This window comes from Paramacrobiotus metropolitanus, unplaced genomic scaffold, assembly GCF_019649055.1.
Source record: "Paramacrobiotus metropolitanus isolate TYO unplaced genomic scaffold, Prichtersi_v1.0 Parri_scaffold0000076, whole genome shotgun sequence".
In the NCBI taxonomy this organism is placed as follows: Eukaryota; Metazoa; Tardigrada; class Eutardigrada; order Parachela; family Macrobiotidae; genus Paramacrobiotus; species Paramacrobiotus metropolitanus.
Window position 1 is genome coordinate 5,333 of NW_026570296.1, and position 72,089 is coordinate 77,421.

Here is a 72,089-nt window from a genome sequence, read left to right on the forward strand (position 1 = left end):
TATTTCCGATTGTCCAGCTTCAGTTGCCGGGGTCCAATCAATGCGGCCCGATGGTGTGTTCTTACATTGCTGAACTGATCTCTGGAGTATCGCCGGCGAGCACTGTATTCGCGAAAGCCTCTGCTCAAAGGGAATGGTTGGCCGAAGTGTTACTGGCTGAGAAAATAAAACGATGTCCTAAACGTCTTGGAAGGAAGGCAGTTAATGAACTGACTACCGCGAAAGATGACCTTGTGGTCACAGTAGAACACGCGATACTAATTCGTTCTAGACTGGCTGATTTGCCTAACCGTCCTATTGTAGGCTGGAAAGCCTGATGTACTTAACTCGGCGTCGCAAAAAATTGTTGTGCTGTTATCCGAATAAAACTGCATTACTATTTCAGAATACAATTAAAATGTGTTATACAAAATGTGTTATACAATGTATATACATATTTTATATTAAATTAAAAAGGGTGCCTATAATAAACGGGGTGTGAAAAGGGGTGCCTATAGTAAACGGGGGTTTTAGGGGGTGCCTATAACGGTTTCCTTATTTTTAACTTATTTGAATTTATTTTAATTTTCCAGATTACAAAAGTATTTACGTAATAAAGTAGGTCACTTCTATGCGGCCGGAAATTTTCCGGGCGCATAGTCAGTTTACTGTGCGCTCGGAAATTCCGCCACAATTTGAATGTGCTTGTTGAATGTGCATATCGCAGAAGGTTGGTAACATGTATTGTACATCATCGCAGTTCTGAACTTCCGGTACGGTTGCACTGAGCGCATTTAAAAACAGCATAATGCTGACCGGACGTTTTCCAGTCGCACAGCTCAGTAACTGTTATTAACAGATTTTTAAAACAAATTATTCTGAATTAATATAGTGTTCGCAGCCGCCCAAAAAATCCTACAAAGGTCATTTCTGTCAGTTCTGCGCGCCAATAGTACGTGCAGTACTACTGTAGTACTCTGTACTTCTAATTTTGTATAACAAATAATTTACGCTAAGTGCTCGTAAACAGCTAGTTAAGAACTCCAAAATGAAAAGATGTATACGTTCTCATCCCTAATAATCCATTTCTATATGGAATCTTCAGTTCTGTTTTTATTTTTGTTGTAGGAAGGTTAATGTGCGTGTAATTAATACTTAAAGACCCCGTTTCACAACGCGCCCGGAATTTTCCGGGCGCATAGCAAATTAGCTATGCGACCGGAAAATTTCCGTGCGCATAGAACTTTCCAGTAAATTAATTACAGGTTAATTAATTAATTAGTACATAAATCATTACCTAATTAATAACAATGATTTTTTAAAATTGTTTCAGTAAAAGTATTTAATGTATTCTTGCTCTTTCACTACGTCATTTTACCAGCTGCTCGGAGATGCCAACAGCGTCGTGGCCCATGACGAACCTCATTTAATAATTCTTTTAGTTAAATAATAAAATTCAGTGAGCACATTACTGAATTTAAATTAAATTCTCACAGTTTGTTAACCTAAGGTAAGTAAAAAATGGTCAAGTTCATTCGCTGCCATAGTGTCGAATCCTGCGTCTGCTACCAGCTCACATCCGATGGCACCGGCGTCGGTGTGAACTGTGAACTCAGCTTTAGCCCGTCTCCTCCAGCACCAGTTATTGATCTTCGTCTTTTCATGGGCAATAGTGTTAAGCGTTCACTGATAAAAAAAGCACAGCGTTCAACACAGTAAAATAACAAAATGAATTATACGAGGATTTAGTACTTACCTACTTGTGGAAACATCGACTTTATTGGCGGTGTTGTCGCACACCAAAACCAATCTACAGTATTAAAAAAGCGGGTTCTGCAGCCAGTGTGAATGTGCTGCAGATCAGTCAAACAGCATGATTTGACTAGGATGGTAATCCACAGAAACAGCAAAAAAGCAACAGCAAGTCAAAAGGGTGGAGTCATGGCGTCCGCCCTGACAGCAGATTCAATACTTTCTCCTCTTGTCTCTCAAGCGTACCCCTTGGAAAGCAAAAATAATTGACCTTTCGTTCCGAAGAAGAGTCAAGATACCTTTGATTCCGCAGCTCCTCTTCGGAAGGATCGACGCACCGATAGGCGGTACGCTAATCGTACCACTGGGCATGGACAACGGTGGTACTTAAATTTTAATTGTTGTGTAGGATCTCAGGTGGCAAGTCTAACGACGTAACCAATTCCTCTGCCGTCAGGGAAATGAATTCTTCACTACTCTTTTCGCCTCCAGCATCACAGAGTGCGGAGGCTGTTTCCCGCATGTGGCCACTAGATGAAAATTCCGGCCTGACCGCCACCCGGTCTTCGCCGCCCGCGGGCGACATTTCCATGAACGGACCGTTGCCGGATCTGGACGTGGCGCTGGCGGTCTACCAGGATCACCAGACGCCGGGTGGTGCGGCGGAACTGCCTCCCGGCGGTGGCGACCTGTGGAACGGCGAGGTGTACGCGTTCACCTAGGGGATGCAGCAGCTCGACTTGCAAGATACGGAGGATAATGATGCCGGCAGCGAGCCCGGGAAGGCCGGAAGAAACGCGCCATGAAGAACGGCGGTATGGTGAGTCCGCCGCCGGAAGTCTCCCGCCCCGGGATGTCGATGGCGTCGACGTCCAGCACCATTATCGGCGTCATGTCGCTCCCCTCCGCCAACTCCCCGCTGGTCAATCATCCGCAGTTCGTTCCGCATGAGGTCGCTGGCAAATATTGGCATCAGCAGGTGGTGGGCCCCGACGGGCGGGCCAGTACCGACTTGCTGCGCAACCATCTTATCCAGAAATTGTGCGTGCTAATTGCAACGCGGTTGCTCTCAAAGACGGAATCAAAGTGGATGAAAGAAAATCTTGACATTAGAGTTAACTGGATCAGAGATCGAGCACTTATTTGGCTATCTCATGCGTCTTCGTGCCTGCTAAGTGTGCATCTTTTGTACTTTTGTATACGCATTGTAGGGGACGTCGCCTAGCGGCGGCGGTCTGAGCCTGAAAAGCCTGAATAAGCCTGAAATCTGAGCATTATTCCGAAAAATGTTGCCAACGCAGGGAATCGAACCCCCGTCCACCAGGCTTTAACGCGAAGCACTTACAGCTAGACCACGTTGGACATTAGCGGTATAATGCTCAAGATTTTGTACGCCTAAACGCTGAATGACCGCGCGCCGCTCCTCACAGCATTTAGACTGGATGCAAGTACGCAGCATCCGAAGACTGGAAAAGTATCAACGTTTTTGGTTTTTTTTAGAATTTTATTGATTTTTCTCCAAAAAAAGGTGTATTGAAAGAGGAAATGCAACATGTTTTTATGATTTTCGTAGCGTACAAGCCATTATCCCGTACAACGACCAGTCGGCATTCCAGGAACAGTTCATGACCAGCCTCATCGCCTACGCCCGCAGAGTGGAGGCGGAAATGTACGAGCAGGCCAATACCCGCGAAGAATACTACCAGCTGCTGGCCGAGACGATCTACACCATCCAGAAAGAATCAGAGGAGAATCGCCGCAGGCGCCGCGTCCTCGCCGGCCAGACGGGTCTCTACAAAGGCGTCGATCCCCATTTTCATCTGGAACGGCGGCGGCGCGAGGCCAGTGCGATCCTCAAAGGGGCGAACGGGATGGGCGACGGCGTCATGAATTCCCCGCCCAGTAGGCATCAGTGCATCCGCGCCAAGGCGCCGGAAGATCCTGAACTTATTTCGGGCTCTGAGAAGAAGTCCGGGCTGGAGGAGGAAGAGGCGGTACATGATGCCGTGCAGCACCGCGCGAAAAGTTGGGCTCCAAGTCAGACATAAGATAGCCGGGCTTTCTGGCGGTCATGTGTAACGGAGACGCACCTTTCCAATATTGTCGCGCGTCGATCTTTTTGTAGCTGGGTACTGCTTAAGCGTACTTGCTTATTTATCCTGTAGCGGGAACGACCGGTGTCTGTGCTGTCATCATTATTCAACTACGTATATCTAAGCATATATCCCGCATTTCCCTATCGAAGACTATCCCTGTCCCTGTGGCACACTGTTGATCTGTCCAACTAGAGCACTTCAAGCACTTAAATTAACCTAATCATGATCAAAGCCTCTAAGCTTTAAGCTTTGAGCTGCTTCTGTAATAATTACAGCAGTGTACGGAACTATCGCAGCAACGTAATGCACGGAATTATGTTGTCCCTCAACAGTACCTTAGACGCGGTCATTTCCTAACAATTATTTTATTTACTGACAATTTTTTGAGATCTGAATTTTTAGTTTAGCCGATGCGAAAACGAGCAAACGTGCGAAAATATAGAATCTGTGGTTACTTAAATTATCTGTATGTTTTGTACAGTGAAGACTGTTATATTGCACTACTTTAATTTTGGATTTGGCATGGGATTGTTTTGCTGGCTGTTTCCATAACGTCAGTAATAACGCTGCACTATTGTAGAAGATAAACTGCTTAGGCATATGGATTGTGCCAATAGTCGCAGGACATTTTCCTTGTAATTCGGATTTCTGACATATGTACGAGTAGTTTTGCACGGAAGAAAACGGCGTGGCTGCCGTACCATGTATAATGGCGTTTCCTGTGCTGGAATAGGGGACATTCGCGCCCGTAACGGTCACTTGCTATATTATTTCAGCAGATAGAAGGCAACGATATAATGTCCATATTATCAACGTATTCAATGCCCACTGCTGTAACGTAACGTAACGAGCGCATGGTGTGGAGACTTGTGTCACAAAAATATATATTAGACAACAGACATAATTATCATGGTCGGCATGGGTCCGATGCGGCCCGCGGGTACAGTCCAACTGGTATAACGCACTCTTTTCGTGGAGCATGACCATCTTGTTTACAAATTCGTAACGATGTTAGATCGCAGCGTCACCTGGAGGACACCAACCCTAGTGGGGTTGACTGCCAACCAGCGTCGCGACGACAGAACGCGAGGTTTCGTGGCAAACTTGTACACAGCCCACCGGATAACGAAGGTTAAGAGTATCCGTGTACAACTCTTAATCATAATCTGGACCTGACTAGACTTCCGGACTGTCCGTTGGTGCATCTGCGTCGGAATGCCGCTCCCTGTCCACCCTGATGACGGTGTGGGAGCAGATGGTGTGGATTAGCAGCAGCGCGTAAAGCACGTCAGCAATTTCGCGCTACTAGAAATGCTGTGCACCGATGCCGGCTGGCCGCAGCCGCGCCACGAGATAGAATGCAGACGGTGTCTAACCGTTCGTCCGATGAAAGTACTGATTTCTTATCTGCGTTTCCCTGGGACAGACACGGTCGCCGAGCAGAGACAGCGCTTTTTAGCCGCGGTTAATGACAACTGTCGGCCGGTTACTCATCGCATGCGTGATAAGATCACCGCGGTGCATTCGCGCGCTGGCTGCGAACCTGGGACCATCCCATAAATGGGCCGGCATTCGTGTTTTTCTTCAAAGTAAACAAGACTTGGCTGTCTGGTATTCAACAGGAAATAAATTGCCGAACTGGCCCTCTACCTGTTGTAGAATCCACCAACGCCCATTAAGATAAGGTTGACCTTAAAGAATTGCTTAACAGTAAATACCATACAGTGTCTATAAGGGCGCATCCTGCAGTTCTTAGGGCAACCGCTAAAATCTATTTCCACCGGATATATAGGTATTATATACCGCACTCCAGAATTACAGTTCCGCGAATGCAGAAAAGTGTATCAGTGCTGGACTGAGCTATAGAAGTACGGCTTCTAAACGTTCACTCGCGCTCAAGCGTATGTAAACTCAGAAGCGATCGATATAATATCTGGCGTATTGAGAGGAGGATAGATAGGGCAGAGCGCTCTGTTTGACCGGCAACGTATTCGTGATCAACGACGGGTGAGTCACTCCGCTCCACGCTGTTGTCGATGCATGCTATGCCCAGCTGCGATACAAGACTCGATCGATCCTTCGCATTACGCGTTGCTGCAACACGCGCAAACGGTTCGAGAAAAACCTTCCTTAATTAATCGAGGAAGATTGGCGTATCGTTCCCATCAACAAGCCTACCGTTTGTTTTGCCGTTTCTTGATCTGCATCATCGGGATTCGAGATTGCGGTGTCTCTACCAAATTATATCTTCGCTTATGACGCTGAGGTTATATTATTTCAGGCCCTGCGGTAATATCACAAAGTTAGCAACACGACGCTTTATCGGCAGCTTTAAAAATGTTTTATGTTGCACGATTTTTCCGTCCCGTTAGTAACACAAGTTAGTTGCACGTTAATTACGTCACAAGGTAAAAGATGGCATACAGCGATATCTGTGAAAAGGATCATGTATGGCCTTATGGCGCCGTGGACGTACGGGATGACGATGGATCCTTCCGCCACGGTCGGATAGCGGATGTGGACGCCGCGGAAGGCTTTATCATTGATTTCGGATATCCCAACCACCATGCTGAACTAATCCCGTTTCACCGATGTTTCTGGAGAGTTTCCCACCGTCCATTCGTCGCTGGGGACACGGTGCAGGTTGTGTGGCGGGGTTCAGACACCGAGCCATTTCGTTGGTATCCGGCCAGAGTGATCGCAGGGTCGTCTCATACATTCGCTTTCGTCGAGACCCAGCGGCCCGGAGGAAATGCGCGGGAAGTGGTGCGACAGTCTTGGATCATGCCTTTAGGGAGCGGCCTCGTTTAAAGTTAGAGAGCTTTAAACGGCACCGTTCTTCGGCAAGTTTGATAGTTGCAGTTCTTGCACGGGCGCGGAGTCGAGAAGACTTTTGTGGTGGAATCGTGAACATGGGCGCGGAAGCATACTCGTGAAGGTGGAGAGAGGAAGGCTGGTCTTTATTAACAGCTACGACCGATACGGATGGTATTCCTCACAAACGGTAATTGTAATACAGTATATTAGTATACGTAAGCGGACAATTTTGTAGAACACTTTTGTGTAAACCAAAGATATTAAGGACCGCTTAAACGGCGTAGCGTTTTTTTTATAAAAATGGCTGAACTCACTAGTTTCCGTTACCATTCCACAAATTCTGCGGTATGAAAACTAGGATTGTTTTCATTTATGTTGGTTTGAAAATGTCCATCGACCGTGTAGGTTGGGATTGTTTATGGAAAAAATTGAAATGTTGAAGAAATATTTTTAAGAAATTGGAAATTCATCGAGTTAGCAATTCTTCTTGGTGGTTTAGCAACACAAGTTTGCAGTCTGGCGGCAACCGAAACCTGGCGACCGTTTTGCCAATGGCTTTTTTCTCATGATTTGTAAATTACTGCATCTGTGCAGGCTGGTGTGCCAATACGTAAATTTTACTCATCAATGTTATTTTTAGAGCAACTTGGTCACACTATTGTGTCGAGGTACTAAAACCGCTTGTATTGTGTTTTATTTCACCTGTGGTACAACGTAATTTTAGAAAATTGAAAACATCGACATTTCCTTATAACATCAAAATTTCATTATGATGTTATAAGGCGCTATTTAAAACCGCTTGTATTTGTTTTTAAAGATCGAAATATTTCGGGTAATGGCTAAACGGATAACGGTCAACGAGAAGAATAGGAAGTTTTGTGAGAAGGAAGCGAAAAAGACAGGACGCTGGAATCGTTTCCTAACCAAATCCTGCTTGGTAAGGTCATAACGAATTTAACCAAGTCCAGTTTCGTTAACCTGGTACTTTGGCCTTTGTTACCTTTGGTACGAGTGTGACAATTTTCCCTTTCACGCCCTTTCTTTCGTTCGGGATGTGAAATGAGCATTTCGGCAACAGCATCTATCTGTACAGGCTTCTTATTTGTTCATTTTAAGAATGGTTATTGGTCGAGACGGTTATTTCGCTTTGCATACGCAGACGATGCATGTAGAATCTTCCTTGTATCTTCCATAACCGGGTGTTGCGCGCGTGCGATTTATTTGCACAAAAAGGTATGCAAACCATCAGTTGGCGCCGCGGTGGAATGGAAAAACGCAAAAAAAACTCAGTTTACATACAGTATTACAGCTATTTACAAGGAGAGGAATTTTTTCTCGCAAATATAATAAATCCGATAAACTGACTTTTTCAGGCTTCTAAATCTACAAGGCTGCACCAGTATGAGTACGAACCGTGTATAAACGTTTCCTACTAGGGGAACTCTTTCGCCAGATATTTTCCTTTCTGGAATTCCGGGACCAACGGAATTGTCGCAAAGTGTGCAAATCTTGGCATTTGGTATTAACAACCCCTCCTACGTGCTTAGAGATGCAATTTAACCTGCAGGGATATGAGAACGACGATTTAGCCTTGGCTTTCCATAAAAATGTAAACCGATATACTAAAGCAATTATATTATCTGGTAATACCAACTGCAACCGTTCCCGCCGTACTAATCCTGTCGCGATTCTTATTGGCTTGCTGAGAGCAGAGAATATCAAGCTGCAGATAATCGCTATTGGCAATTGGTATGTCTGGGCACCGGATGTCTTCAGCTGGTCCAGCTCGTTGACTCTACAGTTTCGATCGGAGTGGACAGACATTTGCGACAAATTAATCCTGGCGAATGTACGTATTAATGGACTGATGTTTGTGGATGTCGAATCGTGCGGTTGTTATCAGGAAGCTGTCAGAAGGGAGCGTGAAAGCTATCAGTACAGGTGTTGGGATTCACGATGCCCGGACTTGGAGGCCACGGTTCACGTGGGCAGGTACATCATCGCCACAAATCACGAGGAAGAAATGCAGGCTGCAAGGCAGTTGCTGGAGGATAATTGTCCCCCGATGAGCGAGGAAGGACTCCGTTTGCTTCAAAGCCGAACAGTAGACCCAGTTTCTCTACCGAAAAAAATGATCTTACAGGTATCTTGCGAAACATTAGCAAGTTCTTTTCGTGCAACTACATAACACAACGCCGCTTGAGTGTCCACGGCATACAAATGAAGTAAACATGTATGAGTTAATAAAAGGGTTAAAAATTTTTACATCACAACAGAAAGAGCTCATTAAACTTTTCTACTCCTTCCATTGCACCAATGACTGGAGCCGCGTTTCCCCGCTGTATTTTGAGTGTACAGGCCTTGGTGCCGATGGTGGTATCAGGTGGCCGGACAGACTGGGCGGATTCGAGCGGCATAACCCGGCAGCATCGACAGTTACCTGGAGATGCTGCTGGTCGTCTTGAAACCGAACCGGCGGGGCAAACCAGTGGCAGGTTCACTTGAAAACGCCACGAACCACTATGGAAGTGGATTCGCCTCCATAATGGTTCTGTGCAGAAAGGCAAATGTTTTCATGCTTTCCCGGAGGAAGGGGCGGAATGATGATGGTTTTCTGTCTAGTAAAGTTGCTTGACTGTTTCTAAGCGGTCCCTATGTTCACTTCTAGCTTACCACGATCGCAGCATGTACAGAATTAATTGCAAGCCAGCAGTTAGGTTTCTAACCAGAATTGGATTGTAGTTTAATTAAATTTCGGGCTATCTAATCATTTAGTCGCCTTTGATTTCGCCTATGCTATTGCATTTCGCCTATGCTGTTCCAAGTTATCACAGGTCCGCTAACTTTTGCAGTTTTTGAGGCAGTGGCAATCCGGAGATGCACGTCTCACTGACTACATGAGTTACAGAAGTGATCCGTTGGCCTGTTTACCAGTCCATACCTTGCGAAAATTAACCTTGTTCGCACTGCGCTGGTATCTGTGCACCGGAAGCTACTCAAAACACCTCCTCCACCAGCAGTGAAGAAAGAAGCGGCGTATGGTAAGAAGAGACGTGTGTGATATATTTCTTACGGATAGATCTTGTCAAAAGTTAAAGTATTTTCGTTTTCCGGATACAATCAGTCTCAGGCTTACAGCCTAGAGTACTGTATAATATAAATAATATAATAAGGAATTTAATGTCTTCTTGCGACATGGCGATGCCCCTTTACTGCAGTGGACAATGCAACAACCAACAGTCTATCAGAAGCATGATGGAAAAGCGTGAAAAAGCAATAACCAATTTTGAAAGTTATCATCGATGGTGACACTGTTAAATGGACAAGATTCGTAAATCAAGATTCATAAGCTGGAGTGTGGAGACAAGAGAGACAGATGGCCTGGCTACCGCAACAGGGTGGCGATGTATCGTGATGGCGCTAATTTCAAATTAGCGCCATTAGTGGCTGGGTTTGGGAACACATGAATTTCAAAAGCTGATCTGTTTGAATCGCCTATGACGTCAAGGCCGGCAAATAAAACCATGCTTGTCTATGCCACGGGTTGCATTTGTACCATCGTTATTTCCAACCGGCAGCGTTTCACATTTATCGATGACACATTTTGGTTTGAAGGAATTCAGCTTAAATTAGTACAGTCAGCTATCATTTTCTAGAGCACAAGCTTATTCCCATAGTCTGGCCAGGCTTCTGGACAGCGCTGAAGGAAGGGAGGCTGATCGGTAGGCGACGGTTGGACACTGGACAGTGGTCAGTTTAAGGGTAGTGTACAACTGTTTATTATGGGTGTAACTCTGTAAGCATGTTAGGCTTGGGATTGCTCGTTTTACATTACAACTTGGGTTTTTGTGCCAGAATGTTTTCTGGAAATTAGTGTTTTTTATCTGTTCTTCAATAAAAATAAAAATGTCTTCTGAGAAAATATGTACGATAGGATTGGCGTATAGATTTTTTCTTAACGTCATTTTTGACGCCCCAAATGGTGTACGAAACGAATCCTTCAACCGACGTTGATAAGGACAACGGTAATAAGAATACTCCGTACTGTCGAATCCTTTCATCATTTAGGGTGAGAAACACTGTACTTGCAGATGCACTAAAACTTTAGCTGTCAGAAAGGTGACCTAGGGCATTTCTTGTGCTTCGGTACCGGTTCCAGATGGACAACGAAGACCCAGCGGGAGACGGCGCGGGGAGTGTCTTCTCAAGGCACTCGACAACCAAGTATGATCAAGCCGCAGGAAAAAAGGCAGGGAAAACAATACAAAGGTTCAGGCAGTTGTTAGTTATTGCAGTGAGGAAAAATGATTGCTCATAGCAAGTACGGTCAGACCACAAGGTTGAAAAATGAAGCACACAGGAAAGAAAGGTTAAGAACAAAACAACAGTAATTTTGATTGTTACGAGCGTTAGTATAGTACAAGAAACAGCCTCGGATTCGCCTCCGCGTTTCTTGGGTTCTAAACTCCTTGGCCGGTTTACGGATTGTTAACTTAGAACGGATAAATCTGAAGAGCCCGATAACAAAAATTTTATAAAAAAATGGATGTTTTGGTTTCGTGCAGTCGAACGCAATTACTTTGACTTTACAGATCATTTTTTGTTAAATTTTCTTAGCGAAAAACCATCCGAATCAAATCACCCACGAGAGTATCACATTACAAACTAAAAGGACGCTAAGACTGGACAGTGGTGCTAGATAGGTCACCCATTAAGAACTTAGCAGGCCCTGCTCTATTTTGCTCAGTAATATTGCAGTTTGGTCATACGCTCACCTAGCGGGCTCTGTGCACTGGATAGCTTTGGCAGCTCGGTCACCCACCTACCTAACGGGATCTTTACAAAGGACAGTACTCGTAACTCGGTCTCGAGTTTATGCGCTGGACAGTAGTGCTAGCTCGCTCATTAGATCACTTAACGGAGTTCGTGCACTGGACAGTAGTGGTAGCTCGGTCACGCGTTCACCTAACGGGCTCTGTGCACTGGACAGTACTGGTAGCTTGGTTACGAGCCCCGCCGCTTTTCTGCGGTATAAAAACTAACAACTTAAGGAAAATTTTAAATTTTGTAGTACGCTACCAATACTGATCTATAATACTGAACTGCTTGGGACCTATGCACTGGACAGTATTGGTAGCTCGGTCCCCCATCTACCTAACGGGATCTATGCACTGGACAGTATTGGTAGCTCGGTCACTAGATCACTTAACGGAGTTCGTTCACTGGACAGTAGTGTTAGCTCGGTCACGCGTTCACCTTACGGGCTCTGTGCACTGGACAGTATTGGTAGCTCGGTCACCCATCTTCCTAACGGGATCTATGCACTGGACAGTATTGGTAGCTCGGCCACCCATCTACGTAACGGGATCTATGCACTGGACAGTATCGGCAGCTCCGTCATCCATCTACCCAACGAGATCTATGCATTGGACAGTATTGGTTGCTCGGTCACTAGATCACTTAACGGAGTTTGTGCACTGGAAAGTAGTGGTATCTCGGTACTCTTTCACCTAACGGGTTCTGGGCACTGGACAGTGGTGGTAGCTCGGTCACGTACTCACCTAGGGATTTTTTGACGCACTCAATCACTAGGTGAGTGACTGACCGAGCTCAACCTGTCCAGTAAGAAATATCGCTAGGTAAGGAGAAAAATCGCTAGGTGAGGATGTGACCCTGCTACAACTACTGTCCAGTGCACAGAGCCCGTTGGGTGAGCAAAAGCAAAGTCCGCTCGATGACTCACTCACCTAGAAATTCTGCTCAGTGGGCAGTAATGGTGTTTCGGTCACTCACTTGCCTAGTGATTTTTCTTACTGGTCAGTGGTGGTAGCTCGGTCACCCACTCATCATCTAGAGATTCCGCTCAGTGGTCGGTGATAGTGTTTCAGTCACTCACTCGTCCAGTGATTTTTCGTATTGATTTTATATTTGATATTTTTACATTTTATATCGGTTGATTTTAAACGTGTTTCGAGCTCGGCAACACCGGCAGCAATGTTTGAATAACGCGAGTGTCTGAATAGGTACAATAATTTATTTATTTTTCGGTTTAATTAGTGTGATAATTATGTCAATTGGTATTTTGTATTGTATCTAGGCAAATATTTCTAAGTTTCAAGGTGACCTTTAAGATAGGTTGGATCAATCTGGTCTTGATGCCGGCTTAATACCGGCTCGATATTTTCATAAAAAAAACACATGCCGGCCACTTCTGAACTATCCCGGATCTAATAGCGTTGTCCGTTTTTCCAGAAGTTTTATGGTTATAGAGATCTCAAAACTATCTATCGATCTTGTACTTAATATCCTTAATACAATAATAATTCCTAATTCCGGCTTCAGTTGCGACCAGAGAACCCAAGGCGGTGATCTCACTGACGCTGTTGTTCTCTTCCGGCTTGCGGTTGTTCGCCACCGGTACGATACATCCGTTGATCACAGTGTTGGCTCACCGACATAAAATCGAAAAAAGCTTCGTCGACCGTCACAAAGTCCACCGGCACGAGGTAGACGGCTTAGAAATGTCCGAAAAACTAAGAAAAATAGGAACCCTGATAGCCTAAAAAGTAAGAATCTAAGAATAAAGCCTAAGTAAAACTAAGAAAGCTACGAAACTTCAGATGTACCAACAGAACGGTAGCTCGACTTCATGAAGAGTCAACATCGTGTCTGTTCGACTAGACGAAATAGCGGGTCACCCATGCTACTGCATAATTGACATTCATGCGTTATGAGAAGTTTAACGATAGTCTTTCGAGGAATGCCCGCGGAAGTTGCGCTGAACCGTATGCAGGGGGCTATAGACTGTCTCGTTTTACCGCATTGTGCTTCTGCAAATGATTAGTAAACCATTCTACTTTACCTGGTGTGCAAGAATGCAGCTTTACGGATTATCCTTGAGTACGATACATCATTCTGTATACTTCTGTTGTTAATTTTTTGTGTGTTATCCGCATTTACGCGGCTACGTCTCGTAACGTTTACCGTGTACTGCAGGAACGCTGCTTAATAGTCAAGAATTACACTTCCGCGGATGCAGAGAAGTGTATCACTGCTGGACTGCGCTGCATCGCTTCTAAACGCTTACGTTAGTGGCACGCGTAAGCGTGAGTAACCACAGAAGCGATCGATAAATCAATATTATTTTGAGACGAGGATAGCATGCAGAGTGCACAGGACTGTGATCAGCTCAGTACACAATGTGCTGGTAGCTCATTCCCGCTCAACGGCGGGTGAGTCACGCCGCTGCCGATATAATAATATTATATCGGCATATCAAGTCTTGGATCGTAGCTCCATGTAGCATATTATGCTACATGGAGCTACGATCTGTGAAGGCCGATAGCTCCGCCTTCACGATTGGCCATTCGCCGTTGTGTTTCGCTGTTTCTGGGGATTTCCATCCCACACATTTCTGTGGTGTTTGACGGACCTACAGCACAGCTGCGCTGGCTGTAGGATCCGATCTCATTAGTCTGGTGTTGCTGCTCCACGGTGCGCGAGTTAGATTTCGGCATTAAAGCCTCAATCCGGGTTCGCCGCTGTTTCGCCGTCGAAGGTACGTGGGCGCCCATAAGGCCCCACGTAACATGGTAGCAGATCACGGTGACGATCGTGTTCCCACAGCGCGCTTGCCCCGCTCACGGGCCACCTCTGAGCTGTGGACCAGATCGCTGCCGATGCAACCCCCGGTATGGAGCTCCATCCGTAGCCCCCCGGGATAAGCCACCTGCCGTGCAGAATGCACCCCGATGCGGAACGCATTGGATGCCTCCACCAGAAAGCGATGGAGATGATGCCGCGGAGCGAGAATCGTCTCCTGCGATGCCGACGGCGGACGCGGCCCGGATTCAGCGGAAACCAGAACGGATACACCGCGACCAGCAGCACCAACTCCGATCCCTACGGCCGGATCGACCACCAGCATCACGCCGAAGAATTCCCCCCACCAGAGCCCTGCCCGTATTTCCTGGGATGGCGACCTTCACCCGGACGGAGCAGTGGAATATCCCCACCGGAGCAGCGTATTTGTTTGTTTGCAGGGTCACGAGCGTACCGATGCCCCAAACCCCTGCCCAAATTTCTCCAGAACGTGACCTTTCCCTGCTGAAGAAACCGGAACTTGCCTGTTTTCAGGGTTGGACCCTGGATCTTTCGCGACAGTGCGTTGACCCAATAGGTCGACCTCTGACCGAACCGGAGCCGACCTGACCCGGAACCCGACCTGAGCCGAACCGGATTCGAGCCGACAAGACTGAGCCGACCGGACCACCTTACCCGACCTGGACTGACCGGACCGTAAGCCGCCCGAAGTGGAACCGTGTATCCGGTAGTAAAGTCAATTGGACATAGTACAGGGACGGGCCTGTACTACGCAGTGTTTTTTTTCTCATTTGATCTTATGTTACTTTTACTGCATGCATACTGACATTTTCTTATTTACGGCGCATACCGCCATTTTTCATGCACTTCGCAGGGGCTCAGTGTTGGACAGTACAGGGATGTGAAGGCCGATAGCTCCGCCTTCACGATTGGCCATTCGCCGTTGTGTTTCGCTGTTTCTGGGGATTTCCATCCCACACATTTCTGTGGTGTTTGACGGACCTACAGCACAGCTGCGCTGGCTGTAGGATCCGATCTCATTAGTCTGGTGTTGCTGCGCCACGGTGCGCGAGTTAGATTTCGGCATTAAAGCCTCAATCCGGGTTCGCCGCTGTTTCGCCGTCGAAGGTACGTGGGCGCCCATAAGGCCCCACGTAACAGATCCAAGACTTGATCCTTCGCGTTACGCGTTGCTGCAACCCGCGTACGTGGCACGGGAAAAACCCTCTTTAATCGACGAAGACTGGCCCATCATTCTCATTAACAGGTCTACCGGATGTTTTGCTGTCTCACTGATCTCGAACTGTATCACTGGGATTTGGGAATGGTGGTGTCTCTACCAAATTACATGTTCTGCACATTTTCTCCTTCTCTGCCAACTCACTTATTTCTGTTCCACGGAGTGCTTTGATATCACAAAGTTAGGCTGCTAGCGACGTGCCCACCATCTGCAGTTTTAAAAGCATACGTTTGCCGCAAAATTTTTGTTAAATACCGGTTAATTACGTCACATTCAAGGCGAAAGACGGCATATACTGCTATGTTCGAGCACGATCTTATATGGTGTTATGGCGCCGTGGACGTAGAAGTTCTGAAGTTGACGATGGGTCCTTCCGCCATGGTCTGATAACAGATATGGATGCCTCAGAAGGCTTTATCGTTAATTTCGGATATCCCGACCACCGTGCTGAACCAATCCCTTTTCACCGGTGCTTCGAGCACACTGCCTATTTCCGCTTCGCCGCTGGGGACACAGTACACATTTTGTGGCGGGGCTCAGACAACGAGGCATTCCGCTGGTACCTGGCCAGAGTGATCGCGGGATCGTCTTATACATTCGCTTATGTCGAGACCCAGCGGCAGGGCGAAATTGTGAGGGAAGTGGTGAAACGTTCTTGGATCATGGCATCAGGGGAACGACGACCTTTAATGTTAAGTTGGTATAAACAGCACAGTTCATCGGCGTGTTGGATAGTTTCACTTTTTGCACTGGCGCGAAGCCGCAAAGATTTTGAGTGGTGGAATCATGAGCATGGGCGCGATAAGATACTCGTGAAGGTCATGACAGGAAAACTGATCTATATAAACTGCTATGACCACTGCGGATGGTCCTTCTGGGAAACGGTACGTACAGCTATCGTACTATTTTGAAAGCGGGCAGTTTCTTAGTATTCATTGTCGGTAATTTATAAGAATTATCGTTTGCATGGAAACAATTTTGTCTTTTAGGATATTTTATTTGCAATTTATCTACAGTGTATATGCCTAGCATATACAGTACTACAAAGGCTCGCGCGTGCAAATACACATTTGGGTGCAATTACGTATGACTTTAAGCGTGGCTTTGTCATATTGTACGACGATGCACTACAGACTCTTGAAATTTTATTCAAAGATCGGGATATTTCGGATGATGGCTAGACGGAAAAAGCTCGACGAGAATGATCGGAACGCTGGAAAAAAAGGACACGGAAAGCGCTTCTTTTTCAAATCCTGCCTGGTAAGTGGTAGCATTGTACCGTAACTGAAAGGGTAAAGACTTAGTAGTGAACTGGAGTAGTCTGCGGGGTACAACAAATGCAATCTACTACTTCGAGAATCGTTTAAGCTATAATTGTACCCTAAATATTTCATGTCCTATCACAAATACTTTCACAAAAAAGTAAGCTGACTGGTTTTACTAGGCCTCCAGATCCCGTACACGGTACCACTACCAATCGTGTATAAACACCTGTCTACCTATCGAAGTCTTCCGTCAGGTATTTTTCTTTTTGGACTTTTGGGAACAACTCAACTGCCGAATCGTGTGTAGATCCTGGCACACCCTGTTAACCACCGTTCCCACGTGTTTACGGACGGAATTCAACCTGCAGGAGTATGAGAACGACGAGCTTGCCTGTGTTTTCGATAAAGATATTAGCCAATCAACTAGACACATCATATTAACGGGCAATGGCCAACAAGCTTCCCGCTCCACCGATCCCATCGCTGTTCTGATTGATCTACTGAAAGCAAAAAGCATCAAGTTGCAGTCCATCGCTATTTGTAATTGGTACGTTTGGGCACCGGATATCTTCAGCTGGTCCAGCTCGTTGTCTGTGCATGTTCGATCGGGTGGAAAGACATCTGTGACAAATTAATCCTGAAAAATGTATATACAAAAGGACTGCTGTTTATGGATGGCGACTCGTGCAGGTGTAACTGGGAAAGGTTTGAAAACGGTGCACCTTAGCAGGACAGGTTTTGATTTCAACGATGCCCAGACTTGGATGCCACAGTTAAAGCAGGCCAGCTCGTTACCATCACAAATCAAAGCGGAGAACCGCAGGCTTTACGGCAATGGCTGGAGGAAAATTGCCTACCGATGAGCGAGGAAGGCGTGCAAATGCTGCAAACCCGAATGGATACACATTCGGTACCGAGAAAACTCATGTTGCAGGTAACCTGCAAAGCCTAGCTTCTCGTACAACTACGTACAACATACAGCACCGCGTTAATGTATGTAACCGGCAGGAAGGTGGATTGGCCGATGATGGATGATCAATGAAACTGAATCTAGTCATCTACCTTTCTGTCGAAGTTCGGCCGATTGGTGGAGACTTATCTGTTGTCAATCTGCCGGACTCGGCAGAAAGGTAGATGACTAGATTCAGTTTCATTGATCATCCATCATCGATTATCCGCCTTCCTGCCTGTTAGACATAAATCACATAATCATTACTTACTCCTTAGTGACGTAGACGACATCAGTAAATTACACCAGCACTTCGAGTTGAGATGCTGCTAGACCTTCTTAATTCGAATTTGGTATACAGTGGTTCGAGGGAATTTGCGCTGAACAGATTAGAAAGGGCTTTGAAATCATGAAATTAATTATGGTTACGCTTACCGTAACTGAGAAACGCCGGATCAGCCAGTACCCCGGCCCAGTTCATTAGATTCTCCGGTACGAAATGGATTAGATTCTCCGGTACGATTCATTAGATTCTCCGGTACGATTCTCCGGTACAGAAATGAATTGAACCTAATGCAGCTATGAAATTTAGGTATAGAAACGGAAGTCCAGACTGCTAGTTTTGTATGTTGTACAAGTACTCTTGGTACGCTGGTCAGCACGGGTAGGAAACACAGTCAGCTGCTTAGACAGCTTATCATCGAATTTCGTACGCAGAAACCCCTCATTTTTTCTTCCTTTGATCCCCTGTATTTGTTCTTAACGGTTGTTCGATACGTTCAACCTAATTCTCCACAATGTTAATACAAGGGGCATGACCACTATCCACGGATGTCTTTACAATGCACCTGTATCACATCTTTACGAATTTTTGCAGTTTTTGAGGCAGTGGCAATCAGGAGATGCGCGTTTGACTCTCAACCTGGACAATCCGTTGGCTAATATACCAGTCCACGCCTTGCGAAAGTTAACCTTGTTCGCACTGCGCTGGTGTCTGGACCATGGAACCTATCTCCTCCATCAGCAGTGAAGAAGGATACAGAAAGATGGACATCACATAAAGCGAAGCATGCAGAATTGATATTGCAATTTTAGATATTTCGGTTTTGTAACATGTTCAAGCACATCTCTGAGCATCGCAGTTAGGTACTGAAATTCAGCAGGAAATGCTGAGCGTGTACTTTAAAAATATTGAGAGACAAGCACCGTTTTTCGTGCGTTTCATACAGCTATACCGTAGAGTGTTGACGATTATCGCTCTGCGAACAGGTGCAGCCACAGATTTCTGTCTGCCTTTGTTGGAAAATAGTTCGAGTTGTTGTTGCCGGTTTTCTGTCTTTGTTGGAAAATACTTTGGAGTAAGCCTACCACTACATAATGATGTTACGCACAGCCTAACTAACGGGGTTCCGAAAACCACGAGGCAGATAAGCGGGTTAGAATGGAAATGCTCACTCATAATACTGATGTTGATAATAGAACGGCATGTGTAAATTTGATTTACCGATAGTGCGCACGCTGATATAAGACGTTTGTTTGGTTTATCAGCTGATAACGTTTTGCATGCATGCCGGCACCGAACAAGCCTGTACCTTCTCTGCTTCTCATATCGCACCGTCAAGGTTGTGAGTATTACGATCTGGCTAACTGCGGCACTCTTAGCGTACCGTCAGTAAGCTAACTGCATGGCAGTGCACGCAGCTTAATTTCCTCCAACTCATGGCTCATTCAGATCCTTACAAACTGTATGGAAGTGAACGACAACGTTCCTCATTTTCTGCACCTCGTTGCAGAACTAAGAATTTATTTTTAGTGACAGTGGAGCAACTCGTTCGGACTCCTTCACTCATTGCTGAGCTTATCGACATTTCCCACGACAAAAATGGTCTTAACACGCTATCGCCAAGTCACAAAATCTGGATTGCGGATACAGTACTGCAGCAAATGGTGGCACTGCATGAGAGTGCAATTTGCGGAATGGATTTTCGACCAAATAAGGTGCTTATTGGCCGCATCGGAGCGGTACTGAGGAAACGCTGTCAAACGCGATTGCACGACGAGCACATCGGAAAGGACCAGGCGGTGCGAAGTTTGCTGTATTCGGCACCAGAAGACCTCCGGGGGGACAATAAAAATGAAAGTTCATCAGATATATGGAATTTCGCTTGTCTGTGTTTATACATTTTCAACGCACGGGATCCGGAATACTACCGACAAATGTCCAACGGAAATTCAGGTTTGCTAAATCAAGCTAAAAATGCCTTCACCGCCATAACGCTGCTGGTTGGGGATGGACTCTGCATTCCGGATCATATCCAGTGCTGTCAAAATAATCCTGACATGGCGCCGGTTTTTCTTGGATGCTTCCAGTTTGATGCACAGCTAAGACCTAGTGCGGTCCAGTTACGACGGGGTATGTTTTTGGCACGTAAAGCGGCTCTTTTACGACGCGGAAAAGTCGAGAGCAGGTATGTTTTGTAAATGTGCACAAACGCTAGCAAAATCTACAATTGTTTCCATTACGGCACTTGATGCCAGATCGTATTCTCTTCTTTTAGCAATATCCATGAAACACCAAAAAAAATACAGTCGGCTTATGCACTTGTCTGATATTGCTTAAAAAGATCCATAATGAGACGTTAAAAAACCAACCAATATCGTTAAAGTTATCTGAAATTTTGATATATATATGAACTATATGAAACCAATTCACCGCATTTCAAACAGTCGCAGCGTTTCCTTAGATAACAGCGTTTCCTTCATTACCACGAAAAAGCCGGTACAATGAGGAACCGTGGTAGAAACGAGAATCTTTCTGCTAGTGAATCGGAATAAAGTTTTCAATCGCAGATCCTTGTTACAGAAAACAACCAATCAATACGGAAGCGTAAAAAAACACCGCGTTATGTTAAAGAACGGGTATCATGAAGAATGGGAGATGGTACCATTCGTGAATTTTGTGCACGGTTGAGCGTATTGGTTATTATAAACAACAAAAACTTAAATGTCTTGATATTCATAGAACAATGACGGTTAAAACCCGGCTGGTTGGCAATCTTGACTCTGCCGTTGAGTGGACTGAAAAGCCCGGAAACCGTTTTTCAAAAGAGCTGAATGCGTGGAAGAATGGAACAACACGGATGTGCCCCTTCCATCAGCTGCAAATTTGATACAACTTTTTGAAAAATCAGTGGAAAGAGCTCCTCGTAAATGGGCAATCATCAATAAAGATACACTAGTCACTTACAGGGAGCTCAGTGAAAGGGTCCACAACCTGGCATCCTACGTTCACACAACGCTGATAATCAACGGGGATCAGCTGATTGCTCTTTTTATGGACAAAAGTGAGCTTATGATCGTCAGCATTCTGGCTATCTGGAAAGCTGGAGCCGCGTTCGTCCCGATAGCTCCGGCTTATCCAGACGATCGCGTACGTTTCATTCTGAATGACACCCGGGCTGTGGCTGTACTTACTAACACGTCATATAAATCGCGCCTGTCCATGTTGTATCCCTCGCGCAATATCTTCGCTATCGATAACCTAAAACCACTATCTTCAACATCACTGCCACAAGATAACGTTTCCGCGTTGGCATATGTGACATACACATCCGGTACTACGGGTCAACCGAAAGGTGTCTTAAAGGAACACAAAAATGTCATTAACAGCATTGTCGACTTATCAGCGAGATATAAAATGCAGGAAGGCTCCGAACGCATTGCTCTGTTCTCGGAGTACGTCTTCGAGCCGTTTCTGCGACAAATGTTAATGGCACTTGTTAATTCCCAAACGCTCGTCATTGTGCCGCATCAGGATAAATATGATCCCATAAAATTCAGCAGTTTTCTGCAGAAGTCAGGTATCACCTACTTGAACGGCACGGCATCCCTGCTGCAGCAGTACAACTACTCGGAATGTCCCGCACTTTCCAAAATATTATGCGCCGGAGAGGAACTAACGCAACACTGCTATAACAAAATCCGGAAAACCTTCACCGGCACCATTATCGACGAATACGGTCCTACGGAATCAGCTTTTGTCACCACAGGAAAGTTTTTCCCAGCAGGATCGGAAAGATTAGACCGCAGTATCGGAAAACCGTTGAACAATGTGAAATGCTACGTTTTAGACGAACAACTCCAGTCAGTCAAGGTTGGGGAAATCGGTGAACTGTACATCGGAGGCGCGGGGGTTTCTCCAGGATACCTGCAGCTGCCCGATCTGACGGCCCAGAGATTTCTCAAAAATCCTTTTCAGACAGAACAAGAGAAGATATACGGTCATAATGCCAGAATGTACAAGACAGGAGACCTGGCTAGATGGTTAAGCAATGGTGAGCTGGAATTCCTTGGTCGAAACGATAATCAGGTCAAAATACACGGCATCCGCATTGAACCCGGTGAGATCGAAGCACATCTCTCCGAGTTTCCGGGTGTTACACAAAGTGTTGTTGTGGCCAAAGATATCGGTGCAGTAAAGTCTTTGGTGGGATATTTCGTTGGCGATGCTGAAGAAAATGCTATCTTGGGCTATCTGACAACCAAACTTCCACGGTACATGATACCACACAGAGTAGTACGAATTGCACAGATACCGATAACAACTAATGGCAAACTGGATGTTAGATCACTGCCGGATGTCAGCAATGACTACAGCACAGAAAAATTCCCCCCTTGCAACCACTGGGAAAAAGAAATCCTGGACATTTTTGCAACGGTTCTGAATATCCCTTTCGATCATCTTAGCGCGACTGATGACTTTCTATGCGTTGGTGGCGACAGCGTCCAAGCGATCCATGTAATCGGACAGGTGCGCAAGCGACTAAGTAGAGTTCTAACAGTCGAGGATATTTTTGCACTGCGAACAGCGCAAAATTTGGCCTCACACCTGCAACGGAATGCTATTGTTAACGATGATAACTTACTGCCGTTAAATAACGAGAAAGCCGACGAGAAAACTGGGATTATGCCGGCCAACGGTCTTCAACAAGGACTATTTTACCGATACCTTAAGCAATATGAAAGCGATGACGCTTATACCATGCAGAATGTCTGTCAATACCGGTCATCCATCCAGCCTGACTATATGCATAATGCCTGGATACACACTCAGCGGAAGTACCCGGCTTTGCGTTTGAGGTTCGAGGTTGTTGACCAGAGGGTGCTGCAAATCGTGGATGACAGCCAAGCTCTTGACTACCGCTTTGTGGATGTATCAAACGAGGGCAAATTCGATGCACACGAGAAGCAGATTAAAGATCTACTTCACAGAGATCGAGCCGAGAAATACTATCTGGAGAAAGGCAATCTGTTTCGCATTTACCTCATAAAGCGGAATGATGAACTGTTTACGCTGGTGTTTAGTTGCCATCATATTATCGTGGATGGTTGGAGTATTGCTGTTATTTTCCGTTGTCTCCATGAGTTCTATACCCGCATGATCCAATCAAACAGTGTAAGTTTTTTTGAATAAGTATTCCCCTTCCGCATTTCCTGCTTTTAAGTGATCATATATTATAGCTTAATGCTGTCTTACTTTAATACAAAATTCAAAGTTGAGGATCCGACAACTGTTAAGATTCTAAATTTCTATTTTGAATATGTGTTCTCTCGAGAGCTGGAGCCTGCTTCGCCTTCTGTAAATAGCCGTAATATACGTACTTTCTACAGTCGCCTCGTGACGTACAATAATGTGGGCTCGTATGTTCCGATATATATTATCCACATAAGTTGTTGATGTTTCCGAATATTTGCGTGAAACTATTACAAGTTGGTTCAGGTCAAGATATTGGCTGTCCTTGAGGACGTCATTAAAGATTCGTTTTCAATTCAGGATCAGGTGACCTTTGAGCCGGACTGCACTTACGCGGTCGCCCAACGATATCTACATGCATACCGCAAGGAACACGAAGGCTACTGGCAGCAACAAACGGCACAAATTTCCGAAAGATGTGACCTGAATGGTATTTTGAAGGAAAAGCATAAATACAAAGTTGTCATGGCAAGTTACGACCATATCGAAGAACAGCTGGAGCAGAGTGTGATAATTAGTGGAGACGATTGCGCGCGATTGAAAAGGTTTTGCTCCCAGAACGGCGTTACTCTCCATTCCGTTCTGCAGTTTACCTGGCACAAAGTATTGTCCGTTTACGGTGGCAGCAGACAGACAGTGGTGGGCACAACGGTATCTGGACGTAATATTCCGATCGACGGTATTGAATCAGCAGTGGGTCTGTTTATTAATACGTTACCGCTAGTGGTCAATCACGAAAACCACAGCCATCAAAGTGTTATCGAATGCATCAGATCCATACAAATGCAGGTAAATCACTGAAAAAATCGGATAGTTAATTACTGGATGTTTGAATAAATCGGCGTAGAGATAAATATCCATTACTGTTTTTATTTGTTCTTGGAAAGACCATTTTAGCAATGTGCTGAACTCTCGGCAGGAGGTCGAGCAGTTCGTATCAGGCTATCAGCTTCGTTTAGTAGAAGCTAGAGAGTCTACAGTACGTACGAGGGCCCTTTCATAAGTTTTAGTCTTTGCTGCACGGTTTTGAACTAAATCAAATTTACTTTTTCGAATCCATAAAATCTACTTCTCTACTCTGTCTGCACTGCAGGCATCTGCTCCCCAATTCTTGAAACGAATTCAGAGAAAAATGACGCGGTAAAGAGGAGATCGACCCATAAAAATTCTGTTTCTCTTCTTTTTATGCTTTTTGCTCTTAGACATCTAATATTGCATTTAAAGTGAAAATTATTTTGAACTAGTAGAAGACTAGGCTATGTTGATAAAATGGCTGCGTCAAGATATTCTTGCGTGATGTTGCAAAACAAATGAGCGAAAGGACGAAAAGTGTAGGTGCGTGCTATCTTGGGGTTGCCCCGTACGGAGGCTATACCGTGTCAAAGTCAATCTTCTCCAAGCTTATCTGTGAGGAGCTGCAGCGATTCCTCGAAACCATTGCTTCCTAAATGTTTAGTCCCTCTACTATTGCTTCCATGGTTCAACGAGATTATTGTTGTTCGTGGCTGTTTTAGAAGAGACGTTGTCTAGATGTAAACATTAAAGTATGGTTCCTCAATTCCCTGGCCTACGTCACAGAAGATTGCCCAGCTCGAAATAGCTTAACTAGTCCACAAACGTTAGAACGTGATGGCAATGAATCAAGGAAAAGAATAAATAATTCGCCAAGAAATAAAACTCCAGTGTTCTTTTCTAGCAATTTCTTGAAATATGTAAAGAAAATCCGCGGTCGGTAAAACATTAACTCATTATTGACGCGAGGCATTTTGAGCCTGGGTACCTTTGCACGAACGGATGCCAGTCGCCAGCCGTGGGCGGTATCACCTCGGCCATTGCCCTATGATCTAGTTATGAATGCTACAGTTTTTGAAAAATCAGATCATAATTTTATTAATTTTGGTTCGTATCAAAGGCTAAAACTTATGAAAGGGCCCTCGTATATACATACAAGTATACTGTAACTGGTTAAGTCTGATGGTACATTTTAGTATACAGTTGTATGGATGAAGAAGACGGATTAAAAATTATGTCAATAACTAATTAACTAAAAGAATTCTCATGTTATGTAACATACTTATCGTTATAGAAAATGATATGACGGAAAGGGCTCCACATTTTTTTTCGATCTTGCAGATATCAGCAATGAACGACCGAAGCAACGTGGAGCTGCTACACGTTAACACTGGGGCGTTGAAGCACGGTCTTTTTGATAGTCTTTTTGTATTGGAGAACTATGCTAGCGGTCCCAGTAGCGGAAGTGATCCACACCGGGACAGGATGGGATTTCAAGAGCAGCTTACAGTGGAAAAGCTGGATCATCCGTTAGCCATTCTTGCTAAGGAAATGGGACAGTCGATCAAGATAACTCTTCTGTTTGCTGGGGACCTGTTTTCAAAGACCGCTGTCCTCCAACTACTGGACGTCTTCGCTAAACTGCTAAACCAAATTAATGAAAATCCCGAACAAAACAGTAGTACTCTGGATTACGTACCGTCATCACAGCAACTTCTTTTTGACGCATGGAATGATACCGAAAGTCAGTTTCCACGAGAGAAGACTCTGCACAATGTCTTCGAAGACATGGCAGCACGAAATCCCGACAAAACCGCCATCGTCTACGAGGACCGTCGCTTGACCTACAAGGAAACCAACGAACGTGCCAACCAGGTGGCGCATCACTTGTGCAGCCTGATTAACATCCCACCGGACATGCTAATCGCTCTTGTCTTGGATAAGAGCGAATTAATGATCCTTAGCGTCCTGGGCGTGTGGAAATCGGGTGCGGCCTATGTACCTATTGATCCCAACTACCCTGACCATCGAATTCAGTTCATCCTGCAAGACACCTCAGCCAAACTCCTCATTACGAATCAGCGTCACGTTGCACGATTTCAGCTACTTGCCGGCAAGGACATTTTGATTCTGCCAATTGAATCCGTATTAAAGGGCGCTGCATGCCTGTGGCATAACGTCGGACCGACGTCATCGAGTACGGATCTGGCCTACGTCATCTACACATCAGGAACAACAGGGAAACCGAAGGGCGTCATGGTGGAGCACATGGGTGTGGTTAATTTGCAATTATCGCTGAGTAAAGTTTTCAAGCTTCAGCAACAAGAGGAAGTGTTCCTATCATTTTCCAACTATGTCTTTGATCACTTCGTGGAACAAATGACCGATGCGCTGTTGAATGGACAAACACTTGTTGTTCTCAACGATGAGATGCGCACCGACAAAGCCCGGCTGTACGAATACATCCAGCGCAATAAGGTCACTTATTTGTCCGGTACGCCGTCTGTCCTGCAGATGTACGAGTACGATCGATTTGAACATTCCCTGACCCGCATCGATGCGGTTGGGGAGGATTTTAGCGAGCCGGTATTTAACAAGATACGGAAAGGTTTCAAAGGGTTGATTATCAATGGATATGGGCCCACCGAGATTTCCATCACGAGCCACAAACGGTTATACCCGGTTCACGAAAAGCGAACCAATAAAAGTATCGGATTTCCGGTGGCCAACACCAAGTGCTATGTTCTCAATTACGATATGCAGTGTGCGCCTGTAGGTGGAGTTGGTGAATTATACATTGGTGGGGTCGGTGTGGCACGGGGATACTTGAACCGTCCGAAACTGACCGCGGATCGGTTTCGGCCAAATCCTTTTCAAACGGAGAAAGAAAGACTAGAGGGTACAAACGGACGGATATACAAAACAGGTGATTTGGTGCGATGGTTACCAAATGGGGAACTGGAGTACTTGGGCCGCAATGATATGCAGGTAATCCATTTGTGCACTGTTTAAAACTGAGATACTCTACTACCCTACTCTACTCGTAGTAACCAAAGACCTATTCTTACATTTCTAGGTAAAAATGCGAGGACTGCGCATTGAAATTAGCGAGATCGAGACGGCTATGATCTCTTATCCCGGCGTCAAACGGGCAGTGGTAACGACAAAAGAATATACATCTGCTGCGAATACCGAAACTAGAAAATATTTAATCGGATACTACATGTCCAACGCTTACATTGCTGAACACGAAATGAAGAAGTTTCTGCAGATAAGCCTCCCTGAATACATGGTACCCCATCGGTTAATGCGTATTGACGAAATTCCGATAACGGTTAACGGCAAACTAGACGCAAAGAACCTACCAGACATTGACTGTTCTTCACACCAAGCGATTGCTGTGCCAACCACTCCCGTGCAAACAAAATTACGTGACATTTGGTCGGAGGTACTCGGGCTTGCCGTTGATGCAATCGGTATACACGATGATTTCTTTGGTCTGGGCGGTGATAGTCTCAGTGTGCAGCGGCTGTTTTTTGAAATCGCAAAAGCCTTTTCGGAGTCGCGCATCGACATTGCGTCCATTTTCCGACATAGGACCATCGAAGCGCTGTCAAGCTGCATCTTAGCATCTGGTAGCGCGGCGCAACCCCTTGTTTCCTCCCACAAGGAAAACGTTCCGGTATCTTTGGCACAAGAACAACTTTTGTTCATCCAAGATTACGAAAATGGCACAAGTGCCTACAACGTCTCTTTAAGCATTCGAATTCCTTCGTCGGTGAACAGGAGCAACCTTAAACGAGCCTTAATATCGCTAATTGTCAGACAGCAAGCGTTGCGAACGATTTTTCAGCGATCGAAACTTGATGGTAGCTACGAACAGCATATTATGGCCGATAACACCATCGACGAAATCTTTATGATTGATGAACGTTTTGTCGACAAGCTCGAGACACTGGATGACGAACTCCACAATGCATCGCTGCATGTGTTCAAACTGAATGAGGAGTTGCCAATAAAGGTCACCGTTTTTGATGTTGCAGATGATAAGCAGTTTTTGGTTCTTAACATTCTCGTCCATCATGCCTGCTTCGATGAATGGTCCTGGAAGATCTTTCAGCAGGATCTGCATTCATACTATACTTTCTATCAGAACAATCAAACCTCAGTGATACCAGTGCCAAATCTTCCAGATCTCACTATCCAGTACAACGACTATGCTGTCGGGCAGCGGCAGTTCCTTTCGCAGCAGAAACTGGGTGATCTAAGAGCATTTTGGATGAAGCATCTGGATGGGTTCGAAAGTCTCCGCCTTCCAACCGACTTCTTGCGGCCTTCTCACATCGAATATGCTGGAGAAAATGTCGGCTTCGAGCTTGACCAGCAAACTACAGAACTGCTGAAAAATCTGGCAAAGCAGCTTCGCGTCAGCTTATTTGCCATTCTGTTCAGTACCTACGCATTTCTTCTAAGCAATTACGCAAATCAAGATGACGTCGTTATTGGCACACCCGTTGCAAACCGCGACCGGGTCGAACTGGAAAACCTGATCGGGTTCTTCGTCAATATGATCCCTTTGAGGACACATGTCAATCTGCAAACAAGAATAGTCGAATACATTGAAACTGTCAGCGCTCAAATGATCAAATGCCATTCCCATAAGGATTTGCCTTTTAGAAGCCTGGTAAAAGGGTTAAATTTGGATAGAGATCCTAGTCGCCACCCAGTATTCCAGGTTAGCTTTTACACATGGATACAGATAGGGGGTGCTTCTATGGTTGTTGTAATAATTTATAAACGCTGTCGAAATTATTTTTTCCAGGTTGTGTTCTCGTTGAATCATTTTGCCAGTACCGACGAACCGGAAACAGACCATTACACTGGTGATTTTAAGATGTATCCGTACGAACCGCAAACCCAGTTCAACGTTGTGGCGAAGTATGATATAACTACGACGATGAGCGAAAGGGGTGCCGTGCTGACAGGACAAATGAACTTTGCTACAAGCCTGTTCAGCCCCACCACTATTACCAGCATGGTAGACTGCTATGTTTGCATCTTGAAGCAGATTGCGAAACTGAATGTCGCGGATGACAGAAAACTCGCCAGCCTGCATTTGGTCAACGAAGACGACCATGCGTTAGACGACAGCAGTACTTCGTTAAGGAACAGTCAACCTGTGCATATGCCCCTCGTACACCAGCTATTCGAACAGGAAACGGAAAGGTCACCAGCCTCTGTGGCGGTGGTGTGCGGGGATACTCGTCTAACGTATCAAACCCTTAATGAGAGATCAAACCAGCTAGCGCATTACTTGCAGTCCACATTCTCCATCCGTCCCGATACTTTGGTGGCTCTCCTTCTCGACCGATCCGAGACAACAATTATTACCATTCTCGCAGTTTGGAAATCCGGTGCCGCATATGTCCCTATTGATCCCAGCTATCCTGACGAGCGTGTTCGACTTATCCTGAAAGATGCCGGTACCCATATTATCATCGCTAATCATCACTATATTAACCGAATACAGGACTTTGTCGGTTCTACGGTGACAACCATCGGAATAGACAGTCCTGGGTTCGTTTCGGTTCTGAATGAGCAACCACTACATAACTGTGAATCATTTGCCGATGCAGAGAATCTAGCCTACGTGATCTACACCTCTGGCACAACGGGAACACCCAACGGCGTACTGGTGCCCCACAAAACTGTGGTTGGCTTCCGAAACAGTTTGATAGACCGCTATTTTGTAAAGGATCAACCACATCTGCACGGCGTTCTTCTTCTTTCCAACTACGTGTTTGATTTGTCCATAGAACAGATGGCCTTGTCGGTGCTGAGTGGCAACAAACTGATCGTTGTAGCCAACAACATAGCGATTGACGATGACTTCTACGCGTGCCTGAACGAGAACCGGCTGACCTATTTGAGTGGTGCACCAACATATTTGCAGCAAATCGATTTATCGAGGATTCCCGGTCTGCAGATGGTCACCGTAGCCGGCGAGGCATTTACTGCCATCCAGTTTGAGAAAATCCGACGTGAATATAAAGGCATTTTAAATAACGCGTACGGCATCACTGAGACCACGGTGTACAACATGATCTGCACATACCAAGCCAACGATGTATGTCTAAACTCTTTGGGCAGCGTGCTGTCCAACACGAAATGTTTCGTCCTCAATGACAGTTTGCAGCCTTTGCCACAGGGTGCTGTTGGCCAACTTTACCTGTCCGGCGATTGCGTTACGCGGGGCTATCTTAATCGACAACAGCTTACAAGCGAGCGATATCTTCCGAATATTTTCCAGACGACAGCCGAAAAACAACTCGGCGTGCACACAGTGATGTATAAAAGCGGTGATTTAGTTCGCTGCGCTATGGATGGCACGCTAGAGTACTTTGGGCGCACTGATACGCAGATCAAAATTCGCGGTTTACGAGTGGAACTTGGTGAAATTGAAGCAGCCCTGGCGGAATATCCAAAGGTTAAACAGTGTGTCGTACTGCCCAAAGGTCGTCACGGAAATCCGTATCTTGTTGGATACGTTGTGACAAAAGAAAATTTTTTACTTGAGGAAACCAAAATTCTATCGCACTTAGGGAAAAAATTACCAAGTTACATGGTACCAGCCAGGATTATACAAATTAAAGACGAAATTCCGGTTACAATCAATGGCAAACTGGACACGAATGCGCTCCCCGATGTAGATGCTGTACTGGTTCAGAAATTGTACGCCCCACCCCGAAACCATCTAGAACGACAATTCTGCCAAATCTGGATGGATTTGTTGGGTGTTCCCCATATCGGTATCGATGATGACTATTTCCGCCTGGGCGGCGACAGCATTACATCACTTAAGCTTATTGGACGTATGCGTCAACAGACAAAGACGAGCGTTTCCCTCAAGGATATTTTTAGGTTCCGAACAATACGCGAGATCACCGATAACGCCGTTTTGCCCAATCGAATGCAGCCTGCGGAGGATGTTCTGAATACTGCTTCTGAACAGGGGATTTTAAGGGGAACGGTCCCACTTTTACCAATCCAGAAGTGGTTTTTCGACAAGAAACTAGATAACCGAAATCACTGGAATCAGTCTTTTACCATTAGAACACCGCCGCTTAATTTGTCAAGGCTGGAAGAGGCTGTGGAAAAGCTGATCGAACATCACGATGCCTTTCGCCTAAGGTTCCGAAAGGAAGGGGACAAAATCACACAGAATTACGATTTGAAACCCGAAAAAGTCCCGATCAAAGTGCTTTCCGTGGAAAATAGTCCAAATCCGGAAAACATTTTACGTTTGCAGAACGAATTCGACATTTCAAGCGGTCCCATATTCAGCATTGGTAAGGATCATAAGTGTTGCGGTTACTGTTTACCTACACTGGTTCGTACTATGTCGTAGCATTCGTAAAAGTAAAAGTAAAACAACACCTGTATATTGTGTTTGGAGAATCCATTAAATTAAGACACACCCTTACTGCTTAACAGCATCCATTAACAAGAGGGGATTTGAAGGCAGCAGAATTATGAATTTTTCCAGACTTTTTTCCCAGATCCAGTGACGTAATATAAGCTTCACTGCAGGTTACTTGCACGGTTACATTGATGGTTCAGCGCGGGTGTGGTTTGCGATGCACCGCTTGATCGCCGACACCGTCAGCTGGCGAATTATCTCTGACGACCTCAAAATCCTTTACGACGGTGGAAATCTGGGCCACAAACTCACCAGTTACCGGCAATGGAGCAAAGCTATCGAAGACTACGCCAAGAACGCAGAAGCGGAACAGACCCTATGGAGAAACCTGTACAGCGAGGCTGAATTGTATAACAAGCGTATCCTGGCCCCATTGGCTGCCCGGGAAAAAGCTTATCGAACCACCATATGCTTGTCCAAAACAGAAACGGAGCGCCTATTGCGACGAGAAGGAAACTTGAATACGCTCGAAATCAGGGATTTATTGCTAACAGCGCTAGCGTACGCCCTGCAAAGTGCGACCAAAGAAAAAACTAACTATGTGACCTTGCAAGGTCATGGAAGGGAGCCCTGGAACGATATGAATGTTAGCCGGACTGTCGGCTGGTTCACAGTAATGTATCCTGTGGCTTTGCATGTACGAGACAGTTTAAAAAAAACGCTCCTTCGCGTCAGCGAGTATTTGCATAAGGTCATTCCAAACAAAGGCTTGGGATACGGCAGTCTCATTGGTTACAACAGTACATTGCCGAAGATCTGTTTTAACTACCTAGGCCGGTTCAGCAATCATAAGGAGGCAGATTGGACATTAACGGAGATGACCTCTGATTATGGGAATGATCCGTCAGCTGACAGCAACTTTGCGAACGACGACATCATCGAAATTTCAGGACTTTGTGCCAATGACGAAATACGTTTCACCATAAATAGTCGTCTGGACAGCGAAATAACCGAGTGCCTGGCTTCTTCTTTCAGAGAAACCCTTCAGCAACTTATCAACCTGGATACGAACGCAATGACAGAATTTGAACCTTACATTGACCTTTCCGGAAACCAGAACGCTCCCGTGATTTTCTTCTTTCCCCCTTTAGAAGGAGGCGCCGAAAGTTATCTGAACAATTTGGCGCCAGAACTAAAAGCCTTCAATCTAATTCTTTTTAACAACTACTACATGTATCGAAGCAAAACGGATACGACCTTTGAAGAGCTGTCCAAATTCTATATTGGCTACGTGAAACAACTGCAACCCTATGGACCCTACAATCTTCTGGGATGGAGTTTTGGTGGCACGTTGGCGCTGGAAGTCGCCCGCCAGTTAGCTCAGAACGGAGACAGAATTGACAATCTGATGTTTATTGATTCGTATTTCGATGTGCGGGCAGCAGGGTGTAGCATTGGTTACCCGGATAAGTACATCCTCGATTCCATTTACTATCGTTGTACCCGGGATAGAACAGACTTTCGCAACCTAATGGGGAATGTCAGGAACATCATTCTCTTTCGAGCTAATCGGTTAAGCAACATGTTTACCACCGAAGAGGAACGGCTGCTGGATGCGCATTATATGCAGACGGAATACAACCACCTGGATACTTTATTGGATGCAGAATTGGTGCAGCTGGTTCATATGGATGACTCGCATCATTCGTGGGTTCACAATCGGGAAACCGTGAGCCGTATGGGTCAGCGTATTCGGTCAATTTGGAATGATTGCGATATAGTTGCTGTCTGATGATGCCCAGTAAAGCTTTCTTGACAATACATGACATTTTCATCGTTGAAGTTGTTCCGTTTTTTTCATTTTTTTCAGTGTGCTTCGAGTTACAATAAGTAAAGAAAAACGTTCTCTTGGAATCGGTTGTTTGTCACCGTGCCATGAAGATCGGCACGGTGAGTTGTGGCCAGCACCTGAGAAAAACTTTATAGACATACGGCATTTTAGAAGTTATGCCGTAAGCAGTACATTTTTACCCAGTGTGCTCGCACCAAATAGATGCCCACAATTATTATTCTGTGCTGTAAGCTTGTGCACGTAATTCAGTAATTCAACCAGCTCTGCAAAGTGGTTTACTGAATAAGGGATTAGCGCCGAGGCTGCTGGAGGTCAGGAGCAAGAAAATAACCAAATCTGCCGTCGACTGAATGACGCTGAGTAATGTGAACGAGAGGGTACGTGGCTGTGTTGATACTGTTGTGTCCAGCAGAGTGGCAAAATCGACCCGGCAGACAGCATTTCTTTTCCGCCTTGCGGCTGCTCATTGGGAACAGGTCATAATTATAATTGGCGACCGGAACACCGTGACATCGGTGAGCAGCAGCCGACTCCTGTGCAGTGTTCTCTGTCATCTGTGGGTCACTCGGCAGAATCCCCAAATTTACCGGAAATGAGTTGTCGAACTGATCACTACTGAAATGCGTTGGAGCAGCGGAAATCGGCCATAAACGCCAATAGATCTAGACTCTAGAGGTGTGTCTCGCGCGTTGACGCAAACATGTAACATTACACGCTATATGTATTCGCTAACTGGCCTTAAGTACAATGTATTGTACATAAGGTACTTATGCCGGCTACTGCACGCGGAGCGACGCGCTTAAGGGAAGTGGCCCGGTACATGGTACCAAATTCGTGTACATACACGGAAACTTTCACTTTCGTGCAATCCAAAAACTTTTTTGTTTCGGTTTATGACATTCTGTAGCCAAATGATTTGTATAAGTCTATGAAGAAGAAAATAGGATGTAGTGCAGTGTGCGGGACCGGCAACTCATTCCCGCGATAAACAACGGTGAGTCATGCTGCTCATCAGTTTGTTTTGCTCGGTGAATCTTATTGTACACTTGCCAATGAACTCTGGCGATGTCCTAGCGTTACTTACATGGGATGATCGTGCAATCCCATCGTTGTCACCTGTATAAACGGTATCCAGCTTCCGGTCAGCATCGCTGCCGACCACACTAACAGCCGGCAGACCGTGCGCTGTAAAGTGGGTTAACCAACCAACTGCTCGAGAACAGTAGTCTGTACTGATTCTGTAACCAATAATTCCAAACAGCATAATTTAATTAATCTAATTTAATTCGAGTCAGTGCAGGTAACCCATATCCGGCTAGGATGACATCTAGCATGGGATTTTAAACCTGGCTGGAGAAATACGGAGAACACAATTTAACATCCATGAAAAGTCAGACACCTAAAAGACACCTAAACAGCCGACATACTCAGAGTTAGTTAAAGAATTTAGTCGTGAACAAAGCGCTTTTAAAACAGCCAAGTGTACGTAGCTCAAGAATATTACTGCCGCTTTGGTTAACTTTATCCAAAAGCTTGCCCAGTCTCCAGGATAACGTTGTTTCCCCGCATTTTGTTGCCACACGTGTCCTGATGGTCAGTTGATTGGCGCTACGCAAACTGTACGTCCTGCTTTTCTCTCCAAGGTTAAACATATCGGTAAGGTACGCTGGTACGTTGTGCGGCACCGGATGTTTGATCTTGTACAACCAAATGGCCTCCTGGTGCCGCCATCGCGTGAACAGTGGGATTATTCCAAAACGGTCAATCAGGAGATTCACTGGCGTTGTCGGGTAGTTTGCAATGGCTCGAATAGCGTTACGGTGTGCTACTGCAAGCTTCTCGCGCAAGGACGCAAACAGAAAACAGGCCAATATATCTGCCGGCTACAGACGCAGACGCGCTGCTCCACACTGTAGAGCAGTAGTCCAGACGAGACTGGACGAACGCGTAGAAAAGTCCAATGCGCTCAGAGTCGCACAGACCGTCTTTCGCACGATTTATGAGAGCAATTCCATGACTAACACTTTTTGGACCTTAGTAAACTGTTCGGTCCATTTTAGATGCTGATCAATTATTACTCCCATGTGCTTAACGGATGTTTCCGGTTGGAGCTGATGTCCATTTAGCACGATTGCTGGTCGTATCTTCTCACTACTGCGCGAAGAAAAGATGTACATTAATTTTGACTTTTTCTCATTAATGACAAGGTGGTTAGCGTTCAACCACCCGGTAATTCCGGAGAGTGCACTTTCTAGCTTAGCTGCTGCTTCCACTTTAGTATCTGCCGTGACATAGCCGATAGTGTCGTCAGCAAAGCTTTCTAGTTGCATATCACCGAATCGGGTTTTCAAAAGTCATTGAGATAAACAGAGAATAGGTTCGGGCTATAAAGCGACCCTTGCGGGACACCCGTTTTGACTTCCACCCATTTCGACAGACGATTACCATCTCGGACTCGCTGTAGCCGGCCGGTCAAGTAAGAGAAACCATGACAAGGCTGATGATTTTACTCCGATATCTCGAAGTTTTATCAACAATGTATTGTGGCAGACCGACGGAAATGCTGCTTTTAGATCAAGAAACAAAACCGCTACAGCTTTTCTTTTGTCGACGGCATTTTTCCATGCTTCCGTTACTTTTAACAGTAGCGTTTCGCACGAATGTCCGTTGCGGAACCCAGATTGGTTTGGCGACAACAAGTTCTGATCTTTTAAAAATTTTACCAGCTGCATTTGTGCGGTTTTTTCAAAAACTTTCGACAGATTGCACAGCAACGTGATTCGCCGCATCTCGTTTGCCGACGTCGGGTTGGAACATTTTGGCAAGGCTATCACGTCTGCCATTTTAAAAATAGTCGGAAACGTTTGTTTAACAAACCATTGATTTATTAGATTGGTCATCGGAACGATTAACAGCGGGTAGATTTTATGTAAGAGTTGTTGCGGTATTCCGTTGGGCCAGCGCTCCTCTTTTTGGACACAATTTTTGGAAGATTTTGAGTTTCAGGCGTAACCGTTTCGAATTCAAAAACAGCGGAGGCGGCTTCGGCCGGCACACTGGCCGGTGTAGGCTCAATGCCATGCTCACCAATACTAGCAAACTTTTCATTCAGTTCGTCCAAATCAAATGGGATATCGGTATTAGGTTTGGTCTTGTTTAGCAACTTATTTATTTCGCGCCAAACGAGTGCAGAATTCTTGCGATTCTGCACAAAATAACGCTGCTTGGCGTTTTTGATCGACAGATACAACTGCTGCTGCAGACTTTCTGGGTCCAATACTTTCTGGGATGCCGTTAAGCGTTTTAAAATGACTGCGAGTAAAAGATTTTGTTATTCTCGCACCTGGATTTTGCTAGTAAATCCATTTAAGCGGAAGCTGTTAAACGATTACTAAGAACAAAAACATACTACCAGTACGTATATTGTGCGTATCCATGCAGTATCCCTGCAAGCAAGTCGGTAAGCTGGTTTCTTTCTCAGATATTCATTTTTTCTTTGAATATCAGTGCCTGCTTTCTTACGGCTTTCGCTGCCGAAAAGTGCAGGCAGTGAAGTAATAAAATTCTTTCAGGGCACGGAAATGATAAATTCGCCGAAGAAACATTTGTTCACAATACTCCAGTTTAGCTCAGTGCGGTGTAAACGGTGCTGGTGCTGATTATCCACTGCCGCCTGGCCTCATCGGGCAGCGTAGCAGTATTCTTAAGGCTATAAGGTGCAGAGTGTATTAGCATTTCCGCAAACACTTACCATGCTATACCGCATACTACACCTGTAGTAACTTAATATCAAATTTTTTTCACAAGAAAGCATCGTCTACATCGCAACGTCTACGCAATGGATCCACTCGTATACATCGCAACCGGAACCGCGGCCGGAATTTTTTCACGGTGCTGGCCATAATTTGGAAGCGTCGCCAGACGCCGGGTCCACCGCTTATGCTACCAACAATCGCAAAGACCGAGGTCGCTGCGACCCAGGTTGCTTCGATCGCAAAGACCGAGGCCGCTGCGACCGAGGTTGCTGCGACCGACCGAGGTCAAAATGGGAATGCTGGTAAGTACGCTTTCTCTTCTAACGGTGCGGTAGTCGCCTGACTACCGTCTTATTTGTGTTTTGTTAGTTTTTTTATTTAGTTATCTCATATTTTAGACCCGGATAACTGAGCCCGATGAAAACTGATGCGCCTACAATGGAGGATCGATGTACACCTACGGTAGGTGTACATCGATCCTCCATTGTGGGCGCGTGACCTACCTAAATAAAAAAACTGGATGCTTAGTAACGCCGCCGCGTAGTTGAGCATTTCTGAAGTAATATAACTAGATAGGTATATAAAGCATGTTTTAAACATTTCTAACATCTTTCCGTACGTAGATGTCAGGGCTGGCCTTCCTCACCTGACTTACTATTGGTTATTGTGCTTTGCTGGAGGTTTTTGCCAGTAATTATGCGCGCGATCTGTGAGCATCGAGACTTAGTTGATTTAAAAGCATCACTGTATTCGAAATAACATACAATTATGACAATATTATGAAATAAAACTGTAAATGTCTACTATTTACGACACGGGCTGCTGTACGGCTAAACTTAGCCATCGTTTGTCCCGCCTTTAAGTTAACAACTGAACTGCGTATATATACTTACATCTTAGGACTAAAAAGACGCAAAATCCCACCAACAGCTTTCCGAACGCATACGGCGCAGTGCGCTGTACGACTCAGCTAAAACATCCGGTTGTCGTACAAGTGCATTTGCCACATGCGTACGGATATCTGGGTATGGGGCTATGCGTCTTTTTAGTCCTAAGCTGTAATTAACTTTTTAAGAGTCGGCTGGGCTTGTAAAACAATTTCCCCACCCATACCGCTTATTTTGCAAACAGTGGGGGTTCTGAGTGAACCGCGGGGAGTTCGCACTGCAGGAAAAAAATTTTTCGAAATTCTTCGCAATGTACTCTTACAATTTTTCCGACCTTCCAAGTTACGGAGTAACCAAGTCCTTATTCTTTCTCGTTGCCACTGTGTGCAACCTACAGAAATCAACGATACGAGTAGGTGAAATATGAAATGTAAAATATTCCGTCAGCAGTGGCGCGTCTAGAACTTTTTTCACGGGTGGGCCAGCGAACCCTTTGTGAAAAATTTTTATAACGTTAAGCGATTTTTATCTGTTTTTGCCTTTTCATTTGGATCTGGATAAAAAAGTCCCGTTAATAAAGGTAGTTTAAGTTCTGGATTCATCTCATTACAAACATAAGGCGAACTTATCTCGCTTTAGCGGGCGGGGTTACCGGTTCAAATTTACATTGGCTGACATTTTTCGCGCGAAGCCAACGAACGATTTTCCCGAGAAAATCGCTAGAAATTCTATTAAAAATAGTAAAATAATTCAATTGTTCTTGTAGCAAAAGCTAAAGAACAAGAAAGACTGCATCATGTATAAAGCTTGTTAAAAATGTCAATTTTCGCGCGAAGCGCGAAGCCGGCGCAGGTTTTTGCTGAGTGATTTACTAAAAATTTATAAAAAATAGTATTACGATTTTCTTGCGCGAGCACTTTTCGGAGCTTGGTTTATTTGAATAAATTAGTAAGAAGACATGCGTGTAATGTGGAAAATGATGTGCTCAGTGCTTATATTTCGAGCAGGGACTTCAAGTTCATTTACATATTATTTTTATGTACGGGTACGGAAAAAAGCTGTGCACTTCCGCGCCGAGCGCAAAGCTGACACTCGGTTTGACTGCAAGAATAGAAATTCAACCAAAAGTAGCAATTTTCTGGCTTCTTTTTTGGCCACTGTTGAAAACGATAAAATACATAAGTTTACAAATCCACAAAAAGCTGTGATTACCGGTATATACGACTAAAACACACGAGACGAAAAAGTGGGGAACGGTGTGCCTTCTATGTAACGTCCTTGGCAGGCGGCTTGCTACTCACCGGCTGCTGCGGTCATCTTTCATCGGTTAAGTGTTACTGTACATTTATTGCACTTTCCTGTATCCCTTACAGTCACAGCACAGTGCTTCTGCTGACACGATTCACAGTGTATTCACAAGCTTTGTAGCTACCACGAATCTTTTACCAAGGAGGGAGTACGTTGGAAAACGGAAAATATATGTGTAAAATTTTCGAAGGGGGTACCGTTGTGCATTTTGAAGTACCCAAATCTGTAGTTTACGGGGGGGCTTTGGCCCCGGGAGCCCCCCCTTAAACGCGCCACTGAAATTTCCATGTGAAACCTTAAGATCGTCGCCGGATCGCCAGCACCAGTTTTGATCAGCTGGTTGTTTCAAAATAATCAGTAAACACGATTATTTTGCATGAGGAAAGCGTAGAAACATAGATTTCTTCCACTAAAAAGATATGGCAAATTGGCAATGCGGAAATTCCGTTGTAACTTATGCTGCCTGGCCTTTCCGGTTGAAGCTACTTAAACTATAGCAACACCCGAGCTTTGCAACTCCCCCTGCCAGGGGGGAATGCCCCAAGAACTGCGTTGTTTGAACCGATTTTGAAGATTTTATGCTCTGCCGGGCGGACCGTACCGTAAAATTGTCCGTCATTTAGTTCGGCCGTCCAATTTTTGCTGGCTTTCCGACATTGTGAATTACAGGGATCCAAAATCTCACCCGCGTACGGTTTCGACGGAGTGAAAATCCTTATGCCAGCGGTTTGCTGGAGTTTATATTCGCGCTCGAACGGTTTGATCGAAAAGTAAAAAATTCGTATCCGAACACTTTCAGAGGAACTTGTGTTCAGCTGAACTGAAAGTGGCGCTATTGATCATGAGCTGTTGTTAACTTGTTCCAAACAGCCGGAAGCGCTGTACGGCATACAGATACAGCAGCATGCTGCGATCACGCTTTGGCAGTTTAACATCGCAATCACGTTGGACTTTCGATATCAACAACAACAAGAAACCGGTCCGTATTACTTTGCGCTGCTTTGGCTGTTATATTTTTATATTTATCCGCAATGTGCAATAAACGACCTTCGCTTTTCTGCACCGATCTCCCTAGCGACACACATGCATTATGCATGCATTTTCATAGTAGCATGACCGTTTTACGATTTCACATATCCTAACGTTGTACTTACCGAAGTGAATCTGTTTTTGGTTTTCTGGAAATCATGAAATCATGAACGCGACACCGGTGTACTTCCGCCAGATGTACTCTGGTTCCCGCGACGTCAACTACGGGAACACGGTGCTGGTACAGCGTGACAACGGCGAATGGTGGTTAGGATACGTGCAGGATATTGATGGCGACCAGTTCTTCGTTGATTTTGACGCCAGCACTATCCACGCCCAATGGATCCACACTAAACACCTTTGGCCGCACAGTTTTGTGCGTCGGCAGTTGCTACAGTCAGGCTCTTGGTGGTCGATCGCGGTACGCGCCACGGAAGGTGGTCCGCTGATTTTCCGACCAGCTATCATTGACGATTATCTATGTGATATGTTCTGTACCGTACGACTGGTAGATGATCCTACGGACCACCGTCGCATTGTACACGAACATCACTTCTCTGCATTACCCTACATGAACAGCAAGCTTGAAAGCAAGCAACATGAAACATGAAAGCAAGCTTCTTTGGAAGGCCGAACGGCCTCGTCTACCAGAAGCATGTGGTCAGCTTCGACCAAGCTCACTGGCTGCGTGACGTGCATTTACTGCCCAAGTTCTTGGCGTATACCTGCCGGTTAGCCTTACACCCGAGTGGTTCGGGATGTGATGCTAGCTGCCGATTTGATAGATCCGCTGGAATGGACTGTTTTATGTTCCTCTGTGCCGCATGGCATAAGCAGTTACCGGGAGAGAGAGAGTGGGAGATTGTTATCCCAGCCGAGTTAGACGTTACGAGTTTGATGTCGGTTGTCGCGTGTTTGCGTGAGTGGGAGCTGACACGGTCATGTTCGTCTGCGCCGAAGTGTACGGTGATGCCGTCGGGCGTCGTTTGTTCTGGGATGAAGATGTCTTGAAGGAAGTGTACTTTACCCGCGCGAGTTTAGTGGACAGTAAATTGCCCCAGACCGCCCGCACTAGGCGTCGGCTTCTTTGAAGTCAAAGAAACCGACGTCTAGTGCGGGCGGTCCAGGGGAATTTACTGTCCCTTAAACTCGCGCGGTTACAGTACCAGAATTATCTCGCTGAGCACCAGGTGAAGGAGACTGGTGCTTCCGCTTTGGACCGCCGGTTAGACGCCTTACTGGACGAGTACGGTATGTCGTGCAATATAATCGAATAGAATAAAGACGTTGCGCGGTGGAAATATGCACTTCCCAAACCACGACCAGTCGGGGAATAGAGCGACTCTTAATCTCAACTTCTTATGTATTTCATGGAGCGAAAGTTCAAGGATGTTGATGTACAAGTATGAGATGATATGCAAGGATGAAGAAGAGGATCCGGAACTCGAAAGCCTGCTGAAAGAGAAGACACGAAAGGAAACTCAAGGGATGCGTGAAGTTATACGTTACCTGTCCGACGCTAGATGGTAGCCGAAGCGTATGAGTATGACATATCCATCAACCTGGCGCTACAGGGCATGAAGATCGAAGAGACCGAAAGGTCACGGCAAACAAGTGGGATCAAGTGGGTAGCCTGTTACGTCACGAGACTATCCGAAGATGATAATGCACGTCGACGAAGTAGAGGAATGACCCTGACAATAGGTGAAAGGTCACCCAGAGGTCAGTTTGAACAGCCTCACTTGGAAGAGAAGACCAGAGCAAAAGCCTGAAGTTAATCAGATCGAGTAACAAGACTCTACTTTTGTTGGGATTACAACTCTTGACATTTGTGTGGGCGACGAGCGCCTTATATAGCCCTGGGCACCGCAAGTGCTGGCTCTTCGTACACGCAGGTACGGGTCTGAGAACAATAGGGATTTACACGCTAACCAATAAGAGACATCTGAGGACACGTGGACTAATCACACCGCTGCATCACTACACGTGGACTAATGAGAACATGAGGTCAACTAATACACTAGAACAATAGGTTGAGCTACGTCATCGAAGCGCGGTCACGTCGAAATGGCAAGTCGCGGTCAAAGTTCTCTGCTGGGGATTTCTGAGAAGTCGAAGTAGAGACTCGGGGTCAGGACTCGCGTAGAAGATGTAGTAAAGCCTAAGCCTTAGTTGAAGGGGTAGAAGTAGTAAAGTAGTACCGATGTGTACTAAGGGACGCCAGTACACGTCACCCCCGCAAACGAGATTTCTCTGGATCGTAGTGGAACAAAAGTGAAGCTCTGCGGAACGACGTGGAACGAAGAGGAAGGAACATAGGGACATAGGAAAAAGTAACATCTGCTCCATCCGCATAGTGCGTGCAACATCTAGCACTATCGCCAAATTCCATCCCGACTATCCGGTGCCATCAAAAGTAAGTAACATCGCTTGGTCCGGTAAGTTGTTAGTGAGTTTGAGTGTTATAGGTCATCGGATCCTGGAGCGTAAGTGGCAATCCGGAAGTCCAAGGAAGTGGAAAGGCGGAGAGCAGGAACGTCCATGAGATCCAATGTGTTATCGTATTTAAAAAGATGTTGAAAAGGATGTTGTTTATAGCATTAAGTGCTTAAAGACTGATCATTTAAATGTTATTCCGTATTGAAAGTGGATGTATGAGACGACTGACAACCATTATACTACGAATAACTAATAAAAATTAGAGAATTAAAAGACCAACTGCAACAAGGAAAGTTATATCTGCACTAAGGCGTGAAACGTGGTAGAAAACGAACAAACAGACATTATACTACAAAAGCTAGTTAAAAAGAAAAAGCTAGAAATCATACTGCACTGATAGGAAATACTAGTTTAGACTAAGTTCAGACGATACGCAATGCAAAACGCTTAAACTGACAACATACTACGAAAATTAACAAAAACTGAGAATTTTAAAGTTGCTGACTGTGATAAAATGTAAGATCTGTGCATCATTCTATTCTACAAAGCACTCAACTGCAGTTCTGCGTAAATGGAGTAAAAGACACTACACTACGACTGTTAACAAAAATACAAACTCTACTGCACATGCTGCGAAAGCTTATCTGCAAATTCAATGCTGTCTGTACGTGAAAGCAGAGCTGATTGATGGACTGAAAGTCATAATACTACGAAAATTAACAAAAACTGAAGCCAACTGCTATACTGCTACTGAAAATGAAGAGTAAATATGCACTTAAGATGCAATGATAAAAGATCTACAAGCAATTAAAGCCGAAACACTACGATGAGCCACAAAATTAAAGACTGCTGAAAATCATACTGCAAAGGTAATATCGAAAAACAAGGTAAAAAGTTCAAAGTTTAAACGCAACAATATTATTACTGAGATATAGACGATATAAAGGATTTGCTGGATCTTAAGCCGTCTAACTACGAACATTGAACGAAAAAGAAGTTTTACCGCTACAAACACCAATAATCGAAATCCTGTAAGCTTATAACTGGATGATGAGAAACACACACTAAAGCCGATATCCTACGCTGATTCACAAAAATAAAGTTCTACCGCAACATACTACAAATGCACTGATTTTAACTGCTACAGAAGATTAAGAAGACATCGATATGGATATAAAGACCGCTAAGCTACGAAATTCGACAAAAACACCGAAATTCGACTACAAACCGCACAAACTAAAGTTTTTCTCCACAAGCTCATATACTACGAAATCTCGACAAAAAGATAATTTCTAGGAAACTGGCCATCTGCATTAGCTCTAACGCACTGTTGGTTAAAGAAAACCGTTACACGTCGCGCTGACTCACATGCCGACAAACTACGAGAATTACTAAAAATACTACCGAGACTCTAAATACCGCAAGTAAGGATTTATATAAGACTTTCCACACATCCATCTGTATGGACAACACAAAGCCGATCAACTACAAACTACCGATACCGAAAATATTAACCATACGCATACCGCATCTATAATTATCTGAAGGAGTTAAAAGTTTTAAGGGCCAACGGGGGGCGCCAAGATGTTATCAAGATGATGATAAGATGTTAAAAGTTGTTATTATGATGTTACAAAAGAGGAAATTTGAACTACTGCATATTAACATTTAAGGAATCTTGCTCAATGCTCAATTTTATCTACACCCACAAGCCGAACTACTACAAATGACTGCAAAAAGTTAAATCGAAGTTCACACACCGCACAAAGTTATTAGGAAAGGTTCTGGTACGATTACCTTGCATACACGAACACTACTCTACGACACTCCGATACTGCTAAAAGTTACTGCTAACATGCCGCAAAAAAAGTAAAAAAGGTACTGAAAATTCTGCATTTATAAATATTAAAGCGAATATCACATATGCTGGAGTAAGCTTTTAATGACCGCCGATACAGTGATATAAAACCATTACACTACGAAATTCAACAAAAATTAATACCGAAAATCACATGCTGCACTGCTAATAACGCTTCCTTGATCAAACTGGTTGATATTCCATTTGAAACACTGGACTACGAGTTACCTATACTGAGATAAAAATTACTGCATATTCTGCGAATTACTGCTAAGTTACACTGATTAATAATTGGGTTATTGGGATGCAACCAAATAGTGTGGAATGGTGGCACTGATAAGCGCTAACACTATTACTGCATATCGTTGATGTTGTTATCGTTATGAGCAAAAATACTGAGTTATTACCGCAAAAGGTATTTCAAAATTCTACTGACAAAACTCTATTTTGAGCTTATTAGCAACAAGCGCGTAATACTGGAAACAACTGTTGATTTAAACCGCTGCAACCGGAGGAGCACCGTTCTCAAAAAGCCACTCTACTGCAAACAATCACGAAAATTACCACCGCCGATTTCAAACCGCATCCAAAGCTATTTCTGAAACGGGATTGGGAGGGTGGGAACGCACAAAAACACTACACCGCTATCAATTTCTGCGAAAAAAGGAAAATCTTACTGCCTGCTGATATTATTCACAAAGCTGGAACAAGTTCAACGTTCAAGATCAACTTCCATACAGCATTCGAGCTGGACACCACACTACGAATTTCTACACTGACACATAATAATACTGCACCTACTGCAAAGTAATACACCATTCTTACGACAACAAAAATATTACTGCTTATGATCTTATGCTTCGTTTTATTTGTACGAAAACTGCAAATCTGACTACTGAGAAGTGCTTAACAGCTCAAAATACGTTTTACTACCGAAATCACTAAAAACCGAAGTTTTACCGAAAATGCTGCAACTAGTATTACTACTGCTTGATTCACTCAAAATGACCACTTGTGTGTTATGAGCTCTCACTCACACTACGAAAATCCACATACTACTGTACCACGACTATAAGCTGCTTCTGACAAATATGCCAACACCCATCACAAAAGCTAATATCCATGCAAAAATTACTAACCCATACATAATTCAACAAAAAAAGAAAAGCTTCACTGGCATAAGCCTTAATTTATCAAAGCGTGCTACAAACACAGGATGAACATTTCGTACGAAGAACACACCATAACACTACGATATTCGGTATCGACACTGCAACGAAAACATGCCGCTGTTGAACAAATACACTAATACTGTACTGCTGAAAGATAAGTCCGATAATACTAGCGTCAAATTTTACGAGTCAATTGATTACAAATAACCCAGTATGATGAGGTAAGTACGCAAAAACTGAAAAAGTTAAGTTCTAGGAATATTGCATAAATCTGAATACAAGGTTATTTTCGCCGTATCTGTCCACTATTCGGCAATATACTGAGGTGTTATTAAACCAGTATTTTTATAAGCCGCAACACTACAAATCGCCACTAAAATAAAAATTCCAAATCTCATACCGCAAACAAATACTACATAAATTCATAATGCAAAAAGCTATTCCCGAAAGACTAATCTGTAATCCGTTATTGCTAACTGGTTTTCATCTGCCAAATTACAGTGAATATCCCTACCGCTATAATACTACATAATTTAACAAAAATTTAATTTCAAAACCGCATATCGCATATTATTGTTAAGTAATCTCTTAGCTAGAGTGAGTCAATTGATGAACTACAGAGCTAGAATGCCGCTACTGCATCTGCCGAAAATACTACAAGGCCTTCACACTACGAAATTCCGCGAAAAATAAAACTCAAATTCTCATACCGCGATGTTAATAAATCTATAGCACACCCAAAATTGACAGAAGAGAGTAAATGCCGATTGCTACCGAAACATTCTTAGTCTTACTAGCCGTAATTCTACGAAAATCCACAAAAAATTGAAGTTCAAACTACACACCGCAAAATCAAATTTCAGAAATAGTACTGTAATACTTCAACACGCTGACGTATTTACACTGCTAGGCTATACGAACTCATACGATTACTCAACAGCCCATTAACTACGAAGTTATACGAAAAATAACATCTCCAATTACATACTGCAAAATCATATTTCACAAGCTATAGTAATACTGAGTAATAGCACCCGTTAATACCACTGAAATTGCCCATAAACTGTGATCACTGAGCCAATGCACTACGAAATTCTATATTACCTAAAATCTTACCGCATCATACTGCACAGCTAAAATACGATGGAAAATGTCCTATAACTCCAAAATTACTGCTCCAATTACTTCGATTTTTCTTCCCTGTTTCCATACCTCATACTTCATCCATACACCGAACGTTTATTGAACACACGACTGAACCGAGAACTTGACTGACTTTCGCAAACGTATATACAGCAAAAATTGAGAACATATAAACGCGAAAAGAAATTCACAATACACCGCAAAATCATGACAAAAATGCCAACGCACAAAGTTACAGACCATGACATCACTGAGGTTTACAGGCTGACTGCAAAGAATTATCAACAGAATTATTACGACGATGAGCTCTAGGATCAGGAGCGACAAGGTTATCAGATGACTGGACGCGAAGACGACTGCACTGCACATCTGGATATGAAGAACGCGACTGCAAACCGGACAAATCATTTCGTTTAGCATCCGCCGCCATACGAGCTCGCTCTGCCGACTGTTTTCGCCGTTCTTCATCTGCGTTACGCTGAAAGATATCCGAGGGATTGATTGAAGGATATTGAGGTCTTCCATCACCATTCATAGGAACATACGCAATACCAGGAACCACAACTGAAGGTTCATTCACCACAGCATTCTGAGAAGGTTCTGCCGCAACGTTTCCGCCATTCATCGCATTCTGGACGTTGTTCACCGCTTGAGCTACAACTTCAGGATTCACCAGATTGCCAACCGCCACAGGATTCTGATCGTTCGCAACAACAACACCGATAGCATTACCGACATTCTGACCTTGCTGCTGAGGAACGATGTTCTCTTCGTTAATGTCCATTTCCTCATTCGCCATAGGCTGATTCAACTGCAAAGCCGCCATGTTCTGCTGGACAACCTCCGCGTTCTGAGCTTGCCAACCAGGACTATTCACAACAGGCAAAACCGCTCCAACAATAGGTACATTCTCCGGTACAACCAACTGAACACCGTTAACACCGTTTCCGCCATTATTTGCCAAAGGATACTGAGGATTGCGCTGCCACTGCTGAGCATTATTCTGATATCCGTTATAACCTCTTCCACGATAACCACCACGAGAATAAGGACGATAGTAATTGCCACGCCGATTATTGCCACGACCACGATAATTTCCGCGATTACCATACTGATGACCGTTACTACACAAAGCATCTACCATGTAATTAAAAGCTGCGTTAAGATCCATAACTACCAAGCAAAAATGACCAGGAAATAAAAGTAAAAGGTCGTAAAATAATCACCAAATAAAAATCAAAAGTGAATTCAAAGTTCTCAAACCACACACTGAAATCTGACTGCAAAACTTCAACCGCATTAGCGCTAACACGCTCACAAGTTTTAATGACTGGACAACTGCACATCCGCAATTCGTACTGTACAACAAGACTGATTAACGAATAAAAAGTGAAATGTTCAATACGAAGTACAATTTCTGTGTTTTACGAAATCCAATAAAAGTACGAAGTAAAACTACTGACAATATTGCTACTGCTAAAGCCGCTAGTAATACACTGAGTGATACGAAGTATGGAAAACTTATCCACATAAATACTACAAATATAAGATTCATAATTTCTCAAGTGATTTCACCGTAAATACTAATGCAAAATAATTACTGAATACTGACATCACAAAAACAGAACCAAAGTTTTACAAAAAGTTCGCCCTTAAGGGGAATCGAACAAGTGCTACGGATTTAAAGCCATTTAAAATCTGACTTAGCTTAACATATGCTAATCAATAGACCCGCTGCACTACTACGAGTTTCCACGAAAAATGCCGTAAATTATTACGCCCTAAACTGCTACTGTATAACTGCTTATAATACTCCGGTAAATATTACCGCAACCATTCTCCATATACTCTGTCATAAAAGTTCTCTGATTTCTGCTTATTTCGTAATTCATAAAACAATTCCTACAATTTACTAAAAATAAAAAGTCATTCGTTTGCTCAAAACTGAATGGAAAAAGAAAATTCTACTGCTAGCACGGGTTGAGCTCGAAACCTGCTTGTCCTACTATTTGACAGAAACTACTATGATCTGTAAAGCATGTACCCTGCGCCACTACGCAAATTACTAAAATTACAACACTAGAACACCGCTAATACTGAAAAATTACTGTTACTAACACCATTCTAAATTTTACTGCAATACTTCTTGCGTTTCCAAAAACATAATTCCGCGAAAATACATACTCCGAAATACAAAAATTACAACTTGCTCGGGTTTCGAACTATGGCTATACTGCTACCGATGACAATGTCCAGATCTGTAGCGCCACTTCATAACCACTCGACTACTACGAAATTCGATAATTCTACTAAAAATAAACACGCTACGAAACAAAAATTTACAAGTCAGGAGTTGAACTCCTATCATCGCTGTGACTATTCGTCTTGAATAACTACTGCGAGATCTCTCAGCCACTAGGCCACTACGAACTTCACGAAGATAAAAATACTACTGCACACTGCAAAAGTTAAAGTTTCAGAATTCATAATGCTTTTTAGTTTTCAAAGCAAACTTCAGACGGTGCATGGATATAGTTCCTTATGCCACTACACTACGAGTTTCAATACTACAACATTTCTGTCTCGTCATACTGCAATACACATTTCCTACATCCAAATTTACAAGGAACAAACGATTACGCGCCATTGTCGTGCAATGTACCTGTCGTATCATTTTCTACTGTCTATTCGCGCCTTCTGTTTTCATGATTGTGTGTTTATAGACAGCAAGTGAATGGTGAGGAGTGATGGTACCGGAGGGCGCCAACACCACTACTGCCGCTGTTATTATGATGACACACTGCTATAAACTGACAACCAAACAAAATCACTGCAAAATCACCGCTTTAATCCGCCAACAAAAAATACGAGACCCGAAATAGAGCTTTAATAAATCCTCTGAATAAATCTACAACTAAATACTGAACAAAAACGCCGATACATCCGCAAATAAAATATCTGAAATGCTGCTGAAATACTGCTCCACAAACACAAGGAAATCTCTCTAAAATCTCTGAATAAAAGTGATAATCACCGATAAATCAAGGTACTAAGTGAGAACAATTCCATAGAATTGAAAACATGTCCATTACCAACCATGAGGAAAATGAGGATCAATTCTCGGCTGCGGAAGATTATAGGGACGATAATACTTGCGAAAGAACTCTTTGTCCGCTTCTTCCTTACTCATAGCTGACTGCTGAGACCCGCTGGTCATCGTCTTCTCTGCTTCTTTCGGAACTTCACGAGACTGCACTGGAGTCTCAACATTCGCTTTCTCCACCACTTTCGCCGCATTAGGTTCGTTCTTCAGATCGTCTTTCACATGCCGATCGAGAACCTTGGAAGAGAGATCTTCCATCACACGCTCTCTCACACTGTCTGCCATTTTCACGCGATCATCAAATGCATTCTCAGGAAACAAAAGAGCTCGAGCACCGCTGTGCTGCTTAATAATCTCACCACGCTTTGACATGATAATGCGAAATTCTCAACAAATAAGAATAATTCAAATCAAATATCTGCCACTGAAATTCTCGCACACTCTCGAACTGAAACACTGAAGAATTCTACCGCTCAAAACGCGCAATGCTGACTCAAACTGCTGACCATACTGAAGCACATAAACGTCATAACTACCGCTACTCAATTACAACACAAGTTTGATAAATTCCGAAATCCGCATTTTAATCCCAAAAATAATTTCCTACTGATTTTCCAATAAAAGGAATTTCCAAATCATACTGCATAGTTTTTTAACACTTGAACATACATTATAACGCTACTGTACAGATTTATCATATAGCCACTGTACTACTGCTTTCGCCTAAAATAATTACTAGAATTTACATATTCCGCCATCAGTAAGATAAATCTCTTGCACTCATAATTAATTATACACAAACTGGTATTTGCAAAAATATCATAAAACACTCAAAAATTGCTCCATAAGGGAAAAAGGAATTTTTACTACAATTTCCGCTCTGCTATACATAGGATTTCTCAGCGCACTCCTGATGCGTTCGTTCAATAGAGCCACTGCTCTACAACTTTTACATACCGCTAAAATCGAAGTTTGCATACACCGCCAAAACAAAACTGATTCCCTATAAATGACTAATATTATAGCTAAATAATAACATTCTGACTTTTCAGCGACTTAGAAATTGCAAGGTTCATCCACCGAGAAATAATACACGCCAAAAAATTATTTTGAAGAGTTGATACCAGTTTCTCTTGGTATGCAATGCGAAAATATCACGTAGGCCGCACTCACTGCGCCAACTACGAAGTTACTAAAATTACAATTCTAAACACCGCTGATAATTGACGATAAATACTGCTGTATATTTATAAATATAAATCCTACTGAAATTCAGGTGAAAATTACCAAAAATTATGATTGTGCTGAGTATCGAACTCCGGAACACATGAACAAATGCTGCTTTTGAAGGTTTCTCTATTCTGCGACTATAAGGTTACTACCCATAAAACACTGCGATTTTAATAAGGATAAAAAGTTGCCTACAAGCGCTATCCTGATTTCTGAAGGATCAACCTTTGTATGCCGACAGGATATCAACTACTCAAAAGGACTAAACTTAATGTTGTCCGTGGCTCCAACCACTACGCTACTGAGGCTTAACTAAAAATTACAAGAAATTCATACTGCTAAAAGTGAAAAATACATCCCTATGCTAAATTACAAAAAAGTGAAGTTTTCCTATAATTTTCTAACTGTTTTTACGTCTGTTATTTTTTGTTGTTTCCACTTCGGGTCATTGTAGAATTGTCTGCTGAAACCCTACACTACGATTTCTGATGTAATTTGTAATTTCCATTCACGTGCTGCAACATACTGCTACTTCGGAATAAATACTACAAATAAAAAATTTTTACCAGGGACTCGATCCCAGTTACACAGAGATTTACTGATTACGGCGTCACCATGGATCTTTGCACTAAACTACCGATAATTCACAAAATAAACTACAAAAAATAATCATTTGGGATTGATACCCGTAACTGTGGTTTTAAACACTCGACTTCACTGAAGATCGAAACCACCACGCTATCTACCAATTCTTATAATTTCTTATTTTCCTACACCACTAATAAATTTTACTCATAACTGCTACTTTATTCATTGCTTCTGACAAAAATAAGTCCCAAAAATATTATCCTACACTGGCCTCGAACTCGTAACGCTCAATTGTTAATTTTAACAGGTGATTCACCCAGAGGCATTCGCTAACCACTCGGCCACTACGAATTTCCTATAAATTTGATTTATTTTACCGCATTACCCTGATAATTTACGGAAACTGTGTTTATACACTGGCTCTACCAACTACCGCATCGATAATTAGACCACAAATTTATTCACACGCTGTACGATTTCCGCAGACTGTTTATTCAAAGTAATGCCGCGTCGACACACATAACAAAAGAGATCACTATACAAATTTAACAAAGTAAAGATAATCATACCGGAATCATTACCGCACAAATCACTACCAAAATGCTCATTTCTCAAACGGTTTCTTCTAAAAAACAAACACCATAATCCACTACAGTTACAAAACTGTTTCACTGACGATCCTTAGGAAACGTATACCACCGAAAGTGCTGCATCGGACGATTTCTCACTTTTGCCGACCATCGCCACGGAACCGTGTAAGTGGGACCCAAAATCCGCACAATCCGACCATTCTGCCAAACGCGACGAATCTTCGATCTGTGCTCGTTTAGTTTCCGCACCAGCTTGTTCACCAGGGCTGTTTCTCCTTTCAAATGCATGGTCGTATTCTCGATCGCGACTTCGGTTCGACGGAATACCATAAATCCCGAACGTTTTACACCAAACTTAACTGAAATTCCAGTGACTGCTTCGCGCTTCTTCGCTGCTTTCTTTTTCTCGTTGAGATCGAGCTTTTCCAACGCTCTCTCCAGACCACTAATATCAGGTCGTCGTTTCAGATCACACGGGCGACATGCCACAGGTCGCTGCGAGTCAACAGGTTCGCCATCCGCTCGCAAAACCACAACGTTCTCCGCATCAGAATTCTCTACTGGCTCAACACGTCTGACACGACGAGTAACAGGAACAATCAACTCCTGTCCACTCTTATCCGCGCGAAAAGCTGCTGCCATGATAAAAATCAATACAATTACACTATGAAGTATAAACTTTCAAGAATCTGACGAGCAAACTGCTCCAACCATGATGAAGATCTCGAAGGAATAAAAGTGTTAAAGTTTCAACAATTTCGAAGTTCGAAAACCACAACATTGCGATTGCGCAATCGTTATACAGCTGTTTTATTGGACCTAAGCTCGTTACACCACTGATCTTTACAAAACTGCTGTTTTCCTACTCAAAAACCACCAATCTCTCCTTCGTTTTTGTTTAGAATGATAGAGAATTAAGTTCTCTACCTCAAATTTACAACTGACCTAAGAAAACACCCGTCTGGAATTTCCAAAATGTATTCCCAACTGCTGGCTTCTTCACCGTACACTTACATCCTACAGTACTCTTCGTTACGCTACAATACAGGATTCTGTATTTTGCTGTGTCATACTACACAATAGTGCTCGGAAGTCCTTTTTCTTCCCCAATACTTAGAATTTACGATTCGGAAGTGTGCATACTTATTCATCACACTGATTTGCATTTTACGGAGCATTTCCATACACTTAAACTCTTTCTACAAGTTTTGTCAGCAATATCCCAGCTGGGATACATTCAGTACGTTATACTTTACAACAACCGGAAATACACCGTTGACGTCACCTTTATTGACAAATACCGAACACTTTCAATTCGGAAGTGTTCAAAACTGAAGAAGGACAAATTCTCTGATAAAATCCGTAAATTCACAACCGATCAACACAATAGGTAATTTCTACCAACAATTACCGCGAAACCACAATCAATCCGCTATTTTACTGCGCTTACACCATTGAGTCCTCCCAACCGTGTAACATCACAAAATTAAAGCTTTAAATCCGTAAATCTCACAAAAATAAAGATTTCAAAATAGGCAGGCTTTCACTGAAAGCTCAAATAACAGAATACCGAAAATACAATTCCACACACTTCCTCCATACATTTCACTGGTCAGTTCTGACCCTCATTCTCTTGCTGCGCAGTTTTCTGCAACTGCTCGTCCACCAGACTGTGAACTTTCACCCAAAACTCCGAATTCTCCGCCTCCGGTCCTTCCTCGACCGTAGTCACAAACACACTTTTCTCGCCATTTTCACGATTGTACTGGCGGACGAAGATCGTCTTCGCACCGCTGCGAATCAAACCTTCCGCATCAGGTTTAATCAAAGCTGGCATTTCGACAGACTTCTCAGAACTAAACTTATCAAAGTGCTGAGCTAAAATATCAAGTCTTCCAACACGAGAGGGATTCATAATCCATCATCAAAATTAATGGACCAGTTCTACACCGCGCAAAACTACACTGTTTAAGCACAAAATTCCGCGACCCACAAAGCACGCTACTGCTGACCTTTCATCTGGCACGTGCTGAGCATTACGTCATCAAAACCGTTTTCGCGTGACTCGCAACCCGTTTCTTATCAAAAATACACATACTCCATAAGTATTTCGATTTTCTTACATTATCTGCATTTTTTACGAAAAACTTAATCTTCTCTTATTATTATCTCGAAAAATAAATACGAACTTTTCCCTTTATTTTACTAGCTGCTTATTGACAACAATAGCATAGAAGAACTGCAGCTGCCATTACACTACACTTTTCCACATTTGCTAATACAAATTTTCACAAACTGCATTGGCTTGAGACGGCCACTCCGTGCTCTGCCGCAATTCTACAAACTCGCGATAAAAATAAATTTCAATAATCGTTTGCTCGAATTTCAAAGTGAAAAATGCGTACCGTTTCGAGACCAGCAGATACTGAACCTTAACGCCAGTATTCTACAATATTTCATATTTACAACAAATAAACTACGCATGCCGCAATATACAGTTTTCATAACCGCATCCAAATTATTCCTACACAGTCTCATTCATTACTTTTCGGATTCATAGCACTCTTCCTATGCAAAAACATGGTTTCCAGGGCAAAAAGTTTGAGTTCTAGCATTTAGTTTTTATTAGTGAGGTTTACACATTGACGCGTACTTTTAAAGACTTAGTGCCGTGGATGGCTTGCTGCTCTCCAAGCCTTAATACTACGTAAATCCACAAAAACTTAGATTTCAAGCCACCTTAGCGCTGGCTAAATCCGCTACTATACTAACTGATCTGGTTCTTTAAACGGATATCGGTCTGGGTTTCAACCCCTGTACTACGATTCGCTACTGTTTCTAACTTTACTCGAAATCATGTTGCAATATTCGAATACTTGCTATACTTCTAGCAGATACCGATTCGTAATCTCCCATTCTCTTACTTCCTTTTTATTTACTAATTTACCGACATCTTTTGTGCAAAAACTATTTCGTGCATAAAAACTTAAATTTCTTAACTGCTTGCACCGGTTAAATCCATATTTGTACCAAATGTCTGATTCAAACAACAATATATGGAATTTCCTGCGTTTTAGCCATAACACTACGGCTCACCACTTCTGCACTCAAAATCAGAATCATACTGCAAAATAGCATGTCCGCTATTTATGGAAAAACTATCCTACATTATTCCTCATTTCGATATTTCACAAAAAAGGAAGGATAAATCCTGAATTTTCATTAACCATTGTTTTTCTTGTTAAGCCAACGCTATGTTCAACGGGAATCTGCCAAACACTCATTTCACTACGCTTATACGCAAAAATAAAATTTTAAGTCGCCGAAGCGCCGACTCAATCTGTCATTCAAGTTTACATGAGCTGTGAGAACATTACTCGAATGGATTTGAAATGCTTATAACCATTTCACTACAACTTTCATTTTTACTCCTATTATTTAAAATCATACTGCAAACCAGTTATGCTGTAACAATTTCATAAAAACTATGCCGTGATTCTAAAAATTTGTTTAAATTTGCAAATTCATACGCAAACAACCAGGATATTCTTTGTCCGTACTTTGCATCTATCACCGTCCACACTGGACCAATACACTACGAAATTTCCATAAAAGGAAACTCTCTTAGCCAGCCTGCTGCTGACTAACATCGTTCATAGTTACACATTTAGTGTGATGAGCGCTTTGAACGACATGCAGTACTTCGTTAGCCTTTAAGCTACAATTTTTCCACAACACCAAACTCTGATTCCTACATACGCAAAACAATAGTAACTCGTACAACCTGATTTCTGAAGTTCTGATTACAAATATACTGTACCATAATTCACATACTTTTGAGCAAAAAACGAAAATTTTAGATTTCCATTAAGCGCTGCATAAGACTTCAATTAACCGCTATGACTCTTAAATTGACTGGACATTTTCAGTGATCTCAGCCTCAACTGTCCCAATGTATGTATTTGCCTATACACTACAATATTCGACAAAAATTTATTTCAAAATTCACCATTGCTCTGACTTCATACAGCTCTGTTGGTCTTTAACTGAGCAAAATGCTGACAGCATTGTGGAAGTGCTCTTAAGCCATTGCGCTCCAACTAACCGCGCTTTTCCATACTAAAAATTTTCACATTGCTATACATTACATCAGTTTTCTCCATTTTAAAAGCACTGCCTACTGATTATACAACTATAGGCGCTTATAACAGGCGAATTGCAGCTCCTACGTACACGCCGCTTCACTACGTCATTTCATGTCTACTAAAATTAATAACACTTATACTGCAATGTACAGTTTCCTCAACTCGTACCCCATTTCTGCTTAAAAATATGCCCGGGAAGTTTACTTTCAAACTTTTCAATTTCTTCTCTCATATAAGGCCAATAATATTTTTTAACTTCATATAAACATTTAAATATCGTCATATCTGGACCGAATTCTTTCTCATAATTAACCCGTTTATTCGTAGCTAACATAAGCTTCTCGCGCCACTGGAAAGGAATAAAAATATGCGAATTATGCCGCTCACTACCTGGCGTTTTATGACGTACAAGTTCATTGTTTTCCACTAACAGCGAATTAATTTCCGCACGTACTGCCTCAGAATCTACATTCTTCGGATTCTTATAAAAATTACGCCATGACTGAATATCTACACACCTTTGTTGTTGTTCCAACCAAAAAGCTTTACTGTCCCATTCCGCATTAGACGGAAGGTAAAATTCATCACCGTCATTCGTTTTCGGTCTAGTCCATTTAGGCAAACTATTAGATTTCCCTGACCTCTTACTTTTCGCTTTAGATTCGTCATTCTTAACGACTTCTATACACTGTGCTTCCGCTTTCTTAGGTACTTCTTGCGGTGTTACGTATTTACCACGCAACTCTACTGGTACTTCCGCATAACCCGTTACATTTACTGGTACTACAGACTCTTCAACAACGTTGTGTTGCACCGCCATGAGATTGACTTCCGATTCAACCTGCTTATGTACGACCGTAGATTTCTCAACGGTACATGCATCAACATGCTGTACTTGGCTACCGCTACTAACTACACCGTCAAAAATAATTTCTGGACTCGCATTAGCTGCAATTGCTTGCTTCGGCAAATAACAATAAAAATCCTCATTAGTTAATTTCCTAATGTCATCCGCTACTTTATGTATTCCCTTACTATCTCTAACAATACAAACTGACTTTCCATTATTGCAAAAAGCATTTGACGTTTTAATGCAGATACTATTAGCACCATTTCTTTCATTAAAAATATTAACTGCGTTACACTCACATGCCTGTAACTTTTTACAAATAACATCGTGGAAATCATCTTCATAATAATTTTCGCCCTCTGAGTAAATTTCTTCAACAGGAACAACATTTCCCAAATAAAAATTTTCAGATAAATCTACTGATTCGTCCGAATTATTCACAACAATTATACCACAAAAACCATTTTCATCAAACTTAACAATACCGTCGCAAAACAATAATAGACCGCAGTTTTTACCTTCATACTCGAAATTCTGCTCTAGTAATCCGCCCTTAATTAATTCTGCTAATTCACTACCGAACTTGTTAATACGCGCACGTATAACTCCCCTATTTCTCGGCTGAATTTCAATCGGATACTGAGGTACTAACCCTAATTTACTAAAATCTGCTAAACGTTTCATAGTTGCCGTATTAATTTCTACTGATTTCTGACTTTGTATTGCCGGTACTGAAACAACTTCCTTAGCTGCCTGAACTGCCGGGATCGGCACAGTTTCCACGACCTTTTGCTTTCCTAAAACTACTATATTTAGTTCTGACTCGGGCACACTCTCGAACATGCCTTCAATACTAATATCGATTTCCTGCCTACCGTTCTGAATTGGCGGTCCACTACTAACCTTTACTGCTTCAGTACTAACGACCTTCTTTGTTTCCATAGTGGCTACCTGACACTCTCGCTTCGGCAAATCCTTTATTCCATGCGATAATTTCCGCCAATCGTCAGTTAAACTTACTGACCCGTTACTCCTCTGCACAATCACCGCTGGAGTTCCAAAAGTGGAATCGGAGACTAAGTGTTTAGACTCGAGTTTACTGACCATTTCCTCCGTATCTCGGTCAATATTATCGACACCTACTTTCCTATTAACGAGTTTTTTCGCCCAACACTCGCAATTTTTGGCAATAGTACAAACTGCATCATGAAAATTATTGTTGAATTTATCCGAACCAACCGCATAAATTTCGTCAATTGGATCTAATTCACCCAGAAATAGATTACTGCCAATTTGCACAGTTTTATCCGACAGATTCATCACAGGAATACGCAAACACCCATTTTCATTAACATCAATCACAGCGTCAAACAGAAGCAAATTGCCAAACCGTTTACCTTCATACTCAAAATTTTGCTCAACCAGACCATTTCTCACCAATTCGGCAATTTCAGATTCAGACTTATTTATACGTGCACGAATCACTCCTTTGGACCGAGGTTTAATATCAACCGCAAATTGAGGAAAAACTTCCATAGCACAAAAATCAACTGCCGGTTTATTCTGCTTCGTTGCCGCTTCATTCACAAGACGTGCCGTTTCACTGCTCACCGCCGGTACCGTTTTGTTCAACTCAAAGATAGGCTCATTCCGAAAAGCAGACTCATTCCGAGGAACAGACCCATTCCGAAGATTTCTCTTCTCAACATTCGACTGTCTAACGTTTTGCTTAACATTCGACTGAACAGGTGAAACTGACCACTCATCATCATCTGCCGGTGCTATTCCTGAAAATGTCACTTTCTTACCCTTTTTCTTAGTCTTCGTCGGCTTATCACTCTTATACGCCGCATCTACTCTATTCCGCTGGATCGTATCCGTAAAACTACTCGGTAACGGATCTCGTATTACTCCTGGTTTGTTTACCTGAATCGGACCGTCAAAATCCACTCGAGAAATAGCTCTCGCCATAGCACGCTGGTCTTCCGCTGAGACAGGTGCCTTACCAAGGTCAACATCGTAATTGCCTTCAGCCGGTACAAATTTTCCATTGACAAAATCTCCAGTTTCTCCTTGCAATACCGCGAACTTGTTCGTATATTTTGGATCAACCCAAGTCGCAACTTCATCTTTCGACAAATCTGACTGCAAGTACTCATTACTTGCCGGATCTGGATGTCTCGGAGGACGTGCATCCCGATGCTCAGGATAACAGAACTTACAATTAGACTCGACATGATCAATTTCAACTAGCATATTCGGCCAATAGAATTTTTCAACCAAAAGACGATAAGTCGTAGTATCTTTCAAAATTTTCTCATGTTTAACTGCCGCATGTACTGGCAAAATTAATTTAACACGCCAATGATACGGTACAAAAATACGTGGTTTAGCGCCTCGCGCTTCATTCTTATGACACAAAACTCCATCGTAAATCGTAAACCAATTAATCTCCTCCTTAATGAAATTCGTATCTGCCTTATGAGGATTTAATTACAAATGATACCAACACTTAGCGTCACCCTGCGCTCTCTGCTGTGCTCGCCAAAACGTGACCTTATTGAAATCCGCAAGACTCGGTTTCATCTCATGCGTTTCCGGATCAAGTCTCGGAATCATCCAACGTTTCCAATCCGAATCAACTTTATACTGTGCACTTTTAACAGGCACTCTCTTACCGTTATTCTGTTCGACTGGAACTACGTTCAATTTCTTACCCGCAATCGTCAAAGATTTACCGTTATTACCCGCTTTATCGCCATTAACTGCTGGCTGATTAATACCTTTCTCCATCAAATGCTGATTACGTTTAACCATATTCGAATCGGGAAAAGTACGTCGCTGCACAATACACTTATTCTGTGAATTATTCTGAAGGGTTTGGGCGGGTGGGACCGCATAAGTACGCACATTCTCAATATTACCGCGTACGTTCTCACGCTTATTTTCACCCCCGCAAACTTGCTTAATACTGCTATCGGCTGGGAAAGAATTACCCCCGCAAACTTGCTGAGACACACCCCCGCAAACTTGCTGTTCACCTGAATTCGTAACACTGAAAACTTCTTCCTCAAAAATTCTGCCGTTATTTTGCCCGCGAAAATTCTGATTATTCGCCATTACCGGTTCATCATTATGACCAAGTAATTTATCATATCGCTTACGAACATCTGCTAATTCCGCATCCCTTACACTACGATTTACTGCCGAATTATCCGTAACTTCTCTCTGCTGGGCGGTGGATTGAGATACACCCCCGCAAACTTGCTTACCGCCACCTGCTTGCTGATTATTACTCAACTGAGATTCCGAATTATCTACGTCTGCATAACAGATCGAATCTGAAACTCTCGGCCATTTTCTCACCGCATAATCCATTTCCATCTGACAAATATCAACTGGTGCACCGATGTACACATTATGCGCTGTCTTGTACGGAAGAAATTCCGCATACGGAGCAAAACCCAACATGTTCGCCTGCATTAAAGCCGGGATCGACTTACCATAATACGTATGCACTGGAGCTAACTCAACGAAATTATGCTCTCTGACAATCTCATCCATATCACAAGTCTTCCTTAACGCATTCTCATGTAATTTGGCTAGCGAATTCTGACGAATCATACGCCAAGTCATCGAACTGAAATCCAAAATGAAAGGTTTCGTAACGAAAAAGTCCATTCCCAAAATAATATGATCACGATCGCAATTTGTGCTTACTAAACACGTATGCTCAAATGCCGTATCAAATTCATGAATAGTAATCAAAGTCGACAATGGTTCAACTGCATGCTGACCATTATACGCCGTATTTACCAACATGCCCTTAACATGACTCGGACATTGAAAAATATGCAAATCTAACTTCTTCGCTAACCGAAAGGGAATTATCGAAATACTCGAACCTGTATCGATCATGACCTTAACCTGTTTGTAATTCACGTCAATCGTACAATACCACGCCTGCGCGTCTAACGTCGGCTTATGAATTACCAATTCTGACGCTGGATACTTCGACTTGTCAATAACTTCTGTAGTGTTACACTGCGCTGGTTTCTTCTGCCATATATACTCGAATTCAATCACATTTACCTGCGCACCATAACGTCGCAACATTTCTAGGGTAGGCTCAATCAGACGAGGAAACGCTAAGGGTCGCTGACAGGCTGACGCTGCATGTAAATCATGACACTTATAGCAGATTTCCCTACCATTCGACAATCTCCACTTGTCTCTCTGAATTTGACTCTCATTAAACTGACCATTATTCTGCTGCTGATCATTTCGAATATCATTCGAAAAATTTCCGCCGTTATTTCCGAAATTATTACCGCCATTTCCGAAATTATTATTACCGTTAAACCGAGGACGAAAATTTCCATTACCATTATTTCCATTAAAACCGCCGCGATTAAAATTATTACTGTTCTGAAATCTCGGTTTAAAATTATTCTGTCCGCGAAAATTATTCATAGGTGCCATTTGCCTAAAATTACCCTGATTCTGAAAATTCTGCGAATTCATCATATTCTGATTATTCTGCAAAGGCTGAAAATTTTGGACTGGCTGACCGCTATTTACCGGAGCCATCGTCATACTACCTGGCTTTTGCGCTAACTGAACGAAAGACTGCTGATCTGAGGTCTGCACTGGATTCGACATCTTAACTGGAGCATACACTGGTTGCTGTACTGAAGACAACACAAGCTGCTGCAAAACTACCGGATTCTGATAAACTGGTGGGACCATCTGAACAGGCTGACCACTCCAGTTACCGCCATTATTATTACCGAAATTACCATACTGACGTGCATAATTACCACGCCCTGAATACTGGCCACGGAAGGAATTACCTCTCGCTGCATAATTACCGCGACTTCCATAGTTACCACGGCCTCCTCTGAAAGTGCCGCTAAATCCACTAAAACCACTGTTACCGCCTGAACTTACGCGCTGAGTTTCAGGAGACTTTTTCTCACCACCGAGAATATTCTGAAGTTTTTCCAACTCTCTCATATGCTTAATCAATTCATACGGATCAGTAATATTCATGATAAATAAATGCCTGTACCAATCTGGCTTATTACTTTTCAATCCTTCAAGCAAAATGCTAGTTTTCTCAATATCGCCTAGTTCCAAATCGTTAAACCACTTAATGAAACTATCCGCATAGTTATCGACTGTATCTTCGTCACGAAAAATTCTTGCCGTCATTTCCCTACGTATATCTGCTGGAGACGTCGCAATATTAAAATGTTCAAGAATTTCTTTCTTATAAAAATTTTCCCAATCGCGATTTGGTTAATCGCGAAGTAAACCTTGGAACCATAATACTGCGTTACCTTTCAATGCACCGACAACTTGCCTGCACGTATCGTTGTCACTCCATCCGTTCGACAATCGACACTGATCAACTTGCGTGAGCCAATGTTCAATCGAACCTGACTTCCGCTTACCTTCATACGGTTGTAATTTCATCACATTACTCGGCTTGCTGGAATTTGCATTCTTCATCGCCTCCGCCATAATTTTAATCACACCAAGCCAATCTGGATTCGCATTCTGCTGTGCAGCAAAACCACCGACCGGCGCTGCATTCACGTCTTCCATGTCGACATTACCGTCCTCATCGATACCGTTATTTACCGGTATTTCAATATTAATCAAGGGAACATGCCCTACGTTAACCGCCTGCGTATGCCGCCTATCTTGCGACTGATGCCTAACACGAGACGCTGCCGAACGAGGCTGATCTGATCTCGGTTCGTTTAACTGACCACTGTCATTACGCAAAACTGAGGGAACTCGGAGAGAATTTTCACCCCCGCAAACTTGATTGCTGCTGCTACCGACTGAGTTATTCGCATAAAACTGAGTGCTTCCGCTACCGTGATTACTTACATTCGCGTTACTGCTCATTGGTACAAAACCCTGAGACTGACCTGACATATGCGAAGTATTAGTGTAAGCCGGTGGCTGATTAAAAGCCAAATTACCCGTACCTACACGAACTTCAGGTTCAAAATTCCACTCTCTTTCATGCGAAATCTGATTACCTTTCAATTCTTCTGCTTCAACTCGCAATTTTTCCATACGCTGCATTAAATCAAGAATTTCGGAATCTTTACCGTCAATTCTGACACCAACTGAATGAATTAATTTCTCTTTCTCTTCAAGCGTTGCGTTAAGCTTGCGTTCCCTACTCAAAGCTGATTTCAAATCTTTTTCCGCAACAATTTTTGCATTACATTCCAATTTACAATTAACTTTTAACTGCTCAATTTCCAAAAGCAGTTTCTTCTCATTTTCTTTGAAAGCAGCTAAAGCCTGCAAATTACTTGAACCAAGCGATTTTGACGCTTCTGCCTTAATTTTCTGCAACTGTTCATTTACTGACCGCAACTGAGCACTAAGCTCCTGATTTTCCAAAATTAATTTCGACGACTGAGAATCTTCCTCCTCAAGATCGCGAATACGTTTTTCATTCACCTGACACTTACTCGAAAGTGCACGAACATTTTTCTCATGTTCTGCATTACTTGCCTGCACTGCCAATAACTGCTGCCTTAAAGCCGAAATATCACCGTGTAATTTATTTTTCAATTTATCGTCTTTAGACAAAATTTCATTCAACCGATTAATTTCATCGCTATTTTGCAACTGCCTAAGACACAATGCAACATAATTTTTTGTACACCGAATCATAGTACCCAATGAATCACGAGTGACTGCTAATGCCTCCTGCTTCGATTTTGAAGCTTTCAACTTAGCGTCAACCTCACTAACTTCTTGCGCAAATTCCTGATTTAAAGGATCAAAATCATTTTCAAAAATGAAATGCCGCAAATCTGACTGAAGAGGATGCAAAAGATTATTCGCATTTTCATCGAAAGGAGTATCTTCATCCAATAATGACTTTTCACAATTAAACGCCGTATTATTTTCATCATCTGAATTTTCAGAAAAAGGAGTTCCTTCTCTCATCGTAATATTACCAAGGAAATTACCGCCAACCGTATTATTATTCTGATCATTGCTCATAGTAAACACGCGTTCATCGCTCACTTGAGCCGCTGCACTACGTTCTCTCGCCATATTGGACGGAGTCACGAAATTCCCTACCGCTACCGAATTCAAATTTTCAACTGCATTTCCAACTACTTCTGCATTCTGCACATTTACTGACTGCCCTACTGAGTGTGGAATTACCAGTTGCGACATCACCGATCTCCTCGGATCCACCACTTGATCTGGTTTTACCACTGACGGAGTTACCTGTTTCCCAGGATTAACCGTACCGACTGACTGACTTGAAATCAACTGCATACTGGACAGAGTCATGCCATTTTTCTGTGCACTCGAAGCCGAACTATCTTCCAAGTCCAACAACGACTCACTTACCGCATTCCTAGAATTTTCAATAATTACCGAGGCGTTTAACTGCCCATCTGACATAACTATGGTATCCCGAGATTTCTTACCAGTACCTGACTCCTTTCTTTGCTGAACTTCTGCCTCGTACGCAGTGACATTCAAAGTCGCCCATTCTTTCGCTGCTTTAAACTCTGCTTCTGACATATTTAAATAAGCTGACGGGATAGACCGTTCGTGCGAGAACCAAGTGCTATAGTAACTCGGAGCTCTTACCAACGTTGAATTTTTGTCTTCCCAGTCAACACATTGTTGACTGCAATACGCGCTCTTTTTCTCCGGAGGTTCTAACCCTACTGCCCTATACATTAAGCCAAGGGGAACTTTCTTCGGAAACTGAAAACGAGTATCAAACCCGCTTTCCACCGCTTTCGACTGCAAACTATCTAATTCAACTTTTCTCAATGGCCAAAAGCCATCTCGTTTCACAGTTAATTCTGCTAATTCTGACATTTTGTTTGCAATGCAACCGCGACTAACCTTACCAATTACAACTGGATTCAGAAAGTGAAAGTTACACTGTTCCCGTTGATTGACGAATCAACCAACTCGTATGACCCACGGCTCTTGGCAGGAATACACGTGCGCTACTCAAAGCTGTGACTCCTGACAACACCGTTTCGTTAGGACGACGCTGACTCAATACCAACTTCCGCGGTACCGAAACAACACGTCCGAAAATCTCGTTGTTACAGCACGCACTCAAGCATGCGTAACCAACTCGTATGAATCTCGTTGTTACTACACGCACTCAAGCATGTGTAAACAACTCGTATTTACAGCTGACCTTTAAGGTTTCAACTGTTATTTCGTATTTTATCCGCTAGTTAGAACACTGTGACTGATTTCCAGTTAACAGTGACACTGCGTTACACAACAAGAGACAGCTATATCTGCTCTGTTGATTACTGAAAATTTTCCAAAATCGTAGTACGATGGCTACTCCGCTAACTCGGATACGCCATGTTTACAAAAATTCAACATTTTACGAAGATTCAATATTAAAGAACGGCTAAAATAGGTTGCGAATATTCGCACGTTTGACTTACAATTTCCGATCAGCTGATTCTGTTGGTTCTGCCGTTCAAATTCACGTAGTCGTTCTGGCTTGCCCGGTTCAGAAAAGAAAAATAAAATGAAAGGAAATTTTGACCTCGAATGGTCTTACGGTGCTTTTTCAATCATAGACACGTAAAGTGCCGCATACACGAACAGTTTTCAAGTGCCTATACTGTTCTCAGTCCGTATTGTCACCCAAAATATATATCGCTAAGTGCGAATCAATCTATACATCAATCAAACCGGGGGACTCGGTTACCCTAGGTCAGAACTGGAACGCAGACCTCCTGCACCACACTAGTGGCTCCTAACGGACTTTCTTAAATGTGGGCTCTCTCGAGTTGACCACCAACCATCCTGCACCATCAATTTAATTGTACTATCAAATTAAATTAAACTTTCTGCTCCATCGGGAAAGTTTGAACCCCGGTGGGCGCCATGTCGTGCAATATAATCGAATAGAATAAAGACGTTGCGCGGTGGAAATATGCACTTCCCAAACCACGACCAGTCGGGGAATAGAGCGACTCTTAATCTCAACTTCTTATGTATTTCATGGAGCGAAAGTTCAAGGATGTTGATGTACAAGTATGAGATGATATGCAAGGATGAAGAAGAGGATCCGGAACTCGAAAGCCTGCTGAAAGAGAAGACACGAAAGGAAACTCAAGGGATGCGTGAAGTTATACGTTACCTGTCCGACGCTAGATGGTAGCCGAAGCGTATGAGTATGACATATCCATCAACCTGGCGCTACAGGGCATGAAGATCGAAGAGACCGAAAGGTCACGGCAAACAAGTGGGATCAAGTGGGTAGCCTGTTACGTCACGAGACTATCCGAAGATGATAATGCACGTCGACGAAGTAGAGGAATGACCCCTGACAATAGGTGAAAGGTCACCCAGAGGTCAGTTTGAACAGCCTCACTTGGAAAGAGAAGACCAGAGCAAAAGCCTGAAGTTAATCAGATCGAGTAACAAGACTCTACTTTTGTTGGGATTACAACTCTTGACATTTGTGTGGGCGACGAGCGCCTTATATAGCCCTGGGCACCGCAAGTGCTGGCTCTTCGTACACGCAGGTACGGGTCTGAGAACAATAGGGATTTACACGCTAACCAATAAGAGACATCTGAGGACACGTGGACTAATCACACCGCTGCATCACTACACGTGGACTAATGAGAACATGAGGTCAACTAATACACTAGAACAATAGGTTGAGCTACGTCATCGAAGCGCGGTCACGTCGAAATGGCAAGTCGCGGTCAAAGTTCTCTGCTGGGGATTTCTGAGAAGTCGAAGTAGAGACTCGGGGTCAGGACTCGCGTAGAAGATGTAGTAAAGCCTAAGCCTTAGTTGAAGGGGTAGAAGTAGTAAAGTAGTACCGATGTGTACTAAGGGACGCCAGTACACGTCAGGTAAGTTCGTAAATAGTCTTGCGTCGGCAGTTTTGCTTGTGTATGTTCTGTTTCCGGAATGGCGTTTAGCGAAGCCGTTCGGTGCCGTGAAATCCGATTAGGAGATAACTAATCTACTGTACGTACGCCTTTCCTAAAGCAAGTTTAAGCAACCGACACTGATGGCGAAGATGTTGGTTGTTTTTAACGGTTACTATAATAACGGCCAATTATAATGGTAGCGAAGACGCAGATAGAAATGATGAAGTTGGACAAATGGATTTTTAATCAGCTTATCATTAATTAAGTATGTCGTTAGACTTCCCTTTCACTCAGGATTTCAGCTTTCTTTATTAATAACAATAAAATAAGTAGGTACAAGCCCAGCACGGATGAATAATGTCTTAGGATTTCGAGCATGTAAAAAGGTTAACTGCATATGTATTAAATAATGGCACGATGTTCATTACATTAAGGACGAACAAAATAAACAGGCGTGAGCAGAACCTGTTATTTCTGCTAATTCACAGTGCGCTAATTTCAATGACAATTCGATATAACACATAGTAGCAATCTGGGGATTTACAAACAGCCCATGTTAAGCTAATGGCCACCATGGCAACAAGCTTTTGAGTGACCACTGGACTGTGGGTAGTGGGCTTTCCAGAAAATTGATGATGCAGGAACACTCTCGACACTGAGAGGATTATGTAGCACTTTAGAGCGTGCAGATTGGATGTGTGGAACGGGAGAACATTCGCTCATTCGGCAAAGTGTCGAGGACCCTTGTTACTTAGTTAGTATTCATATAACCAGCTTACGGGATCTACATCCGAACACAAACTTTTGCGGCGCAAGTTTGTTACGCAATGCACACTTCGCAACGGTTGATTGCATTGGTCCCAGCTGCTAAAAAAACTACGAAAACTAAGAAAGAGAAAATCTAAGAAAACTTGAGAAACCCTAAGAAAGCCTAAGAAACCTAAGAAAACAAAGAAACCCAAGAAATTTAAGAAACCTAAGAAACCTAAGAATACCTAAGAATACCCAAGAAACCTGAGAATACCTAAGAAACCTCAGAAATCTAAGATATCTAAGAAATATCGTATATGAAAGAATACGAGGGATACCGATCACGTTGGTGGGCCGGATTGACTGCGATTAATTTTTACACAAGCTTCTTAAATTTTCAGTACTTTGTAACGTGCCGATGCCGAAGGCCGCAGTCTGTCTCGGTTTTTCCGAACGGTCCGAGAACAGACAATGTATTTACCATGTATGTCTATGGTAGCCCATGGCAACAATTTGTTTTTTGGGGCTACTCCTTCCCTTTGGGGGCGTATCGATGGCGCAATAGCGTAAGAACATTCGCGCCGTTAAGAAGAATTTAACGCCCTTGGCCGCGTCGAAATCGGTTCAGCCGTTCGCCCAAACATTGGCTACATTATCAATCGTGTATACGTGGTTACGGATGTAGATAACAAGCTGAGCACGGATGAATATTGGCTTACGACGATTTTAAAAACTTTTTATTTTCTTTGCAGTATATTGTTTAGCATGTAATTAGTTTCTCGAAAAGTCAGAATGGCAAAGCCAGACAACTGCTCAGGATGGTTGTCCGCGACGAGCGTACTGCGTTGTTGACCTTTAACCCTGGAGCTTGTTTTGTTGTTTTCTCGCGTGCTAGGTTTCCGTTCATTCTACTCAAAATTACCAAATTATTAAGCTACTCTAGCAGATGCAGCGGCCGAAATAATTTGTTGTTCACTCAGTCCGTGAACAGAAGAAACGCAGAGGCCGAAGCTTTTCTTATTGTTTGAGTGTAGTATGAGTGTAGTGTAGTATGTATAATGTGCCCGTGGTAACCGGCCAGCCATGTTAGCTCTATGGCATCCATGTTAACAAGCCTTTCAGTGACCACTGGCCTTAATCATTTGATGATAGCAAGACAAGACTGGCCTTAGATCACCCGAAAGACTGAGAGGTTTTCATTTGTGCCTCGGCTGCAAGTTTTCGTTTTATTTTAAAACTAACTGAATCATTCGTTCACTCGGTATGTGGTCAACAAAAAACGCAGAGGCGAAGCCAAAGCTGTTTGTTGTTAAACACTGATTTGCCGTGGTGAAGAACAAGCGCATGTTAGCCCTATGGCATCCATGGTAACAAGCCTTTGAGTGACCATTGGACTTATCCTACTTGTGAGAGTAAAAAAACCACTAGCTTTATGTTACTCTACGTTTTGAAAAGATTCTGTGAAAATTTAAAGCTGCAAAATCGGCTCAGTGGAAGCTGAGATCATAGGTAACAAAGAGGAGAGGCAGAAAACCTGCAAGAGATGTACAGTATTCATCTAACTAAGTACTACTCTAGAGTATAGTCAGTATACCGATACCTACTAGTACAAATAAATTATGCCCGCAGCCGTTTCACAGCTTGTTATTTAAAAAGATTGTAACCTTGGCTTGTATTGCCCGCCGACAAAAATTCATTGGCATTATTTGGGAAATCATTCGTACTAATTACTAGAGTATACTGGTTTCTACTGGTGTAGATACAAGTTCCAACGCCAAATGAAGTATTATATTATATTTGCATAAAATGTGAGCCGCTACTGCATAGTCATTTATTTGCAGATGGCTACGAAATGACCATAGGTGACCTTTCGCATCCGATTCTGGCATGTGTCCTGCTACATCTGGATGTGTCTTCCCAGGCACAGATAAGCCGGCAAGTCACCATAACCATTCTGATGCCAACAATCACAATGTTGCCAACAGTGGTTAGGCTACTAAGTACTATTGTAAGCCTGTAAAGATGGTTTTGTTACCTTTCAGGGTGTGCAGGCTGTGGAGGCTTGTGTCTCAAAAATACATAGACAACCGACACATTATGATCGACATTGGTCCAATGCGAATACGGCCTAACTGGGATGACACATTTTCCGTTGAGCATGACCACCTTGTAAATAAATTCGTAACGATATTGGACCGCTGCACCACCTGGCAGACCCACACCCTTGGATTAGCTGACAGCCGGCGACAGGACGACAAGACGCGGGATTTTGCGACAAAACTGTGGACGCTCCACCGAATACTGACGGCCAAGAGCATCCGTATACGTCTGCTCGTCATCAAGAACGCTCTGGATCTGACCCAACTCCCGGGCTGTCCGTTCCTGGATCTTTGCCGGAATTTCCGCACCGGCGAATACGAATGCCGCTCGTTGTCCACCTTGATGGCGGTATGTAAAGAGATGGTGTGGATTAACTGCACCGCGATGCACATCAACAACCCCGCGCTACTAGTACGTACTAGAAATGCTGTACACCGATGCCCGCCTGCTGCAGCCGCGCCACGAGATGGAGTTTCATATAATATTTCATACAATATTTCGATGCCCGCTGGCTGCAGCCGCGCCACGAGATGGAGTTCCTGGGACTATGATGCGGTGTCCGGCCGCTCGTCCGATGAACGTACTGATTCCTTACCTGCGCTTCCGTGGAACGGATACTGTCGCCGAGCAGAGACAGTGCTTTTTAGCCGCGGTCAACGACAACTGCCGGCCGGTTACTCAGCGCAGGCGCGACAAGGTGACAGCGGTGCATTCGCGCCGGGATGCGGACCTGGGCCTATCCCGATGAATGGGCCGGCATCCGTGTTTTTCTTCAGCTGTGAGTAGTGTTCAAATATCATGACGTGTTCCACGGGTGCATGAACAGCGTTACTTGGTTCACAGATTCGGTAGTTTGGCGACGGTGGAAGTGTACAGCGATGGGACGACGTGGACTTGAGAGAAATGGAGGTTGAAAGGCTCAGTCGGTTAGCCACTGCCCTACTCAAGGAGCTTCACTGTATTGTATACAGTGAAGTCTGTATTGTATGAAATATTGTATGAAATATTGTAAGTCTATGAAATATTGTATGAAATATTGTATGAAATATTGTAAGTCTGTATTGTATGAAATACAATACAGCCCCTAGAGAACCGCGTTGGGTTAGCTCTTCACATCCTTGACGAATACTATTAAGACAGCTGCGCGATTAATTACAGCTGCCGGCCGGCTAGTCAGCGCATGCGCGACAAAGCCACCGCGGTGCATTCACGGTGGACGCGGACGTGGGCCTATCCCGATAAATGGGCTGGCATTCGGGTTTTTCTTCAGTTGGGAGTATTATGTAAAAACAGCTGTTCCGTGTACTAATTAGAACGTCAGCGTTTCTTGTGCAACAGGTTCGGCAGGTTTGGTGACGGTGGACGTGAACAGCGATGGGACGACGTAGACTTGAGAGAACTGGATATTGCCATGCTCAGCCGTTTAGCTCTACATATCCTTGACGGATACTACTAAATTAACTACTAAATTAATTAACTATAGAAAGGCGGGACTGTACTTGTACCTACAGGGCAGATACATCTTCGTACCGCTGGCTTTTGAAACTCTTGGACCATGGGGAAAATCAGCTAGCCGTTTAGTGAAGGAAATTGGCAAGCGACTTCAACAGCATACGGGTGAGCCTCGCTCCCATGAGTACCTCCGTCAACGTCTGTCGCTGGAAATTCAGCGAGGCAACGCTGCTTCCGTTCTCGGTACAATGGAAGGAGCGGCAGCATTAAATGAAATTTTGTTATTTTGATTTACTGTTTCAAAACTGTGATGTTACCGCATTTTGTGAAATAAAAAATCCAACTAAATTAACCGATTAATTAACGATTAACTTTGGTTAACTTGGGCTTATAAAGCTGTTTACATATAAAAACAATTAGCCGACGAATTTCATTTGCTAACAAAATTAGTCAGGAAACTT

General features: G+C 43.4%; 3 protein-coding genes across 5 annotated transcripts; all 3 read left to right on the forward strand.

The window, feature by feature from the left end:
- The first annotated feature begins 1,610 nt into the window (after positions 1-1,610).
- On the forward strand, positions 1,611-4,389 carry LOC129595307 (uncharacterized). The gene is made up of 2 exons (XM_055492265.1): positions 1,611-2,078; positions 2,141-4,389. The coding sequence occupies exon 2, from the start codon at positions 3,357-3,359 to the stop codon at positions 3,777-3,779; it is 423 nt and encodes a 140-aa protein (XP_055348240.1). The 5' UTR covers positions 1,611-2,078; positions 2,141-3,356; the 3' UTR covers positions 3,780-4,389.
- A 1,547-nt stretch (positions 4,390-5,936) lies between these two features.
- LOC129595274 (uncharacterized) lies at positions 5,937-19,081 on the forward strand. 3 transcript variants are annotated; one of them, XM_055492223.1, is made up of 8 exons: positions 5,937-6,831; positions 7,462-7,581; positions 8,018-8,787; positions 9,497-9,685; positions 15,514-16,370; positions 16,642-16,746; positions 16,931-17,685; positions 18,578-19,081. In XM_055492223.1, the coding sequence occupies exons 5-7, from the start codon at positions 15,807-15,809 to the stop codon at positions 17,384-17,386; spliced, it is 1,125 nt and encodes a 374-aa protein (XP_055348198.1). In that variant the 5' UTR covers positions 5,937-6,831; positions 7,462-7,581; positions 8,018-8,787; positions 9,497-9,685; positions 15,514-15,806; the 3' UTR covers positions 17,387-17,685; positions 18,578-19,081. The 3 variants fall into 3 exon arrangements, with proteins under 3 accessions (XP_055348198.1, XP_055348199.1, XP_055348200.1); XM_055492224.1 differs by lacking the exon at positions 8,018-8,787; XM_055492225.1 differs by lacking the exons at positions 7,462-7,581; positions 8,018-8,787.
- Positions 19,082-19,331: 250 nt separating this feature from the next.
- Positions 19,332-33,352, forward strand: LOC129595266 (N-(5-amino-5-carboxypentanoyl)-L-cysteinyl-D-valine synthase-like). The gene is made up of 7 exons (XM_055492216.1): positions 19,332-20,168; positions 20,723-23,155; positions 23,534-24,022; positions 25,367-27,013; positions 27,102-28,760; positions 28,848-31,374; positions 31,616-33,352. Exons 2-7 carry the CDS (start codon positions 21,035-21,037, stop codon positions 33,235-33,237), a joined length of 10,065 nt encoding a protein of 3,354 aa, XP_055348191.1. The 5' UTR covers positions 19,332-20,168; positions 20,723-21,034; the 3' UTR covers positions 33,238-33,352.
- Positions 33,353-72,089: the final 38,737 nt, after the last annotated feature.

Excerpts from the sequence above, each read along its gene's own strand:
- LOC129595274 (XM_055492223.1), top strand. The coding sequence starts at position 15,807 with ATGGTGTTATGGCGCCGTGGACGTAGAAGTTCTGAAGTTGACGATGGG. Across the intron at positions 16,371-16,641 it reads GATGGTCCTTCTGGGAAACG|ATCGGGATATTTCGGATGAT; the intron begins GTACGTACAGCT and ends TTTTATTCAAAG. Across the intron at positions 16,747-16,930 it reads TCTTTTTCAAATCCTGCCTG|GCCTCCAGATCCCGTACACG; the intron begins GTAAGTGGTAGC and ends TGGTTTTACTAG.
- LOC129595307 (XM_055492265.1), top strand. The coding sequence starts at position 3,357 with ATGACCAGCCTCATCGCCTACGCCCGCAGAGTGGAGGCGGAAATGTAC.
- LOC129595266 (XM_055492216.1), top strand. The coding sequence starts at position 21,035 with ATGGACAAAAGTGAGCTTATGATCGTCAGCATTCTGGCTATCTGGAAA. Across the intron at positions 24,023-25,366 it reads TCAGATCCATACAAATGCAG|ATATCAGCAATGAACGACCG; the intron begins GTAAATCACTGA and ends TCGATCTTGCAG. Across the intron at positions 27,014-27,101 it reads TGGGCCGCAATGATATGCAG|GTAAAAATGCGAGGACTGCG; the intron begins GTAATCCATTTG and ends TTACATTTCTAG.